Source organism: Pelobates fuscus, chromosome 6 (assembly GCF_036172605.1).
Source record: "Pelobates fuscus isolate aPelFus1 chromosome 6, aPelFus1.pri, whole genome shotgun sequence".
Taxonomy (NCBI): Eukaryota; Metazoa; Chordata; class Amphibia; order Anura; family Pelobatidae; genus Pelobates; species Pelobates fuscus.
The window spans coordinates 53,514,404-53,581,354 of NC_086322.1; the positions used below are offsets into that span (position 1 = coordinate 53,514,404).

Sequence of the window (66,951 nt, forward strand, 5' to 3'; positions counted from 1 at the left end):
ATCTATTTTTCAGTCAGTTTTCTGAATGGGGTGCTAATGAAGGACTAAGAGCCTATAAGTGGCGAATGGACCAGGGCTTTCTGGTGGAAGCCTCAGATCAAGAAAGGACATAGCCTGGCAGAGTTATCGAGAGCCGTCCTCCACTAAAACAGTGCCCAGGACCTCCTCGCACAATAACAACTTTGTTATGAGGAAGTTGTTATGGTGCCTGGAGTAGTACTTTAAAGTTCATTGTAGTGTTTATGTACATAGTATTTAGGTGTCATAGCCCTGGTTTGTGGTTTGACTAAATAAAGGGGATCTGTAGCTCAACTAAACAGAAATTAAAGGGGCTCTCCAGTGACAGGAAAACAAACCGTGTTCCTGGCACTGCAGGTCTCCTCTCCCTCCCACCCCCCCATCCCAAGGTGCTGAAGGGGTTAAAACCTCATTCAGTGACTTACCTGTATCCCCCTTTGCACTGGTTCAGTGTCCGCCCACGCTCCTCCCCCGCCGACGTCATCCGGCGGGGGAGACCTATTCAGCATGCGCGGCCGGCGGGGGTGGAGACCTAATGGGCATGCACGGCAATGCCGCGCACGTGCATTAGACCACCCCATAGGAAAGCATTGAAAATGCTTTCAATGCTTTCCTATGGAGATTTCAGCAATGCTGGAGGTCCTCACATAGCTTGATGACATCCAGCGATGCTATAGCACACTTTTTATGTGCTATAAACACGGAAGTGCCCTCCAGTGGCTGTCTAGTAGACAGCCACTAGAGAAGGAGTTAACCGTGGAAGGTAAATATTGCAGTTTATAAAAAGGGTTAAGGGTAGTGGGAGTTGGCACCCAGACCACTCCAATGGGCAGAAGTGGTCTGGGTGCCTGGAGTGTCCCTTTAAATAAGAAATAAGCACATCTAACTGTGGGCACAATAAAAGATTAAACGCTGTAGTGGTTATTGTTAGGGTCAATTTTATTGCATTGGCTTCATGTATCAAATTATATATAATGATTAGAGACTTTTTAGCTGTACCAGTGAGATGTTTTAAAATGCTTAGTAGGGGCTTCTTCTCTGCTTGAAAAACAAGTATCCCACCCCACCCTAAGTTATGCTGAACAAGTTTGCTAATCGACCCCTAACATACAGAATTGTACGTGATGTATTAGAATTGGTTGGTTTGCCAAGAATACGGTGCCAATCTGCGATTGGCTGAATAAAGTGTAATACCCTATACTAATAATCTATATATCCCCTTTGCTGTAAAGGAGAAAATGAAAGGCTTGTTTGAAAACAAATTGTGTTGTCCTGTGTGTGTTATTTCTACCAGGCCTTTCCCCAGATCTGGGAAAGCAGAAATTTGGTGACAAGTCCACGGCAGTGTGAGAGACCTGGGAAATATCCAGTCTCACGGTTATGGTGCTAAAAAATTTAATTTCGATCAGCTTAATTCTAAGAGAAACCTCATTATTGCATCTGTTTTAAATTCTTTGTTTTTTGTTTTGTTAGGTTATAGACAGCGCTCCATACATGAAAAGATAAACACAACCTAACGATAACAGCTTGCATTCTAACTATTGTATGTTGTGTGTTTTTGCTTAGTCGAGCTCTTTAAAAGATCATATTTCTGTGTACATTTAGAATGCACACATGAGCATCGGATTAAGGTAAACATTCCGTGTCCATCTCTCTCCTTGTATAAAGAATAAAGATATATATTATTATATTATTATTATTATTATTATTAACGTTCTGTTTAAGAGACTGCCTTTGTGTGTCTGGAATCTCTCTTTTTGAATGAATCTGCAATAAAGAACAACTTAAAAGCTCAATGGAGGCAGCTTGGCCCTAAAGACTATGCAGATCTTTTTATTGTGCAATGTTTTTTTTTTTTTAAGTGTTTAAAAGCTTTAATATTGAAGGCCTGTCAACTTTGTCCTGATTATTTGGCTTTCAGTTAAAAGGTTTTTGTTGTTGTAGCTTATGCAGTTGCTCTGTTGCTATGGGAACGTGACATCAAAATGACGTTTCCCTGTTTAAAAGCTTTTAACTAAATTCCAGCCTGTCAGATCTAGGCCCCATTTTTATGCTCTCAGGCTTCAAGCTGTTGGAAAAAAGGTTTCATATGTTCTCTTGTCATTCAAATGCTACAGCCCTTTCACATATGCTTGCCTGCCTCTGCAAGAGAAATCAGGACTTAAAAAACCATTTCCTAGCCTGTTCTCTTTTAAAAACCCTTTCAGCACACACACAGCACAAGTCATGGCAGCAGCTGAAATCTCTAGTTACATTCTGTCTTCTCAGAGCGAAAAACACAGGAGAGCCAGGAACTGGACTGATGCAGAAATGAGAGGCCTAATGGTGGTATGGGAGGAATACTTCGAGGAGCTGAAACAAACTAAAAGGAACGCCAAAGTTTATGAGCGAATGGCAAACAAGCTGTTTGAGATGACAGGAGAGAATCGCCACGGGGAAGAAATTAAGATTAAAATAACAAACATGACGTTTCAGTACAGGTAAGCCGTATAATGCCTTGTCATTTTCCTGTTTAACCCCCTGCATGGCACCGGACGCTTTTACGACATTTACATATATGCTGGATCTAACACGCAGATAAAAGGGTCCATAAAAGGGAGCCGTCATCTAAACAGGAGTCGGAGCAGAGGGGGGTGCTTTTCTAGAGAATATTGTTTAGGCTATACATTTGCTAATCAGATTGTTAGCAAATATATGGATAAAAAAAAAAGCTTTTGCTCTTAGGCCGTAAGCCTGGATCTGTGCGCATGCTTTATGATACTTCGGAGCACATGCACACATGTATTCCTAATGGTAAAGTGTCCTGCTTGCTGTGTAGGGTTCCGCACACCCCTTCCCCCCCCCTGCTCCCCTCCCCCTCCTGTAAACAGCACCAGAGTGTGGCTCGACTCCGTCCAGGAGATCATCAATCTGGATTTCCCATAGGACAGCTTTGGGAGGCTAGTGCGCATGCGTGGTAAAATACAGCACCGTGCCCATTTAGATGGTCTCTAGGAAGCCATCTAGCTGAAATAGCAGAGTTATACTCAGCTATTTGTACAGAAGCACCTCTCGTGGCTGTCAGAGTGACAATCACTAGAGGCATTTAAACCTGGCACAGTAAATATTGCCAATCCTGCAGAAGGCAATATTTTAAGATGCTGTGTTAAATCTACAGGGAAATGATACCCATACCACTTAATTGAGAAGAAATGGACCGGGTGCCTATAGCGTCCCTTTAATATTTACTCTTGCTGGAAATGTTCTTACTGAATGTATAGATTCAGTGTTATTGCTTGAAGGGGATTAGTTATCCCCCCCATATTTGTGAATAACAAATCTTTTTAAAAGTTTTAAATGCATTTATTTGATTTTACTGCTAGCAAACGTAAACATATTTAATAAAACGTAGCGATTAGCGTTATAGTTTCATCCAAACTGTGATATCAAGACGGAGTCCTTCTATGCAACTCAATCTTTTGTGAAAGTAAATTTGCATATTGCAAAAATTTGCCCATTTGCATCCTTTCATTTGCTTGATTTAAATTGCCTCGACAATAGTAAGCACACAAGATACTGATATTTATTGTCATAATCAAACATGGGATGATGACAAATGTAAATGGAACTTTAAAGGGACACTATAGTCATCAGAACCACTTCAGCTTAATCTAGTTGTTTTGGTGTCTATAGTCAGTACCTGCAGACCTTTCAATGTAAACACTGCCTTTTCAGAGAAAAGGCAATGTTTACATTGCTGTATAGTAAAACCTCTAGTGACAGTCACTCAGATGGCCACTATAGGTGCTTCCTAGTTCAGTGCTGCACCGTATACAGAGCGTGGAGATGCTGAATGTTCCCCATAGAGATACATTGAATCAATGCATCTCTATAAGAGGATGTTGATTGGAGCAGCGTGGCGTTTTGCTGCACATACCCGTAAGCCTCCCAATGCTTTCCTATGGGGAAGCAATGGATTGGCTGAGATCATCATGATTGATAATCTCAGCCATGGAAGCATGGCCCGTCACGCCAAAACCAGCGCAGTTTGGGAGAAAAGGTGAATAAAATCACCTTTTTACTGGACAGAGAATACATGTTTGTATTCCTGACACTACAGAGTTCCTTTAACCACAGAGCTTCTCACCAGCCTGGACTCTGGACACTTGCAGCAGTTGTAACCGAAGAAAAGGTAGCATGTGTGTTCCAGTGTAAATCTTTTCACTGCCAGGGCTGGTTCCAATTGGCTCTGAGAATTATGGGTAAATAAGCTTTCTCATTAGGATTTTTTTCATTTCTAAACTTTATGATTGGATATGTTATCATTTTATATTTATTTGGGCTATATTAATACTGAATTAAAAAACGGAGTTAATCTTATCTCTGATACTAGAGATGAGCCTGGTCATTTCACAGCCCATGGTTGAAGTAAATTCTGGAAACACTTCCAAAGAAGAGCAAACCTCCCACATGATGTTGATATGTTGGCTTTATTGTCTGCACTTTGGAGGTGACCTGGATATCCGTATTCCTATACATATTTGTCACGACTCTCGGCTCGCCGCAGGGCGCGTCTGTGCCCGACCTGCACAATCACACCGACAAGCTCAGCTTACCTGCTCGGCAGCGAGCTGGGAAGCGCTCTTCCGCGTTCTCTCACCAAAACAAAGATGGCACCGACCATGCGATCGCGTCCATCCGTGGCTCTGCCCCCCAAAATTGTACTAATGTGCATATGATGTCACAACGTCAACGCACGCGCACATTCTGGGGTCAGAGGTCACCCTCTGACCAATCATAGTCTATTTAAATCCCTGATTCACCCCAGTACCTTGCCCTGTCATGGTTTCCTGTCCTGGTTCCCAAGAGTGCGTTTACCCTTGCTGTATTTGTGATTTCCGGTATTTTGACCTTGGCTATTCCTGATTACTCTGAATTCTGGTTCCCCTGACTTGACTTGTTTAACAGTATTTGTGTATTTCTGGCTTCCTTGACTTCGGCTTTCCCTTGACCATTCTCTGTCTCTAACGTATTAGTCCGGCCATTCTAAGGACCGGTTTACGTTCTATCCTTTTTTAGTTCCTTTCTATTTTTTATGTTAATGTTACATAGTTCTGCGTGTTGGACCACACTAGCAGTCGTGACATTACAACAAGGCCATGGATCCTGCAGAACTATGTAAGCATATAATAGCCTGTGAAGGCAGGGTGGAGGATTTGGACCACAGGTTGGATCAGTTTGCACAAGCATTCCAGACCTTGCTTCAGAGAAAAACGCTGCTAAAGCCTTAATGAGAATAAAGCAAGGCACCGGCTCTGTAGCTGACTACGCCATTGAGTTCAGGACATTAGCATCTGAGGTGGACTGGACTAACAGTGGTCTGGTGGCTGCTTTTTCTGAAGGTTTGGCTAAAAATATACAGGATGAGACCGCAGCCAGAGACCTTCCGGTAAATCTCAATGATTATATAACATACATGATTGATATTGATAATAGGCTCAGAGAAAGAGAGAAAAACAAACAGCGTACTAGACGTACCAACTTACCTATAGCCCCTCTTTTCTCCAACCCAGTAATAGTAAACCCTGCTCCACCTCCAGAAGTTGAGCCCATGCAATTGGGCATTGCTAAGCTCACTGACGCAGAGAGACAACACAAACGTAACGAGGGGTTTGAGTCTATATTTGTCAGGGTACCTGAAGCCTCTACCTCCGAAAGAGGTAGAGACTTAGTAGTTTACTCCTCCAGCAGGTCGGCTTCCTCCATCCCTCGCGGCTCCCCTAGACACTCTCACGCCGGCCGCGAGGGATCCGTCTCATTTTATGACGTCACGCACGCTGCCCGACGTCATGACGTCAGTCCGGACCGATCTGTCACTCAAGTGACTGGAAGCCACTCAGGACTTGTCGGAGGCGGGTATACTCACTGTAACCAGGGTATTTAAACCTGTTTCTCCCATTCACTCATTGCCCTGTCGTGGTTCTAGCCTGTCTAGTCACACAGTGCTCTGGCGATTTCAGTTATTCCTTTGGTTTCGACCCGGCTAGTTTGTCTTACTCTGTTTCCCTCTGGTATCCTTGACCCGGCTTGTTCCTCGCTCACCTGTCCTCTCGTTCCCTCGACCTCGGCTTGTTTCTGACCATTCTCTTTACTCTCCGTACGTTAGTCCGGCCATTCTAAGGTCCGGTATATGTACCCTGTCCTGTTTGTACTTTGCGTGTTGGATCCCTGTCCCGATCCTGACATTACGACAGGGCCAATGGATCCTGCAGGTACAAACAGTCAGGTTGGTCCCTCTGATTCCAGGTTTGACGCCATGGAACACAGAATGGACCAGATGGCACTAGCACTACAGGCGCTATTATCTCATGCCAATAACCCACCTGAGGAGATCCGTACTACTTCCATCTCTCCTGTAAGTTCTGGTCTAGAGGTAGCCACTGTAGGTGCCTCTTCCCGTATTACCCCACCTGTACGTTATGGTGGTTCACCGGAGAAGTGTCGTGGTTTTTTGAACCAGATTAGTATCCACTTCGAACTACAACCTCGCTCCTATCCCACAGATAGGGCGAAAGTTGGATTTATTATCACCCTACTCATTGAGAAAGCTCTGAGATGGGCCAACCCACTATGGGAGAATGAAACCCATTGGTATATAATTATAATGCCTTTGTAGCTGCATTTAGAAGAACTTTTGACCCTCCTGGTAGGAAGGTTAATGCAGCCAGATTACTGTTGCGCCTGAGACAGGAGAACCGAACACTTGTGGATTATGCACTAGAGTTCAGGTCTCTGGCGGCAGAAGTCAAGTGGAATGAGCAGGCTTATATAGATGTATTTTTGAACGGGCTATCAGATATTATCCTTGATGAGGTTGCTACTAGGGAGCTTCCTGAGAATTTAGAGGGCTTAATTTCGTTCATTTCTCGTATTGATGAGCGTTTAAGAGAGAGACAGAATACTAGAGAGAGGAACTTCAGACCTGCCTTTAAATTAGCCCCTACATTTCAAAGTCCTGATTCCAATACCTCACTGTATCCTGAACCTATGCAGATAGGCAATACTCGCCTCTCTGAAGAGGAGAGGCAGTACAGGAGAAGGGAGGGTTTATGTATGTATTGTGGAGCCAGAGGTCATTTGCGTCTGAATTGTCCTACTCTTTCGGGAAACGCCCGCACCTAAGTTTCTCTAGAGGACAGGCCTTGGGTGTTTCTATTTTGTCCTCTACGCATAATTATAAAGATCACAGGCTTCTGCTACCAATTTCTTTAACGTGGGAGAAGGGAATGCTAGACCATGGCCTTGATAGATTCCGGAGCTGCTGAGAATTTTATCGACCAAGTCTTTGCTACTAAACACACTATCCCATCCCAGTTAAGGGATACACCCTTGGCCGTTGAGGCCATAGATGGTAGACCTTTACTGGAGCCTGTTATCTCTCGTGAGACTATACCCATTAACTTAACTATTGGTATCTTACACGAGGAGAACTTATCACTTATGCTCATTTCATCTCCTTCTGTTCCCATAGTCCTGGGCTACCCATGGTTAAAGAGACATAACCCTATTATCGATTGAGAATTAGGGGAGATAATCTCATGGGGCCAGGGTTGTCAGGAGAGGTGTTTACGCAGGGTGTCTCCATTGGCTATGATTAACACACCAGATAGTTCTACCCAGTCTACAGGGAGACAGATACCTCCTCTGTACATAGACTTAAAAGCAGTGTTCGATAAGAAGAACGCTGATACACTACCCCCACACAGGACCTTTGATTGTAAAATTAATCTTTTGCCCGGCACCATGCCCCCCAGGGGTAATGTATATCCTCTATCCATTAAAGAGAATTCTGTTTTAGAGGAATATATTCAGGAGAATTTAGACAAGGGATTCATTAGAAGATCCTCTTCTCCCGCCGGGGCTGGATTTTTTTTTGTTAAAAAGAAGGATGGCTCACTCAGACCATGTATTGATTACCGAGGTTTGAATAAAATAACCATTAGGAATGCCTATCCGATCCCCTTGATTACCGAGCTCTTTGATCGGCTAAAAGGTTCTAAGATTTTCACCAAGTTGGACCTCAGAGGGGCATATAACTTGGTGAGAATTCAACAAGGACACGAGTGGAAGACGGCGTTTAATACCCGCTACGGGCATTATGAGTACACGGTCATGCCTTTTGGCCTTTGTAACGCACCGGCAGTATTCCAGGATCTGATTAACGAAGTCCTTAGGGAATTTCAACAGGATTGTGTTATTGTATACCTGGATGACATTCTCATACACTCTAGAGAGATTGAGACCCACCATAGACAAGTCAGAAAGGTATTACACAAACTTCTACAACACGGCTTATACTGCAAATTGGAGAAATGCAGCTTTGACCAGACCCAGATAGATTTTCTTAGATACGTGATTTCTGGGGAAGGCTTTAAGATGGATCCTGACAAACTCCAGTCTATTCTAGATTGGCCATTGCCTAAGGGACTCAAGGCTATCCAGAGGTTTATTGGGTTCTCCAATTATTATAGGCGCTTCATTAAGGGTTACTCTTCTATTATTGCACCTATTACCAATATGACCAAACAAGGGGCTGATACTAAGACTTGGTCTACTGAAGCTCTCGTTGCTTTCAAAAATCTCAAATAACTTTTTGCTTCTGCTCCAATATTAGTCCATCCTGATACGTCCTTGCCGTTCCTACTTGAGGTCGATGCCTCTGAGACAGGAGTAGGTGCCGTTCTCTCACAAAGGTTGGGGGTGGATAAACCGTTACATCCTTGTGGTTTTTTTTCCAAGAAACTTTCTGGTCCTGAGAGCAGGTATGACATCGGAGACAGGGAATTGTTAGCAGTCATTAAAGCCTTGAAAGAGTGGAGACATCTATTGGAGGGCACCTTACATCCGGTTACTATTTTGACGGACCACAAGAACTTGTCCTATATTGGGGAGGCTAAGCGTTTGTCCTCTAGGCAAGCTCGTTGGTCCTTATTCCTGACCCATTTCAATTATGTACTTACTTACAGACCTGGCTCTAAGACCTCTAAGGCCGATGCTTTGTCTCGACAATATGAACCTTTCACTGTATCTGAACCGATTCTTTCTTGTATAGTTCCTAAATGCAAGATTGTTGCTAATACGAATCTCAGGATTCATTCCCCGTTACTGGCCGAGATCATTAAGCTGCAACATTTAGCACCTAAACAGACTCCTGAGGGTCGACATTTCGTTCCCCCTACTCTTCAACTGGAGCTGTTGCAATGTTTCCATAACAGCAAGATGGCGGGACATCCTGGTATCCGCAAGACGTATGCTTTGATTTCTAAAGACTTCTGGTGGCCTGCTTTACGTAAAGATACTAAGGATTTCATCGCTGCGTGTGAAGTGTGTACTAAGACCAAACAACCTCATACGTTCCCAAGTGGATTCCTGCATCCCTTAGAGGTACCAGAGAAACCATGGTCTTGTTTGGCCATGGACTTTATTGTCGATCTACCTATCTCTAAAAAACAGACTGTTATCCTCACCGTGGTTGACAGATTCACCAAGATGGCCCACTTCATTCCCTTGCCTAAACTTCCATCCTCCCCAGAGTTGGCAGATATATTCGCGAGGGAGATTTTTCGCTTACATGGGATACCTTCCCAAATCGTATCTGACAGAGGGTCCCAATTTGTTTCCCGTTTTTGGAGATCCTTTTGTTCTCAACTAGGTATTAAATTAAATTTCTCTTCTGCCTATCATCCCCAGTCTAACGGAGCCGCTGAACGTACTAACCAAAAGGTTGAGCAATATCTACGTTGTTTTGTTTCCGAACACCAGGACGATTGGGTCGGTTTGATTCCTTGGGCGGAATCTCGTTTGTGACTCTACTCATTCAAGTCCCTTCTTCATGAACTATGGCTTTCATCCATCTATTCTTCCCTCGGTTTCTCCTTCCCAAGGTGTACCGTCGGTCGATGTACATGTTGCCAATTTGAGGAAGTTGTGGGATCAGACTCGACAAATTCTTCTACACAATTCTATGCTGGTTAAGAAACACGCCGATAAACGTAGAAGGGCGGCTCCGATTTTCGTTCCAGGCGATAGAGTATGGTTAAGCACTAGGAATATTCGGCTTAAAGTTCCTTCCATGAAATTCGCTCCTCGATATATTGGCCCTTACAGGATCTTGACTCGAATTAACCCAGTGGCGTATCGTCTAGCTCTCCCAGCTGCCTTACGCATCCCTAACTCCTTTCACGTTTCATTGTTGAAACCCCTAGTCTGTAACAGATTCTCCTCCACGATCGCCCCTCCTCGCTCTGTTCAGGTGGAGGGTCAGGAGGAGTATGAGGTTAACTCCATCATTGATTCTCGTATCTCTCGGGGGAGAGTACAATATTTGGTCGACTGGAAGGGATATGGTCCTGAGGAGAGAAGTTGGGTACCACAAGAGGATGTTCATGCTCCTCGCCTTCGCAGGGCGTTTCACTCACGCTTTCCGTCTCGTCCCGGTTCCTTCCGCCCGGTGGGCGTATCTGAGAGGGGGGGTACTGTCAGGGTACCTGAAGCCTCTACCTCCGAAAGAGGTAGAGACTTAGTAGTTTACTCCTCCAGCAGGTCGGCTTCCTCCATCCCTCGCGGCTCCCCTAGACACTCTCACGCCGGCCGCGAGGGATCCGTCTCATTTTATGACGTCACGCACGCTGCCCGACGTCATGACGTCAGTCCGGACCGATCTGTCACTCAAGTGACTGGAAGCCACTCAGGAGTCGTCGGAGGCGGGTATACTCACTGTAACCAGGGTATTTAAACCTGTTTCTCCCATTCACTCATTGCCCTGTCGTGGTTCTAGCCTGTCTAGTCACACAGTGCTCTGGCGATTTCAGTTATTCCTTTGGTTTCGACCCGGCTAGTTTGTCTTACTCTGTTTCCCTCTGGTATCCTTGACCCGGCTTGTTCCTCGCTCACCTGTCCTCTCGTTCCCTCGACCTCGGCTTGTTTCTGACCATTCTCTTTACTCTCCGTACGTTAGTCCGGCCATTCTAAGGTCCGGTATACGTACCCTGTCCTGTTTGTACTTTGCGTGTTGGATCCCTGTCCCGATCCTGACAATATTGTGTAAAACGGGGACATCAAAGGCTCTCATGTCCGGCTCGGCAAGAAAACTTGCGCACCTAAGGCACGTTCAAAGACCGACCTTAGGTGTGATGTATATGTCCCCCAAATTGACTAAGAATCTTTCTTTGTTAAAATTACTCTGCATTGTAAGAGAACTACTGTTCAGAGTGAGGCCATGATTGACTCTGGGGCAGAATTTCCTTGACAAAGAATTCTCTGCTAAACATCTCCTGCCATTAAGGCAAAAAGATAGACCCATAGCAGTGGAAGCTATTGATATGAGACCTCTTACCTAGCCTCTCATCACACAGGAAACACTGCCAATCACAGTCTCAATAGGCATCTCACATTCTGAGGAAATGGTTTTTCAGGTTATATCTTCCCCTACCTGTCCTATAATACTCGGTTTTCCATGGCTCCAGAAACACAATCCATGTCTAGATTGGGTTAAAGGAGACATTGTGGGTTGGGGAGAGGGTTGCAGAGGTCATTGTATACACCAAATGCCACAACGTGTTGGTACCATCAATGTACCTACGACACCTCCCTTAACCATGAAAATTCCTCTGCAGTATTTAGACTTAAAGGAAGTCTTCAACAAGGTTCAGTCAGAGGTATTACCACCGAATAGAACCTATGACTGTGCCATAAATTTGTTACCAGGCACTATGCCCCATAAAGGAGGAGTTTATGTGCTGTCTCCTCAAGAAAATCTTTGTTTAGAGGAATATATTAAGGATGCCCTAAGAAAGGTTCACATACGAAGTTCCTCTTCACCTGCTGGGGCTGGGTTCTTCTTTGTTTCCAAAAAAAGTAGGAGACCTACACCCTTGCATCGATTATAGGGGTCTGAATAAAATAACGATTAAAAACACCTACCCAATTCCCCTTATTTCTGAGCTATTTGACAGGTTGAAAGTTGCCAGAGTATTCACCAAACTCGACCTAAGGATTGCATACAACCTAGTCAGAATTAAGGAAGGACATGAGTGGATGGCAGCGTTTAATACTAGAATGGGAATACCTGGTTATGCCGTTTGGTTTGTGCAACGCCGCAGCAGTATTTCAGGATTTTATAAAAGATGTTCTTAGAGATTACCGCCACATGTTCGTACTGGTGTATCTAGATGACATTCTTATCTATTCCCCAGACCTAGAAACACATCACGAACATGTGAGAATCATGTTAAAAATCCTGTTAGAGAACGACTTATATTGCAAGCTTGAAAAATGCCAGTTTGACCAAACCAATTCCTTGGATATGTAATATCCCCTTCTAGCTTCAAAATTGACCCACGCAAACTGGAGGCAGTATTACAATGGCCGTTACCTAAAGGTCTTAAAGCTATACAGCGCTTTGTAGGATTTGCTCATTATTACCGCAGATTCATTAAGGGTTTTTCATCAGTAATCGCTCCCATCACTAATCTTACCAAAAAAGGAGCCAACTGCAATTCTTGGCCAAAAGAAGCAAAGGAGGCATTTGAAAAATGTAAATCTTTATTTGCTTCTGCACCTGTTCTGACGCACCCCGATCCGACCAAACCTTTTATTTTAGAAGTAGATGCGTGAGAGACAGGAGTGGGAGCCATTCTGTCTCAGCGAGAGAGTCCTGATGTGCCTTTACATCCCTGTGGGTTTTTCTCTCGAAAATTAACTCCTGCAGAAAAAAACTATGACATCGGGAATAGGGAATTACTGGCCATTATCCTTGCCCTAAAATAATGGAGACATCTCTTGGAGGGTTCCAAAGAGCCACTTTTCACCGATCACAAGAACTTAGCTTATATCGGGGACGCTAAGAGATTGTCCTCCCGACAGGCTAGATGGTCATTATTCCTCTCCCGTTTCAATTTTGTCATTACATACAGGCCCGGGACCAAGAACACAGGCAGATGCGCTGTCTAGACAGTTTGAGACAGATGAGGTTCCTGAACAAGAGGTATTCCCAATCGTACCTCCAGAATGTCTTATTGCTACTACGGTTTCCGAAGTGTCTTCTCAACTTTTTTGTGCCATGATAGCAGATCAAACTCAGGCACCCATTGAGAAACCTCCGGACAAACTGTACGTTACACCATTGTTGAGGAAAAAAGTATTTGGATTATTTCATGATAATCTGACAGCAGGACATCCTGGAATACATAAAACTCTCTCTGCTATTTTCAGGAAATTTTGGTGGCCTACACTTAGAGGTGACGTTAAAGACTATGTAGGGGCATGTTAAATATGTGCTGTTTCTAAAACATCTCATAAATCACCCCCTGGGTTGCTACAGCCACTTTCAATACTTGAAGTTCCATGGACCCATTTAGCCATGGATTTCATTGTGGATCTCCCCAGTTCTAATGGATATAACACCATCCTCATGGTTGTAGATAGATTCTCCAAGATGGCACATTTTACACCACTTAAAAAATTGCCATCTGCTCAAGATCTTGTCCAAATTTTCATAAAATAAATCTTTCGCTTACATGGAGTACCAAGAAACATCGTTTCCGACAGAGGTACCCAATTTATTTCTAGGTTCTGGCCTTCTATAAGCAATTGGTTATAGAACTTTAATTTTCCTCTTCGTATCACCCTCAAACTAATGGTGCAGCGGAGAGGGCCAATCAGTCTTTAGAATCATATTTACGTCGCTTTATCGATGCCAATCAGTCCAACTGGTATGTACTTTTGTCCTTGGCTGAATTTGCCAGGAATAATGTGACTCGTGAAACTTCCAATCATAGTCCATTTTTTGTAAATAATGGTTATCATCTCACTGTTTCACCTTCTGAATATTCGGGCACTGATATTCCTGCTTTGAACGCCCGTTTAACTTCTATCCAAGACACGTGGGATTCGGTTCATTTGGCACTACAGAATGCATCAAGACGTGCTAAAGTCCAAGCAGACAAGAGACGGGGTGCCAATCCTGTCTATCAAGTGGGAGACAGGGTCTGGTTATCCATGCATCATATCATGCTCAAGGTTCCTTCCATGATACATAGGTCGATACATAGGTCCTTTCCGTGTCATTCGTTGTATAAACCCCGTGACTTATTCCTTGGCACTCCCTGCGCATATGGAAATTGCCAATTCATTCAATGTGTCGTTGCTTAAGCCCCTCACTTGCAATCGATACACTAAAATGGTCGTTCCTCCTCCACCCTCAGGGCTGCCATCAGAAATTTTGGGGCCCTGACAAAGCACAAGATCTGGGGCCGCCCCCCGCCCCCTCCCTCCCGGGCCCGCCCCCTCCCTCCTGGGCCCGCCCACGCCCTACCTAGTCCGCTGACAATGATGCAGGACTGAATGTGGTGTGTATAGTGGAAGTGGATTAGAATGTGTGTAATGGATGTAGTGTTTGTGTGTATTAGATACTGTTTGTGCAGTGAATGCAGAGTGTGTGTTTGTGTAGCGGATGCAGTGTGTATAGTGAACGCAGAGTGTGTTTGCGTAGTCGATCTAGTGTGTGTACAGTGATGTAGTGTGTGTTTGTGTAGTGGATGTAGTGTTTGTATGTACTAGATGAAATGTGTTTAGTGGATGCAGTGTCTGTAGTGGATGTAGTGTGTGTATTAGACGCAGTGTATGTGTATAGTGAATGCAGAGTGTTTCAATTTGTGGTGGATGTAGTGTGTGTACTGTGAATACAGGATGTTTGTGTAGTGGATGCTGTGTGTACAGTTAATGCAGAGTGTGTGTCAGTATACTGAATCCATAGTGTGTGCATAGTTTAGTGAATGCAGAGTGTGTGTTAGTGTGTAATGAATGCAGAGTGTGTGTTAGTGTGTAGTGAATGCAGAGTGTCAGTGTAATGAATGTAGTGTGTGTGTTAGTGCAGTGAATGCAGAGTGTGTGTAAATGTGTAGTGAATGCAGAGTGTGTAAATGTGTAGTGAATGCAGAGTGTGTGTTAATGTGTAGTGAATGCAGAGAGTGTGTTAGTGTGTATCGGATGCAGAGTGTGTGTTAGTGTAGTGAATGCAGAGGGTGTGCTAGTGTGTAGCGGATGCAGAGTGTGTGTTAGTGTAGTGAATGCAGAGTGTGAATGTGTAGTGAATGCAGAGAGTGTTTGAGTAGTGGATGTAGTGTGTGTACAGTTTTGTAGTGTGTGTTTGTGTAGTGGATGTAGTGTTTGTATGTACTAGATGAAATGTGTTTAGTGTCTGTAGTGGATGTAGTGTGTGTATTAGACGCAGTGTCTGTGTATAGTGAATGCAGAGTGTTTCAATTTGTGGTGGATGTAGTGTATGTACTGTGAATACAGGATGTTTGTGTAGTGGATGCTGTGTGTACAGTTGATGCGGAGTGTATGTTAGTGTAGTGAATGCAGAGTGTGTGTCAGTATAGTGAATCCAGAGTGTGTGCATAGTTTAGTGAATGCAGAGTGTGTGTTAGTGTGTAATAAATGCAGAGTGTGTGTTAGGGTGTAGTGAATGCAGAGTGTGTCAGTGTAATGAATGTAGTGTGTGTGTAAATTTGTAGTGAATGCAGAGTGTGTGTTAATGTGTAGTGAATGCAGAGAGTGTGTTACATAGTTACATAGTTACATAGCTGAAAAGAGACTTGCGTCCATCAAGTTCAGCCTTCCTCACACCTGTTTTTTGCTGTTGATCCAAAAGGCAAAAAAAAAACAAACAAAAAAAACCCAGTTTGAAGCACAATTTTGCAACAAGCTAGGACAAAAAAATCCTTCTTGACCCCAGAATGGCAGTCAGATTTATCCTTGAATCAAGCACATATTACCCTACATTGAAAGATTATAACCTTGAATATTCTGTCTTTGCAAGTATGCATCTAGTAGCTGTTTGAACATCTGTATGGACTCTGATAAAACCACTTCTTCAGGCAGAGAATTCCACATCCTGATTGTTCTTACAGTAAAAAAAGTGTTAGTGTAGTTAATGCAGAGAGTGTGTTAATGTGTAGTGAATGCAGAGAGTGTGTTAGTGTGTAGCGGATGCAGAGTGTGTGTTAGTGTGTAGCGGATGCAGAGTGTGTGTTAGTGTAGTGAATGCAGAGTGTGTGTCAGTATAGTGGATGCAGTGAGTGTGTTAGTGTGTAGTGTATGCAGAGTGCATGTTGTATTAGTGAATGCAGTGGGTGTATTGTATTAGTGTATGCAGTGTGTGTGTTAGTGTATGCAGTGTGTGTTGTATTAGTGTATGCAGTGTGTGTGTTGTGTTAGTATATGCAGTGTGTGTTGTATTAGTGTATGCAGTGTGTGTTGTATTAGTGTAAGCAGTGTGTGTTGTGTCAGTGTATGCAGTGTGTGTGTTAGTGTATGCATTGTGTGTGTTGTATTAGTGTATGCGGTGTGTGTTGTATTAGTGTATGCAGTGTGTGTTGTGTCAGTGTATGCAGAGTGTGTGTTGTGTTAGTGTATGCAGTGTGTGTTGTGTTAGTGTATGCAGAGTGTGTGTTGTGTTAGTGTATGTAGTGTGTGTGTTGTGTTAGTGTATGCAGTGTGTGTTGTGTTAGTGCATGCAGTGTGTGTGTTGTGTCAGTGTATGCAGAGTGTGTGTTGTGTTAGTGCATGCAGTGTGTGTGTTGTGTCAGTGTATGCAGAGTGTGTGTTGTGTTAGTGTATGCAGTGTGTGTTGTGTTAGTGTATGCAGAGTGTGTGTTGTGTTAGTGTATGCAGTGTGTGTGTTAGTGTATGCAGTGTGTGTTGTGTTAGTGTATGCAGTGTGTGTGTGTTGTGTCAGTGTATGCATTGTGTGTGTGTTGTGTCAGTGTATGCAGAGTGTGTGTTGTGTCAGTGTATGCAGTGTGTGTTGTGTCAGTGTATGCACTGTGTGTTGTGTTGTGTCAGTGTATGCAGAGTGTGTGTTGTGTCAGTGTATGCAGTGTGTGTTGTGTCAGTGTATGCACTGTGTGTTGTGTCAGTGTATGCAGAGTGTGTGTTGTGTTAGTGTATGCAGTGTGTGTGTGTTGTGTCAGTGTATGCAGGGTGTGTGTTGTGTTAGTGTATGCAGTGTGTGTGTGTTGTGTTAGTGTATGTAGTGTGTGTTGTGTTGGTGTATGCAGTGTGTGTGTTGTGTTAGTGTATGCAGTGTGTGCTGTGTTAGTGTATGCAGTGTGTGTTGTATTAGTGTATGCAGTGTGTGTGTTAGTGTATGCAGTGTGTGTTGTGTTAGTGTATGCAGTGTGTGTGTGTTGTGTCAGTGTATGCATTGTGTGTGTGTTGTGTCAGTGTATGCAGAGTGTGTGTTGTGTCAGTGTATGCAGTGTGTGTTGTGTCAGTGTATGCACTGTGTGTTGTGTCAGTGTATGCAGAGTGTGTGTTGTGTTAGTGTATGCAGTGTGTGTGTGTTGTGTCAGTGTATGCAGGGTGTGTGTTGTGTTAGTGTATGCAGTGTGTGTGTGTGTTGTGTTAGTGTATGTAGTGTGTGTTGTGTTGGTGTATGCAGTGTGTGTGTTGTGTTAGTGTATGCAGTGTGTGCTGTGTTAGTGTATGCAGAGTGTGTGTTGTGTTAGTGTATGCAGAGTGTGTGTTGTGTTAGTGTATGCAGTGTGTGTGTGTGTGTTGTGTTAGTGTATGCAGTGTGTGCTGTGTTGGTGTATGCAGTGTGTGTGTTGTGTTGGTGTATGCAGTGTGTGTGTTGTGTCAGTGTATGTAGTGTGTGTGTGTGTGTGTAAATGTGCAATCTGGGGGGAGGGGGAGGAAGGGGCATTTTCACATCATTTTTTTTTTTTTATTTAAATTTAATTAAATTGTTTCTCCCCCCTCCCTGCTTACCTTTTTCCAGGGAGGGGGGAGATTCCATCCCTGGTGGTCCGGTGGGGGCCCCCCCGGATCCCTGTTACCGCAGAGGGGGCCCAGGCAGCACACTGCTTCTTCTCTTCTCTCCTCCAATAACTCTTGCGAGACCCACGGAGCGTTGCCATGGCAACCGGGTCTCACAAGAGTTATTAGCAGAGAGGAGAGAGGAGAAGCAGTGTGCTGCCTGGGCCCCCTCTACGGTAACAGGGAGCCGGGGGAGAACCGCGGCTGCGCACATAGATAGCGATATTCGCTATCTATGTGTGTAGAGAGGGAAAGTGGGGCCCAGGACTGCCAGAGCAGTCCGGGCCCCCCAGGGCCGCCGGGCCTGTGACAATCGTCATGGTTATCACCCCCTGATGGCGGCCCTGTCCACCCTTGGTGGTAGGTGATCAGGAGGAATACGAAGTCCACTCTATATTGGACTCCAAGATCACTAGGGGTGTTCTGTCTTATTTAGTTGACTGGAAGGGATATGGTCCGGAGGAACGTAGTTGGGTTCCTGCTGACCGGGTTCATGCTCCCCGCCTTTTCACAACCGCTTTCCTCACAAGCCAGCTCCTTCCCGCCCGGTGAGCGGTCTTCGAGTGGAGGGTACTGTCACGGCTCCCTGCTCGCCACAGGGCGCGTCTGTGCCCGACCTGCACGATCACGCCGACAAGCTTAGCTTACCTGCTCGTCGCCGAGCCGGGAATCGCTCCTCCGCATTTTCTTACCAAAACAAAGATGGCGCAGACCATGCGGTTGCGTCCATCCGTGGCTCCGCCCCCCAAAATTATACTAACGTGCATATGACGTCACGATGTCACAACGTCAACGCACGCGCACGTTCTGGGTTCAGAGGTCACCCTCTGACAAATCATAGCCTAGAGAGGGATATTTAAATCCCTGATTAACCCCAGTACCTTGCCCTGTCATGGTTTCCTGTCCTGGTTCCCGAGAGTGCGTTTATCCTTGCTGTATTTGTGATTTCCGGTATTTTGACCTTGGCTATTCCTGATTACTCTGATTTCTGGTTCCCCTGACTTGGATTGTTTAATGGTATTTGTGTATTTTCTGACTTCCTTGACCTCGGCTTTCCCTTGACCATTCTCTGTCTCTAACGTATTAGTCTGGCCATTCTAAGGACCGGTTTACGTTCTATCCTTTTTTATTTCCTTTCTATTTTTCATGTTAATGTTACATAGTTCTGCGTGTTGGACCACACTAGCAGTCGTGACAATATTCCACCGGTAAGCTGGAGATGCTTACTGAATGACTGACTGTCACTCATGTACCAATCTGGCAAATTGCCGACATAGCTATTTTCTGTCGTGGATTTGGAAAGAAAGAGAGATATTGATGGAGCAAAGTGCATTAAGATGACTGCCCCAAGTAAGCTGAGCTACACTTCTGAACAGTACTCGTTTATATGAAGACCTGTTACATAAGCATTATGTTCTTTAGGACCAAACCCTTTTCAGAGAACTAGATGTTGCAGCTTATTGATGCTGAGGAATCAACAATGAATTACACTTTGAATTACTACTGGCCGCCAAAGAGAATTGGAGCAGGGGATTGATAGAAGAAGTGGAACAATTGTAAATTGATGATTTGAGAAGAGATACGTGAAATTAAACCTTGGATTTACTGCTCCAGAGATGGGGTGGAACACTAGGCGGACACAGAAGATCTCACAAACCATTAGACAAACTGGCTGCTACCATGGGACTGGCTACTACCATGGGACACCTATGCAAGCAGAACAACTACTTGGCAAAAATGTTAGACAGCTTGGCAGCTGGAATGGGTATAGTTAACAGTATGCAATGTGTCATTTTAGAAAATTTGCTGTTGACCATGAGGATCACTCTGTGCCCTCCGTAATGCATAGGATCAAAAAAAAATTAATAAATAAGAGTTCATGATCTATTCGGTATAGACAGAGTGTTAAGAAGGGCACAAGGCAAAGTGTGAAGAATTTTGGATTGGGCACCAACAATACAAACAATTATGGAGTCTTTTATGTAATTTGACTGTTGGGCACCAAGTTTGGCTTATAACCATCAAAGTGGTCTAGGATATGTGTAGGTGCATTGCAGGTTTAGAGGAATAAAGAGCAAGGGTTTACGAAGAGTATGTATAGCTTGACAGGTGGTAGAATACGAATGATATCTTTTTTTGAGAATCCAGAATACCCTTTGAAGAGAATAAAGGAGAGAGAAAGTAACTTTTACAATGCTATCATTAAGAAGTGTAGGATGAATTTACTCATTATCAGCATCTGGAGGATCAAACTGTCTGGAAAGTTCATTTGTTTATTTCGGGAACCAGGTCAATGTGTACTCATATAATTAAACATGACAAGAAAACCAGCCCTCTTACTTGCCTGGAAGAACATTTTTCCTTTTTCTAGCTGGTTGGTCCTTTTAGGAAATGCCTCTATTATTTCAAAAATAGTACTCTGGAATTGCTCAAGTAAGGGGCCCCAGTGGTGCACTGTGGTCTCTTCCTGTTACCAGAATGACTTACTGGAACAATTCAGCCATTCTCAAAGCAGCTGTAAGGAAATTATTAGGAAATTATACTATGGGAAAAGTATAAATAACATCACAGATTATGCCTTTTAGAAATTAAAAACAATCCCCTCTCTGGATTTAAACTTAGTGTGATAAGATGAACTGTTCTATTCAGGAACAGAATTACATTACATCCCCATTACTACAAGAGTCAAAGACAAAAAAACACACAAACCTACAGCATGATAATAGCTTGGGTAAAATCACCCTCTTTTTGTTTTGAATATTTTTATTGTTTCACAATATAAATGCGGGTTATGAACTGGTTCATATTAAGGCAAGTGGTTGCCCACGCAGGGGCTTAAGCAGTAACATTCGATAAGGTGAACTGTCGCCTGCATAGAGGCTTAATTGTCCGCATATAAGGAGGAATGCAGATTATCGCCTACGCAGAGGCGTATTTAATCAAAACATATAAACGTAATCAAACTTTGCAGAGATATATTTACAAGCATCACAGCATAAATTACAGAGATTATGCTAACGCTATCACATATATCTAACGCATCAATAAGCGTACGGGTTTTAGTGGTAATGCGCAGTTTATGCGAGGCTGGAAATGGTGCGATGCGTTAAAAACCATATCTAAGCTCATAATAACAATTTCAGTGCTGATAGTAAACATAGCACTTTTACGTTTACTTAGCTCAGGTAATAATCGGTGCAGGTCTGCGTGAAAGAAAGTCAAGCCTTATACAGTTTCTTATTTTTACATTATTATTTAAGGCAATCATAATGCTGATAAATGCAAGTATTCAAAAATTTGCCTACGCAGAGGCTCTTTACGTTAACGTACGACCACCATTTAACAGTTTAACTTTACGTGTGTGCGCTGACGTATGAAACTATATAAATTAAGCATTGAGTAGGGTGACTTTGAGTTAACAAAGGCATAGAACCAGCGTAATCGTGTCTGGTTTAAACGTTATATTCATATTTATACGACTATATTAAAGGCCATTAATGGCAGGTATCTAGTCAGTTGCTCTGTCAAAGTTTTGAATGCAGATTGTTAAGAACATATGCGGGTACCGTCAGGGCCGGATTAAGAGCCCAGTGGGCCTGGTGCTGATAATTATGATGGGCCTAATTACAAAATCTTATTGACCAAAAACACTAAAACAGTCCTACCTCCTAAGCGTCATGTATCTGATGGAGATGATGCTGTAGGGAAACTCATAGGATGCAACTATGAGAAAACACATACCCTTTGCTAATCTCATGCTTTCATCTTTCAAGTAAACCCATACCCCCTAACAGCAGTGTCCAGTAAAGCAGGAAGTCTATGGATGCGGTAAAAGGGTGGGCTACTGACACAAATCACATAACCAGAACGTCCGAAAGGGCGAACATACACAAAAAGGGGGAATGTCTGTGTCCCTATGTCTCCCAGTCCCTTAGTGTTTGTGTCCTCATGTCTCCCAGTGTCCCCATGTCACTAGGGGACATTGAGAGACATTGGGACACTGGGAGACATGGGGACACAGATACTAGGGAACACTGAGACTCTTGGGGACACTGGGTGACAGACACGAGGGGACACAGGGAGACATGGGGCACTGAAATACTGTGATATATAGGGGACACTGGAGACTTGATAAAAACCTGGGTACAGGTCAAAATGTTGTGGTGTCCAATAAACCTGCTTAAAGCTATCACAGTGAGTGCCTGAGATTTTTTTCTTTTATACTAGGGGACACTGAGACACTACGGGCACAGAGACACTACGGGCACAGAGACACTATGGGCACTGAGAGACATGGGGCACTGAGACACTGATACATAGGGGACACTGATACATAGGGGACATTGGAGACTTGATAAAGACCTGGGTACAGGTCGAAACGTTGCGGTGTCCAATAAACCTGCCTAAATCTATCACATTGAGTGCCTGAGATTTTTTCTTTTATACTAGGGGACACTGAGACACTAGGAGACATGGGGACACAGAGACATTGGGAGACTAGGGGACTTTGGGAGTCTAGGGAACACTGAGACACTAGGGACACTGGCACACTACAGACACTGAGAGACACCAGGGACACATGGCGATACTGAGATACTAGGGACACTGGCTGGGAGACATGGGAACACTGCCATGTCTCCTATGTCTCAGTCGCCCAGTGTCCCCATGTCTCCCTGTGTCTCCATGCCTCTCAGTGTCCCCATGTCGCCCAGTGTCCCCTAGTGTTTGTATCCCCATGTCTCCCAGTGTCCCTTTGAGTCTGTGTCCTCATGTCTCCATGTGTCCTGATGTCACTAGGACACTAGGGGACACTTAGAGACATGGGGACACTGGGAGACATGGGGACACTGAGACACTAGGGACAGTGGCTGGGAGACATGGGGACACAGACTAGGGGCCACTGGGAGACATGGGGCCACTGTGTCCCTAGTGTCTCAGGGTCATGGGCATCCGAATGGGGGGGTAAAGGGGGTACTTGGCCCCCCGGATTTTTCAGCTTGTGCTGCTATTTTTCGTTTTAGTGTGAGAATACAGTGCAATACCAGCGCTGGCCAGTAGGTGGCGCTGTGAATGGAGAAAGGCAGGAAGCTACAGCTTATCCCTGCCTCTCTCTCATGACTGAAACCGCAGGGGAGCAGCACAGAGGCAGCCTACAGAGCAGGTAAGTGAGGGATGGGGGGTGGGGGAGACCGCATAGAGGAAGGTAAAGTAGAAGGAGCAGAAAGGTTCTGCAAGGGGCAGGAGGGGCCAGCAAGGAATAGAAAGGGGCAGCAAGAAGCAGGAAGGGGTCGAAAGGTTTTCAAGGAACAGGAGGGTAAAGTAGAAGGAGCAGCAAGGAGCAGGAGGGGTCAGCAAGGAGCAGAAAGGGTCTGCAAGAGGCAGGAGGGGTCAGCAAGGAATAGGAAGGGGCAGCAGGAAGGGGTAGGGACGGTCTGCAAGGAGTAGGAAGGGTCTGCAAGGAGCAAGAGGGGTCAGCAAGGAGTAGGAAGAGGCAGCAAGGAGCAGGAAGGGGCAGCAAGGAGCAGGAAGGGACAGCAAGGAGCAGGAAGGGGCAGCAAGGAGCAGGAAGGGGCAGCAAGGAGTAGGAAGAGGGAGCAGGGAGGGTCTGCAAGGAGCAGGAAGGGGCAGCAAGGAGCAGGAAGGGGCAGGAAGAATCAGAAGGAACAGAAAGGATCAGCAAGGGGCTGCAAGAAGCTGGAAGGGGCAGAAAGAAGCAGGAAGGGCAGTAAGAAGCAGGAAGGGTATGCAAGAAGCAGGAAGGGCCATCAAGAAGCAGGAAGGGCCATCAAGAAGCAGGAAGGGCCATCAAGGAGCAGAAAGGGATCAGAAAGAGAGCAGAAGGGCGCAAAATAAGCAGAAAGGAGCAGAAAGGTAAAGGAGCAGAAGGAGCCTCAGAAGGCAAAGAAGACTGTGTCAAATGAAGGAGAAGAAAATTAGATTGGAGCACTTCATTCTGGACACCACATCATTAGGCGTTCGTACCTGGGCCTGGCAGGGAAACTTTGGACCTTCTCATCTCCCCAGGTAAAAACAAACAATATCAGTGTTAATGTGTTCACTTTTATTTACTGAGTGTCAGGAAACACAGAGGGCCGCTGGGTAGGGGTGCCGCTGATTGGCTAGATGGGTCAGCTAGCACTCTAAGCCAATCAGTAGCTCCCCATTCATAAAAACGTAAAACATTTTTATGAATCGGGAACTAGCGATTGGCTTAGAGGGTCAGCTGACCACTCTAGCCAATCTGCAGCACCCATGCCTGACGTCAATCTGCACTTCCTGACACTCTGTTTCAGAAGTTGAATACCACTGAGCGACCTGGAGATCTGGAGCTGAAGGAAGCCTTTGGGGGTAAACCATTTGAGAGCGGTTTAACCCCTTCAAAGAAAGAGCACCCAGGGGCCTCCTTGCATCACATCATTTTCATTTAGATAAAGTTGTTATGGTGACCAGAATGTTCCTGTAATTTGATGAAAGGAACACTATAGTGTAAGGAATACAAACATATATTCCTGACACCATAGTTGTGAAAACGCTATTCACCCTGGCTTTATGTGAAAATGACTATGCTCCTTCCCTTTCATGACACTGTCAAAAAGGGGCCAAGCATGGATGTCATTACAATTATGTCCCCCCTCCCCCCCGGAAAAATTCCTGCGGACGTCCATGCTCAGGGTCCCCATGTTACCCAGTGTCCCAATGTCTCAGCGTCCCCATGTCTCGGAGCTGCTGTCTGGACTCTCTGTGCAGAACTGGTCCCCGCGGATCAGTGAGTAGAGAGATGCAGGGAGGGAGATGCCGTAACTTCTTATCACTGCCTCTCTCCACACAAACAGCGACCCCTACTGGCCGGCGCTAGTATTGTGGAATAAACTATGTTTATACTGAGACAGACATTTGTATTGCCGGTATTACTGCAATACCGGCACCGGCTAGGCAGCCTCAAATACCTGAGAAATACTTCTGAGAAATACCTGGCAACCCTAAGAAATACATGAGAAATACCTGGCAACCCTAAGAGTAGTGTGTAAAAAAAAAAAAAAAAATGTAAAAAAAAAAAAAAATTTTTTTTTTTTTTTTTTTTAAAACCAATAGGCCTATTCCATGGGCCTGGGCCTGGAGCTGCAGCTCCATCAGCCCCTATGTTAATCCGGGCCTGGGTACCGTGTATGTCTGTCTGCGTGCGGTAGCAATGAGATTAGTGGCTAAATCATAGTCGAGGCAGATACGCTGTTTCCAATACTAGATTGTATAAGTAATCAATTTATAATAAGTCTGTATATGTTGGCCTATACTGGCAATTAATAGCATTTATCTAGCTAGTTACTCAGATAGGATTAACGTTACAAGTTTTTACGGAACTATAAAGATTGAGCATTAAGTAAAGTAACTTTAAGTTAACAAAGACCTAAAACAAACGTAATCATGTCGGGTTTAGATGCTGTATGCATTCTTGTAGGACTATATTAAAGGCCATTAACGGCAGGTATCTAATCAGTTGCTCTGTCAAAGTTTTAGATGCAGATTTTTAAAACATATGCGGGTACCGTGTATGTCAGTCTGCGTGCGGTAGCAGTAAGATTAACAGCTAAATCATAGCCGATGCATATACGCTGTTTCCAACACTAAATTGTATGTGTAGTCAATTTATAGTGAATCTGTATATGTTAGCCTATACAGGCAATTAATAACATGTATCTCGCTAATTACTCAGGCAGGATTAACGTTGCACGTTTTTGCATAATTCAGGGCTCGGTCCCTAGGACACAACTGTGGCACAAATAGCATATTAACTTTTATAAAGCTGATATATGTATGTAAGGTATGTAGCAAGTATAATACGTGCATTATTTCAGCAGACCATTTGTGTTATGCCATCTCAGGGCTTGGTCCCCAGGATTGAAAAAGGATGAGTCCCTGCTCTCAGCCGCGTGTGTGTTTCCGCCATCTTGGTTTCCCGTTAGGATGGGGCCCCGCGCCATGCGGGTCATCGCCCCCAGCCTTTGAAGGTCTGACTTATGGGCCGGGATTACCCCTACCGGCCGGGGGGGGAGCGGGACCGGGCCGGCGCCCCTCTCTCTCCCCCATGCGCCTTATGCTGCCCCGGCTCTCAGTGCTCTTAAAAGGTAATATTTCCTTTGGCCTTTTTGGGGTTTTTCGGCTTTTTTAAAGCTTTTATGCCGTTTAAGGTTGGAGCTAGCGTGGATTACTGCCGCTCAGCTCCGCGGCCCGGCCCCGCCCCCTCGTCACCCTCTTTTTGGTACATCATGATCTCTGAAATAACCACACAAAAGCCCTCAGAAACTGTAGCTCTGTTTTAAAAAAAGGGAAATCGCTTAATTTAAGGTATGTGCAGAGTTAGAGAAAGAGAAAAAGAGATTATCTGAAGCCTGTTTGGAAGACGCAGAGGACATTAAAATTAATTCACGTTAGGTTTGGCTAAGGATAAAGTCCAACTAAGTGCTGAGGTCAGAAGAAAAATGAGTCTAATGCTGAACCAAGGTTTAATCTCTAAGTAAATACAGTCTCTTTATAATGTTCTGATGTGCTCACAATTACTTCGGCCTCCATTGTGGATGAGTAGTTTATTGAGGCAGTTTTAATTGTACCTGCTGTTCATGCTAGGTTTTTTTTTTTTTTTTTTTAAATCTACAGATTCATCTCAAGCAAATTAATGATCATTCCTAAACCTAACTACACTCCTCAACTTTTTTTTTTTTAATTCTTTATTTTCATTGTGCAACGATTGACATGCAGGCTTGAGATGCCATGACGGCAGCGGCAAGCATAGTAGGAACATACATCAAGATATTGTGCCATGGCATATAAGGACAGTGCACATTGTTATATGTATAATAAAGCAGGCTTAACTGTGGATCTGAATATAAGATCCGAGTGATTACAAGTTGAAAGAGAATTAAGTTATTACATGGAGCATGTTATGTGCTAGGTAGGAGCTGAGTAAAATGAATGAAAACATAGTATAACATAACATGCTAGGGTTAACACAGGAGATAGTATGCTATTGGCCCTCGTCATCAATTATATGTGGATGAGAGTGAGAATATGAGAACCCCTGCATTAAGCCTTGCCTAACTGTGGTGAAAGGGGATTACTCGTGGCACTATGCCGTGTGGGTCACAAAATAAAACAAAGTAAGACAGTGGAGCATGATAATTGCTCTGGGTGCCTGCTCAGCCAGGTGTTGTAAATCCTCAACTTGTTTTAGTTTCATACTTAAAGCTTCATAATTGAGAAAAAGTTGCAAACTGGCGGGAGGAAGGAGTAGGTGGCACCAAGATGCTTTTGCGTCATCCTATACACACAGGCAGGACAACTCTGGACAATATGCACTTTACTGTACAGGTGTCTATAAGTTTTCCTGCAAATATCAGGTGAATTTATTTTGAAAATTTCCCTTTTCACCAGTTTGTTCCCATAATTTATATAGGATTTACACGTGACAATTATTTCTATTTATCTTCTTTTTAAATGGGAATGCGTATATTGGACTAGTTACTGTGTAAAAACAATGGCAAGCGGTGTGCACAAAAATTATGTTCACTGCCCGTTCCTTCCAAAAATATTTATTGAGCAATAATCTTCTAATGGAAATTACATTGGACATACAGTGAAAAGCTCCCTCTTGCAGGACAGATCGTGGTAAGCTACGCGTTTCGCACTGCAGCACATCCCTTACCTTCCTTGTTCCTCAAATCACTAGGTGGATTCAACAGCGTCTTTTTCCAAGCCAAACGCAGATTTTTTGTTCCTTTTTCTACTTGGTTTGTAGTGAGAGGATAAGCTGGTAGTAATCTTGCAGCAGACAGGCAAATCCTGAAATAATTATAACGAGCATCAGTGAGTGGAGTTTTTTACTGTGTACATGGAACAAATGTGCCTGGGGGGAAATCTCCTAAAATTAGCCCATTAAAGACATTACAATTAGAGATTCCAGGAATATACGCCCCAGAGAGCCAGGGTGTCATTATGTGTGCTTACATGCACAATAATTCAACTAATATTGTTTCTTCTCAATTTTGCTAAGGTTTTGGAAACCTTGAACAAGACTAATTTTCCTGTAATAATACATACTGTGTGCGGCAATGAAACAGGAGACGGATGGTATTTGGAATCCAGGTCATCATACAATATGTAACAGAAGAGTAGTAATATAGTAGCACAAAGGGGGAAAATAGAATCCTTCCTCTGCCAATCTCTTGTCATGTCTATGGACTTGCATGTTACAGACATAGGCGTTGCGAAGGACGGACTTTGGGGATCTTAAGCCCTGGATACGGAGCTCTTTACCCACATTTTCCACAGTTGGTGGAATGAGCATGTGTATAATAGGTTTTTTAATTATTTAAAATTTAAAATCAGGCAACTGCTTCCTATTATAAAAAGAAAGATTAGTGGTATGGTGCTACACCAGGCAATTTAACGGGAGAAGTTAGTGGCCCCCCATCTGACTGTCAGGAAAGGGTGCTATTAGTGAGGTAGCAAGGCTAGGTCGCATTGAATGACTGTCTGTGCAGCATGTGCTTGTTTCGGGCTATGCTTTTATTGATTTCCTGGAGAGCGGCAGTAGCAGCATGCTGTTCATGGGTAGGGAGGACAGGGCAGAACATGGGAAGGTCGTGAGATATATATACCTCTCTGTCAATGTAGAAGTCATTAAGCTTTCCTTTGTTCTCAACCGTCTCATGCCCCAGGTGTTTCTGGATCCTAGCAATGTCCCTTATTGCAGCCCTTTTGATACTAGATGCTCCGTCATTGTTCCTATTACACTCCTGTCACCTAACAATGGCAAGATGTCAACGAGACATTGTCGGAATGCAACTGTGGAATCCCATGTATCACCCATGGACATACCTGTATAAACCTGACACTTCCTCTCCCTGTGTAGTTCTGTGTGTGTCGCTCAGTTATATGTGATTCACGTGCTCTGGTACCATTGTAATTTGCTGATTTCTGGTTCCCTGATTCAGCTTGACCTTCTCCCATGCTGGTATCATTCACTCTAATTTGTATTTGTGAGTACTAGGAAATCGATTGGCGGAGGCACCCGGTCATGGTGCCAGACGGTCCGTCACAACTATTAAAAGTTTTTTTCGTTTTGTTTTTTAAAGCATCGAGTTTACATACTAAAACATCAACTTTATACAGCGCTATTCATTTATGTCTAAATAACAAACAAAACAAAGTAAAAACTGGCAATTTACCGAATTTTATCTATTATTCTTTTTAATATTTAACTAATCTCATTCCTTTGCAGAAGTACTTGGTTTATAAGATAGTAAAGATGATGCTGTAAATCTTGCCTTTTCTTCCAGAATAGTTACTGCAGAAGCACAAATATCATTAACATTCTTTTTATCGAGAATAATGGTTCAGGTTCAAATCAAATGCAATAACAACAAGCCATAGAGTGCAACAGTACATGTACATGTAAATAAGGAATAGTACAATAATAATAAATAATACTTTAAGTAATGTAAGTGAGCAAAGTCTTTTATTCAACTTTTTCAATAAACAAGCAAGGAATAAATAATTACGGATGGCAGCAAGGGCAAGTTATGAAACCGGGCTGATCTATGTATAATAATGCAATATGTAGGGAAAGGGTATAACAAGATGATAAAATATGGTAATGAGTTGCTCAATATGTTCTACAAAAACACAAGCATATGGTTTCTGTCGTAAAATGTCAGTGAGAGCTCATTTATTTGAATGATGCCATATAAGTGTACATTCCATCAATAAGGTTTGTTTAGGGTATTTGGTAACGTACTATAGTGGCATTCCCAGAAATAGAGAAGGTCGAGGGGGCAATGCAGAAAGGAAGATTCATCAGTAAGTAAAGGCAGGCAAATCATCAACACATGAGTACATTCCAGAGACAAGAAATTAATAGTATGAGGGGTGCAACAGGGAGCTTGAGAATACTGTATGTAAACCATTATTCCGAGGATCACAACATCCAGTTTAGGAGGTGGAGCTTTACATAGATTGGCCATAAAGCAAGCAAGGTCAACATAAAATTTTTTTTTTTACAAAAATATATAAATGTATACAGATAAGAATCGATCAGAGGATGTAATTGCAACATGTTGGTGTGGGTGGCAGGAAAGGAAGCAAAGCCAAACTCTAGGTTACAGGGATGGTGCACCGTCTTTCCAGTTGTAATGTAGGGGTCCTCAGACAGCATCGCCACCAATCCAGCTAGTTCTCCCACTCGTTCTTCACAAGTGGCAGTGGTAATAAGTCCTGCATAGAGACCATGATTTATAGAGTATGGAAACAGCTTGGTTTATGATGTAGGCCAGTTTTGGCTTTGTGGTGGAACCTCTGAAGTCTACATTGCAGATTGAAATGCAGTCGGTTCAAGAAAAGAGTCTGAGTCAAGGTGGGCAAAAGCTGTAATCGTAGATGTTCTCTGCGTTATGACTGTGGTAGATGAGTTTAGTGGGATGTCTGGGATTTCACAGTGGACGGTCAAAATGTGCACACATTCCTGCCACACTGTGGATAAAGTGGGCTGTGAACTGTGCAGCTTTGGTGATAACCCAAGCCAATGCCACGATATGTTGAGAATGTGCATAGTGTGAACAAAGAAGGGCAAACTTGGGTCCGGCCTGTAATGGGTGGCAATGGGCAACTTATAGGCTGCAATAAATGAACGTAAGCCAGTCCAGCCTGGAGTGTCAATAGGTGAGATAAGCAGTCCAGTACAATGATGGAGTTTGATAAATTATAGCTAATGGATTATAATTGGTGTTAGAAGTAGCTCCATTATTTCTTTCCATAACTCTTTCTGTATTGCTCAGGTTTTCTAGCAAAACAATCTAAGGATACTTTGATTTAGTGTTTGTTTTGTATTTATATTTTATAATATTCCATAACTCTAAATGTGTTTTGGTCTTCATATTGTGGGGATATTTATGGGATAATAATAGTAAACAGTTGAGAATTGTCCACTATTTCAATTCTCAGATCGTTATCGTGTAAGTGAAATGTATTCCATATAAATAAAATCACAATTTGTTATAAAAATAGATACAATTTATTGTGACAATTTAAATAATAATAATATGTAACATGCGTGATAATAATCAATGAATATTTAGTATAACATGTACATAACAATACATTCCACTGGCTAACACAGTATAGAATCTACAACATTAGCTGTCAAGAGAAGATTTATGACGGTAGTTCACAGAAAGAAAGTGAAAGTTTCACACACAGAGCTTGCAGCTTAAGGCCATAAAACTTTAGCTGACAGTTAGAATAACCCTTTCAATGCTGGTTAGACCTCCTAGGTAATTAAGACCTATTCTCATGTAATTTTAAATAAAATAACATTTATACCAGCTCATTAGTCATTTCCTGGAACCATCCAATAAGAGTAATCTACCATGTTCTATAAGCAGAATTTTAACTTGCCTAAACAGAAATTTTATCTTATTTTAGGGCAAATCAATACACCTGGATAAATATCACAATATGCTAACATGTGATATGTCACATTAATATATATAATTATTACTTTCCATCTGCAGAATAGAATGCTTAATTATATATTCTTTAGTAACTAAGATTTCTAAATATCGAAATCTGATCGTGATTTATCCAGTCATATATCATGCTATAGAAAATTTTAATTAATTTAGATTAATTAAATGAAACCAGTATAATTACCAGTTGAGTAGACATTCTCATCTGATGAGCAGGTAGTCTCAGGAACTGAATGGATGTGTGATTGGTGTGTAAGAAATTCTGAGTGCCCTGGAGTGGATATCTGTCTGCATTGCCCCCGACTGCTCACCTCTTGCTTCTTTGCTTCCTTTGCATTCTCTCTCTTCCCTTTGTCTTAACTTTTAAAGGGAAACATTCTCTGTTCGTCACTAGGTGATAGACCAATAGAAAACTGGAGGTGTGGTTACCTTCCAGATAGCAATTTAAGTATTTGGTCTATAGAGGGCAGTCTCGTCCCACTAAACATGCCTATCCAGGAAAGAGTTAACTTTTCCTGGTGGCTATTTTGACGTCATTTAGCTTATCTTTATGGTTATCTATAACTTAAGTTTTCTGTCAGTTCAAAGTGTTTCTTTAAGTTTTGTCCAGACTATGTGTCTGGCAAATTCTGCTATAATTTCTAATATGACAGTTATAACTAAATATGACCCCTAAACTTACAATGGGACGTTATACAATATCGAAAGTAAAATTACATTATTTAATCTTCTCTGTCATAAATGTCTGGTTTGAGAATTAATTATATTCCATTAGCATTTAGACAGTCTGTCCATCCCTCGTTCTCATCTCTTATCAACAGGTTTGTATATACTAAGCATTCCTTTAGCTCTGGCAAAGTGGTTAGTTTTACAGAAAGGATAGAAATCTTGTGTCTTTTGTTAGCTTGAAGATAACAAAATGGAGTCTGCTCTGTTCAGAATGATTCAGGCAATATACACTTTAATTTCTATCATAGCACAATATGTCTGCCGATATAAATACCCTGACAATATATATCCTCTAGATCAGGCTGTTGGCTGTTAAATCTTGTTATTTACATTTGATTGTTTTCTTATTTTCCTTTTCTAGAAAGTTGAAATGCATGAGCGATGGGGAGTCTGTTCATCCTGATTGGCCTTACTTTAAAACTATTGATCGGATCTTGTCTAAGCTGCCAGAGCAGAGTGACGGGAGGCAGCAAGCTGGGCCGTCCACTTCTCAAACAGAAGCTTCACAATCCCCTTCTGCTAAATCTACGCCGCTCTACTTACCCTACAATCAGTTTACATACGAGGAGAGAGAAGAATGTTTCGAAGACGATCATTCAGAAAGCTCCACCAGTCTGCAGTCATACAAACTGAGGTAAATGTTAATGGATTTTGCATGTTGTAGTGTTTTAACAAATTATAGCACTTCTTCAGGTAATAGTACAGAAATCCTATATAGTATATAAAATGCTACATCAGTTACTTAACAAGTACACTAAGCAAATGTGTGTGGCTGATATCAGGTGAACCAAAAATGGGAAATATGGTTTGAAGAATTTTACATAAATGTAAAATCCTTGGAAAAAATCTAAACTTTTTTTTTAGACTTCCTTAAGGGCTGCTCCTTCCAATGTTCTACTCCACACTCTGCTGTCTATAATGTTTAGTTCTCTTTTTTATACATACATTTATTTGCCTTGGATAGGAAGGTTAAAGGGACAATCCAGGCATTGTATCATTGAACAAACACAGCTCAGCTATTGATAGCATTGAGTGATCTAAACCACAAAGCAATTCAGCCTGCAATAAAAGAAGAGGACAACCGGGGCCAGATGTACCATCCCTGCTGCCCCAAGACCAGTTTCTTTCATGCACCTCCATATAGATGTATGTAAATTTGGTGCATGTGATTGAATGATAAGTGGTTCGGGGCTGTAAGAGGGTGGAGTATGTGGAGGTTGCATGTTAGTTGGGACACTACTTGTGTGGTTTGTGTGGGGGTATTTGACTCTTTGTGGTGTTGCATGTGTGAGGGTAGGGTATTCCTCGTCTTGTGGGGTTGCACCTTTGGGTTGGAGGCTGCTTGTAGAACTGCATATATGAGAGGGAGGCTATTGTGGGGTTGTGTGTGTTTGTGTGGATATGACAGTTTGCAGTGTAGTATGTGTGTGCATGTGAATAGCGGACGTCTATTGGTACATGCTATAAGAGTATGGACAGCTGTAAAAAAACTAAATTTATCTTCTGTTCTATAATCTTTGGTGGGGAGAGGGAAATGCAGGGGGCACCTTAGAATTACATGCCTATAGGCACCTGACCTAAATCAAGTCTGCATATGCGCCAAAACATTAAGCTACAAGGATTGTTAACTGCCTGGAACACACAGTCGGAGGTTATCCTGGGGTTAAAAATATGCATTAACAAAATGTATTAAGACCTTCTAAATAGATTTCTCAAACATTTTTTTAGTTACACATAGAGAAGGCTCGGACTGGCCATCAGGCACACCGGGCAAATGCACGGTGGGCCACGGGCTGAGGCCGAAAGGGGAGATCACTGGATCTCCCCTGCCGTCCTATGCAGGACCGGCACTATCCGAGCGCCGGCCCCGCTGTGTTCCATGACGGGCCAGTGGGGAAATCAAAGATCTCCCTCACCGGCCCACACGTGGTGTATTTCAGCCACCGGCAGGGAAGAGTGGGTGGGAGACAGGAGAGGAACCCAGAGGAGCTCTATCTTTAAGCTCCGCCTGGTTCCTCTCGCAAGATTCGGAGCATTGCCATGGGAACGCTCCGGGTCTCTCGCGAGAGTGAACTCTAGCCCCACAGGCTAAAGTTCACTCACCACTAACACCACCAGGGATGGCAGCACAGTCCACCCTCCCAGGCTAAAGGTAAGAAGGGAGGGGGGATATAATCAATGCTTCTTTATTTTTTTTAATTAATATATAGATAATAATCTGCCCCCCAACACACAAGCCCTCCAAACATATTCACACACCAGCACCCTCACTCACACACACACACACACACTGCACCCCTGGCACTCACAACACACACACACACACACTGCACCCCTGACACACACACACTGCACCCTCACACTCACATAGCACCCTCACACACACTGCACCCATCACTCACACACCGCACACACACACTGCACCCCTTTACACACACACACAGCACCCTTACCCACACACCACCCTCACACGCACACTGCACGCCTTTTGCACACACACAGCACCCCTCACACACACACACACACACATCACCCTAACAAACACAGCACCCTCACACACACACACACACACTGCACCCCTGACACTCACAGCAACCTCATACACACACTGCACCCTCACACACAGCTTTCCCACATGCACATAACATCCTCACCCAAACACAGCACCCTCACACACACACTGCACCCATCACTCACTCACACACAGCACACACACACACACTGCACCCCTCACACAAACAGTACCCTTACCCACAGAGCACTCTCACACACACACTGCACCCCTCACACACACACACTGCACCCCTCACACACACACTGCACCCCTCTTGCACACACAGTACACCCCTCACATCACCCTCACACACACACACACACACACACACACACACTGCACAATACTCTTTCCTGGCATTTTTGTCTCCTTGTATCCCCTCTAGACACCAGAGACAAATTTCAAGCAAACACAGTGCGAGCATGTTATTAAAGGGACACTCCAGGCACCCAGACTACTTCTGCCCATTGTAGTGGTCTGGATGACAACTCCCATCACCCTTAACCCTGCAAGTGTAATTATTGCAGTTTCTATGAGACAGCCACTAGAGGGACTTCCGGGTTCTATGCATGAGGACCTCCAGCGTCTCCGGAATCCCCATAGGATGCGCATTAGGTCTCCCCCACTGTCCGAGGGACATCGCGTTGGATTCAGGTAAGTGACTGAAGGGGTTTCAACCCCTTCAGCAACATGGGATAGGGGGTGAGTGGGAGGGGGGCACTGCAGTATTCTGCAGCGCCAGGAAAATGGATTTGTTTTCCTGGCAATAGAGAGTCCCTTTAAATTTGCTTGCGCTGTGCAGAACAAATACAGGGCCTTTTTCTCATGCTAGAGCTCTGCAGCAGAGCTCTGCGCATGGTCTTCCCTGGAAGAGCATTGAACCAACATGCTCGCTTTGTGATGGGGCGTGCTTGTCAGGCCCGGACTGGCCATCGGGCACACCGGGCAAATGCCCGGTGGGCCGCGGTGGCCATGGGCCGAGGCCGGCAGGGGAAGCCCCAGGATCTCCCCTGCCGGTTTATGCAGGGCCGGCACTATCACCGGCCCACTTGGAAAGACATGCGGCTGGGGAGGGAGGTAGAGGACCCGGCGGAGCTCTATCTTGCAGCTCCGCCGGGTTCCTCTCGCGAGATCCGGCGCGTTGCCATGGCAACGACCGGATCTCGCGAGAGTGAACTCTAGCCCTCAGGCTAGAGTTCACTCACCACTGGACCACCAGGGATGGTGTCGGAGTGCCGGTCCCCCCCTCCCACTCACCAGCATGCCGGTCCCCCCCTCCCAGGCTAAAGGTAAGAAGGGAGGGGGGACATAATGCATACTCTTTTATTTTATTTTACCCCCCCAACACTCAATTCCTTCTAACATTCACACACATCACTATCACACACAGCACTCTCACTCCCATCACACACAGCACTCTCACTCCCATCACACACAGCACTCTCACACCCATCACAGCACTTTCACACACAGCACTCTCACACACAGCACTCTCACTCCCATCACACAGCACTCTCACTCCCATCACACACAGCACTCTCACACCCATCACAGCACTTTCACACACAGCACTCTCACTCCCATCACACACAGCACTCTCACACCCATCACAGCACTTTCACACACAGCACTCTCACACCCATCACACACAGAACTCTCACACACATCACACTCAGCACTCACACACATCATCCACAGCACTATCACTCGGCACTCTCACACACATCACATTTAGGACTCACACACAAATCACACTCAGCACTATCACAAAACACATCATACACAGCACTCTCACACACATCACACTCAGCACTCACGCACATCATCCACAGCACTATTACACTCGGCACTCTCACACACAGCACTCTCACACACATCACATTTAGGACTCACACACACATCACACTCAGCACTATCACAAAACACATCATACACAGCACTCTCACACATCATCCACAGCACTATCACACTCGGCACTCTCACACACAGCACCCTCACCATAGGCGTGCGCAGCCTATTGCATTAGGGTGTGCACCCTAAAACCCAAACACACGGCGCATGTGTATATATGTAATATATATATATATATACACATATACACACATATATATATATATATATATATATATACACACACACACACATACATACACACATATACACACACACATACACTGCTGTGTATGTGTGTGCTGCTCGTGTGCTCTGTGAGGGTGGTGTGAGGGTGCTGGTAGTGTGCTATGTGGGTGAGGGTGTTTGTGTGTGTGTTTGTTAGGGTCCTGTTACTGTGCTGTGTGAGGGTGCTGTGTGTGTGAGGGTGCTGTTTGTGTGATGTGTGCGTGTGCGTGTGATGGTGCCGTTTGTGTGATGTGTGTGGATATTGTGCTGTGTGTGAGGGTGTGAGGGTGTTGTGTGTTTGTAAAGGTGCTGTGTGTGTTTGTGAGGGTGCGGTTAGTGTACTGTGTGTGTGAGCGTGCGGGCTGTATGTTTGGAGGGATTGTGGAGGTGGGGGCAGATTAGTAAATATCCCCCCTCCCGACCTTATATAGGGAGGGGGGATCCTTGCTGCCATGTGCCATCCCTGGTGGTCCAGTGGAGAGTGAACTCTAGCCTGCGGGGCTAGAGTTAACTCTCGCGAGATCTGAGTGTTGCCGTGGCATAGCTCAGATCTCGTGAGAGGAACCTGGCGGAGCTGCTGTCTAGAGCTCCCCGGGTCCTCTACTGCCTCCCTCCATGTTGCTGTGGGCTGGTGAGGTAGATCTTTGATCTCCCCTCCAGCCCATGGAGGCTTAGAGCAGAGCCGGCACTCAGATAGCGCCGACTCTGCGTGAGCCGACAGGGGAGATCCAGAGATCTCCGGTGAAGTCCTGGGGAATAAAGTGTGGGAACTCTTTTTCCACCTCCCCAAAAAAATAATATACACGTGTGTGTGTATATATATAAATATATATATATATATATATATATATATATATATATATACACGTGCACACACAGACTGACACATACACTGACACACACATATATACGCGTGCACACGCATACATACATACCTACAGACACACACCCATACACACACACACTCACAGACACACACACCTACATTCACAGACACTTACAGACACACATACACACATTCACAGACACACTCACAGACACACTCACTCACAGACACACACACATACATTCACAGACACACTCACTCACAGACACACACACACAGACACACACACACACATTCAAAGACACACTCACTCACAGACACATACACACAGACACACACACACACACACACATTCACAGACACACTCACTCACAGACATATACACACAGACACACACACACATACATTCACAGACACAATCACTCACAGACACATACACACAGACACACTCACTCACAGACACACATACATTCACAGACACAATCACTCACAGACACATACACACAGACACACACACATACATACATTCACAGACACAATCACTCACAGACACATACACACAAATTATTATTTTTTAATTAAAATATGTCCACCCAGCCTCCCTACCTGGAGTGCTGGTGGACTTGTCCCTGGGGTCCAGTGGGTCGGTCAGGCGCCGGTCTCCACTCAGCCGCGGCGAGGGAGCTGTGTGCTCTCTGCTTCCTCTCGCCGCGTGGGCTGTCTGCTGTAGCTGGGAGCCGGAATATGACGTCATATTCCGGCTCCCAGCATCAGCAAACAGCGCGCGGCGAGAGGAAGCAGAGAGCACACAGCTCCCTCGCCGCGGCTGAGTGGAGACCGGCGCTTGACCGGGGGGTGGGGGTCCTTCACCACCTGCCCCCCCCATAGGGGGAGGAATGGGGAGCTGAGTGCCTGCAGGAACAGCGTTCCTGCTCAAATAAAAGTGCAGGAACGCTGTTCCTGCAGGACTCAATACATAGGCGTGCCACGGGGATTAGGGTGTGCCCAGGCACACCCGGCACACCCCGTGCGCACGCCTATGACCCTCACACACATCACCCTCAGCACTCAGCACTCACACACATCATCCACAGCACTATCACACTCAACACTCTCACACACATCAAACTCAGGACTCACACACATCACACTCAGCACTATCACAAAACACATCATACACAGCACCCTCATACACAGCACCCTCACACACATCACACACAGCATCCATCATACACACATACTGCACCCCTCACATACACACCGAACCTCCCCAACACACTGCACCACACACATACACAATACTTCCAAATATATATATACACACGCACACACACACTACATTCCTGACATACACACTCTGGATACCCTATACACACACTAGATTCCTTGTAAGCAAACACATACTACACCCCTAAACATACACTCTCTACAAACACTACATCACATATACACACACACACACACTATAGCCTGTATGCACACACTTGCTACATCCCCTATACACACATTCTTTACAGACCCTAGCCACATATGCATTACATTACACCACAAACACAACACGACTAAAACCGACCTTATTACACAATACCACACCACAATCAGCTCACTCTATACACACACACACACAATCCCACAAGCAGGCTCCAAACACAACACGATACTCTTTCCTGGCATTTTTGTCTCCTGGTATCCATTTATAGAGACACCAGAGACAAGTTGCAAGGAAACACAGTGCAAGCATGTTATTAAATTTGCTTGCACTGTGCAGAACAAATACAGGGCTTTTTTCTCATGTTAGAGCTCTTTAGCAGAGCTCTGCGCATGGTCTGCCCTGGCCTGCACTTTGAGAAGGGGGCGTGTTTGTCGTTAGTGACGACAAAACACACCCTCTCTGCACCGCCCCTTCTTAGTGGGCCGCTGTGATAACAAAATGCCCGGGCCGAATTTTTATCCCAGTCCGGCCCTGGTGCTTGTCATTGGTGACACCGCGCCCATTGATTTCCTGCTTCACTGGACACTGCTGTTAGGGGTTATGGATTTACTTGAAAGATGAAAGCATGAATTAGAGAGAGATTAGCATAGAGTTTTCTTATAGCTGCATACTATGAGTTTCCCTCCAGCACCATCTCCATCAGATACATGATGCTTGGGAGGTATGACTGTTTTAGTGTTTTTGGTCGATAAGATTCCGTAATTAGGCCCATCATAATTGTCAGCACCAGGCCCACTGTGCTCTTAATCCGGCCCTGGCTCAAGGATGTCCTGGGTCGCCATAATCACCTAATGGGTAACGCGGCTCTGTGTCCAGCTGCATGTGTGGGGACATCTGTGCGTAAACCCAACTTCTCTTCCTTAGCGCCAGACTTTATGCAGAATGAGTGCTGACGGCTGGCTTCTCAGAGACCCTAGGGACTTTTTTCATCTAACCATGAATTTTTGCTAACTAATAAGCGAATGACAAAATTCAAAACCAAATATGGATATTTATTTTCAATTTTATTTTACCATTATTTGCTGTTTAGTGAAAGTAAGTACCGGTACATTAGTGTTCAGAAACGTAAATGTCTATGATTACCAAACTGCAGTACAATGCACCATTGGGGAGTTTTCCGTAGAGCTTTTAGACATACATCTTTAATGCATTCTTCGGCCCAATTTAGCATTGTGTTTGGCGGTGAGGGCATACAATGAATCTGGGAGCTGTGTGTGTAACCGACGGGAGCATTGTTCTACATTGTTCCTTGTCTCATTAAACTCCTTTAATCTAATACTCCACACATGAGATAATGTATTCTCTGGGAAAGGAGCAGAGAGCAGAGCCGCTGGCGTTCCGGGCTTTGTTGGAAGCAATCAGTAATTTTTACATCACTTCCATGTCCACTGTTTGTCTAGAATTATAATGAGCCTGATCAGGCAGAAACAGGGCTGTACTGCATGGTTACACAGTGATGTTGACTTTAACCCAATGAATTCCAAAATCGTGCTCACTGCAAAGGGTTAACTTCTCTAAAAGAAGAAATGGAACGACCTGCCCTGAGACACATAATGGGGGTTATGTTACTAATTAGCTGGTGGCTAGTAGGCCACTGTAGCCACCAGTTACAATGCGGTTTCTGTAAATGTAAAAAAAATGTTTGCTCCATTTTTGGGTGCAATCTGCAATAACGCTTTCTTCACCTAACTGAAACGCACATTACTGAGCTCAACTCCCATCACCCTTGGGCGTCTGCAAGGACCACAGTATCCAGATGCAGTTCAAGTTGAATGAGCAAAATGTTATCAATATATTGTCACAAACCAAAGTGCTCTCTTGATTAAATTAGTTTTTTTTGTATCTCTACATGTCCATAGAGTGTAAGCTCACCTGCCAATTCAAGGCAGACTTCTTAATGGAGTCCTATATGTATGCATTTCTAAAACATAATACATACACCATGGCAAACATGCAGCTTAACCCATTAAGGACCAAACTTTTGGAATAAAAGGGAATCATGACATGTCACACATGTTATGTGTCCTTAAGGGGTTAAAGACAAGTCTCTAGCGGGAAGAATATCACAGTATATTATTTTATTATATTTGATAGAATACTGCATAATAATGTAGCTTATATAGGTGATACATAAAGATGGGTGGCTGTATATGATTACAAAATATTAAAAGAAAGCACATATTAGATTGGACCCAACTCCCATTATCCCCGAGCATGGGTAGAGCACAGTATTAGCCACAATGTACAAACAGAACAAAGACATTTTACCTGTAAGTCTTACCAAACCTTAAAGGATTAGTCTATGTGAAAATTGCCCCTGTATGTTTTAATACATAGATAATCTATTGAAAAATGAAATTAAGAAACCACTAAATCACATACTTGTAAAGTGTCTATAAGGTGCAATGCTTAATGTGTCTACCAGCTGCTCCAGACAGACCCCCTTCCAAACCAGGACTAGATACTGTAGTCAGGAGCCATTAATTCTGATCTTTGGGGACATTGTCCAGCAGGGCTTGGAGGGATACTTAGTTAGCCCTGTACCTGCAGTTCAAATAATCACTTAGGATGATTGGAACTGTTTTTTTTTTTTTTTTTAAACTGCAGCTATTGTCAGTTTATACACAGAAAAAGCTGCAGGCACTATTTGGACAAAATTGATATGAGACAACCCACATGCAAGTGGGCTAAGGATGGACAAAGCGTAATATCTATTGCAGTAGTGCTTACAAAGCTTATACGGACCCTTTAATCTATATTTGAAGAAATTCGATTTTTCCTATCACTGCATGGGCATAGAGGTAACTCAGCTGCCAAAGTCACGTCAAATCTAATTGAGTCATAATAAAGCTATAGCTATGGAATAAAGCTATAGATATCAACAAATATTTTCCCTGCACAGTGCACACCAATTAAAATTACACTACAGTCGTACTATGAGCACCACACCAACATTACTAATTTGATAGATTTTGACCTCGCATTCATGCTGTGCTTTTCTTCAGATTCAAATCTCACTAGTTTTGCTTTAAAAAAAAGAGAGACATATTATGTATCTTTCTGCAACATAACCTTGTGTCTTTAGTCATACTCCCTCTTTTCACATAGCAACGTCCTTATTAGATTAGTACTGTATTTTGAATATTTACTCCGGAGCTGAGCTTCTGACATCAATCTGCCCCATAGCCAATCACTGTCCTCTTAGTATTTGCGCCCTTTCCCCTTAGCACAGCGTTGAACTATTAACAAATAATAAGTGAACAGTGGTTGACCGTGTGGGGGAGATGGGACGTTAGCCACTCAGCTGACACTGATCTCTCATTGGCTGAGCTATGTACATACTCATACCTTCCAAGTGTCCCCAGTTAGGAGGGACAGTCCCTATTTTTGGCCCAAACTCCTCTTTCCCTCTCTTCTATCCTAATGATCCTCTTTTCTAGAGATACTAGAATTCAAATGTAGTTACCGTCTGCTACAAAATATAACAAATGCAATATTCTTATTGTAGGACTGGTGAGAGAGTAGTTAAGAAAAGAAAGTTGCAGAGCTTCAATTTCCAGAAGAAGAAACTGAAAATCATGGAGAACATGTTGGAGGAACAGAAGAAGCTGAGCCGTGCCATGGAAGAGACATGTAGGGAAGTGAGGAGGATATTGGACCAACAGAACATCATCCAAGTACAAAGTCTACAACTTCAGGAAAGGATGATGAACCTCTTGGAGAAAATGGTTTCTAAATCGGCACCTTAACTTATTGTACAAGCAGCATCACCGTATGGAAATATCCGTTTTCTTTTAGCTGATAAAATATCCTTTTATTAATAATGGCAATTTTATTATATTTTATTACAGCTTAGATGGAATGATAAAGCACAGTTATACAATTTGGTTACTAAAGCAACATACTGAATGTGAGATGTTTAATGCCTACAGTTAAGGGATTTGCGTAGAGTCGAGGCAATGAAAGTATACGCACAGAAGACTAAAAATTGGTTTTATCAAAATGGGTAAATCTGATTTAGAGTGAAGTTGGGATGGATAGTTTATTTGTACAGTTAGAAGTTAGAACAAGGTTACGTTAATCTAGAGACAAGACTATTGTTACACAGAAAAAAATAAAATCTTAGGCTTGATTTCATATTTTTGAATAAGCTTTTCAAATGCATTAATATTTTTGGCAAAACTTTTAGGATTATTGCGGGATATTTTTGTTTTTTTTAATACCATAATATTAAAATATTTTCTAAAATAGTAAGTAATCTTAAAAGTTTATTCAAAAATATTAAATTGAGGCCTTAGATGGGAAGGATTATTGTTAAAAAAGAGGCACTGTGTTTTGGTAGATGAAGTAGGATTAGATGAATCCTAAGTGATGAGTTTAAGGTGGGGCTAGAATTATCTCATGAATGTCTAGAAACAAATGTTCCTAAAATGAGAAGTAAAATGAGAAAACTAAAGAACATAGTAAATGTTTGGTTATTTGTGTCACTGTGAAAATGATGCTGAGAACTCATTAGCTGACCATGTGGATGTCTACTTAAAGAGCAAGACGAAAATAAAGTATTGGATGGCTCTTTGAGGGAGGATCCAGGAAGCCCCTCCAGTGGCTGTCTGGTAGGAGGGCAGACTTAGTGCTTCAATGTAAACATTGCAGTTTCTCTGGAACTGCATGTTTAACATTTCAGCACTAAGTGCAATAGGGACACTGCACCCAGACCAGTTCAGTGAACTGGCACTGGGAGCCACTTTAAGGAGCCCATTAATGTGGTTGGGAAAATGCTTAAATTTGATCTCTGTCACACCTTCAGGAGGAGACTGCTAACGTTGCTACTGAAAACACATTTAAAATCCATATGAGACTTGAAAAGAAACATAGATAATCACTAAATAATAATTGATCATTTGAGTGGGGGTATTAAATCGCAGAGGAAAGCAGTAATTATAGATGGACGTTTTGAAAATTAACAAATTAAATATTTATTTAAAGTTGAGGGTCAAGCAGGCCTAAGAGCACATGGATACTGATGTTTTTCCAAAATGTTATTGTTATTCCAAAATGATATTAGGGATAACATGCACGCAACATTCGCTATGGCCACTCTATATCCTGCCCACTTCAATACAAAAAGCATTGAATAATTCCTCTGGTTTGCAAACTTGTGATATGGATTTACTTGTGATTTACTTGTGATATAAGGAACCCTTATATAAAGACGGTAGCTTGCTGATTGATTAAATTGTGCCAACGGTAATCCTTTGCAACATGACATTTGGCAAAGAGAATCTCCAGTGTTTATTCATCACATGTTAAATAGCAAAAAACGAAAAACTGAATTACAAAATTGAGATTAAACTAATGAAGCTGTGGCTATAGCTGGATTCTTTCAGATTAGCTATTTTAACTAAATTTAGCAATTTTCCACAATGCAGAGTTTAGTGAATCACTGATTACAATAGAACAATATAGTTACCCTATGGTGGTAAAATTTACCGGTGAGTGCCAGGTTCACATACTGTGTAGCTGGCACATGCAAGGAAGCTATAATTATCATTTAATCTATGATGGGCACCCATAATAGAGTAGGGGCAGTCACCAAAGTTTGCAAGGTAGACTGGCAGAATTTTGTGTTCAGTATTGTATAATGCTCAAAGCAAAACAACAAATAGTGACATCAACAAAATATGGAAATGGCAGAGTGGATAGCGAACGGGTGAATAGCCTTATGTTGACCTGAATTTATCTAGGCCATAGGTGGACTCTCATTGATTAATACAGTATGTTGCGGACAGATTTATTGCAAATAGAATATATCACAGAGGAACACTGCAGGTTTCTACCTCACTTATCAAAATAAAGACGCTGCTTTTTCTTTTCTTTTTTTTTAATTCCTTTATCACCAATGCAGCATATTTTATATATAGCCTACACATGCAGTTCAAACACATGATTTAATGATTTTTAAGGGGTTAGTCACTTTTTTGATTAGGAAAATGAGGAAACTTTCTAATCCAGTTGTTGTAACACATTTGTTTAGTGATTTAGTCCCTGGGGTTGTTTAAAGGAACACTATAGTCACTAAAGCAGCGTTAGTTTAATTAAGCAGTTTTGGTGTATAGATCATGCCCCTGCAGTCTCACTGCTCAATTATCTGCCATTTAGGAGTTAAATCACTTTGCTTCTGCTTATGCAGCCCTAGCCACATATTCCCTGACTGTGACTCATACAACCTGCATTAAAAACAGGTTTTCATGTTCAATCAGATGTTAACTCGCTTTAGAAGTTGTTTATTTATTTTGTATCTTCTGCTCTGTAAATTGAACTTTAAGCACATATAGGAGGCTCCTGCAAGCTTCTAGTAAGCTATTAACAGTGCAGAAGACAAGACATTCTAAGTTAAAGGGACTCTCCAGTGCCAGGCAAACAATCAGTTTTCCTGCCACTGCAGGTCCCCTCTCCCTCCCACCACCCATCCCCGGTTGCTGAAGGGGTGAAAACTGCAATAATTACAGTTGCAGGGTTAAGGGTAGTGGGAGTTGACACCCAGACCACTCCAATAGGCAGAAGTGGTCTGGGTGCCTGGAGTGTCCCTTTAATCAGACTGTGCAATAAAGTGTAAACATTAGATGACTCTTTAAACGAAGTGTTTAGAAATGTTGTGTAAGTCACATGCAGGGAGGTGTGACTAGGGCTGCGTAAACAAAGTGATTTAACACCTAAATGGCAGAGAATTGAGCAGTGAGACTGCAGGGGCATGATCTGTACACCAAAACTACATCATTAAGCTAAATATGTCTTGGTGACTATAGTGTCCCTTTAACATGAGAATTTTAGTAACTGTAATTTGTCTAAACTGTGGAGCCTGAATGGTGTCTTCTTATTTTGAAGCACATGCCATGATCATAATGTAAAGGCAAACTACACTGCCAGAGAGGGTAAGCACTTTAATTATGATGGATCCCCAAACAACACTCAGCAATGTCGATTTAACCCACTAACCATTCTAATGTAATATAAAATACCACTGATGCTATATTTTATGTATTTATATGTACAAACCTCTTCTGTTTTTTTTTAACATTGTATTCCATATTTTATAGCTATAAAATGAATGTACTTGTTGCAAAGTGTATGATTTACTGTGAAGCAATGCAGAGGGAGTCTGGAAAGAGCCGAGGAGATTTAAAATAAAACAATATTAAAAAAAAGTTTTAACATGCAAATATTTTTATATGTATATAAAACAAATGTGTACTTTTTTTTTTTTTTTTTTTTTTAAGAAATGTAAAAAAAATGTTTGGGGCAGGATATGCATTATTTTTTGTGAAACATAAAACAGGATTCATGCTTTCTTTATCCCATTATCTGCATCGGCCAGGCCTTGTTCTATTGACAGTTGTGTAGCATTTATTTTTATTTTTGTCTTGCTGCATTTTTTTCATGTTAATAAAACAGCAAAGCAGTTTGTTGAAACTCATTAACTTGTCTGAGTCTTCTTTCTTGAATTTAATTGTGTATTTGTTAACCTCTTGTGTGGTTGAAAACATATAATGAATATCCAGTTAAAGCAGGGAAGTCCATCCCTGGCCTGCCATCTCTTTGGACTACAAGTCCCATAGGTCTCTGCCCTCGGCCTCAGCTGTCCCTTAATCATTCCTGTCCATCGTGCTGGCTTAATCAGCAATAACTGTGGTCTGTCTGAGTAAGGAAGCATGTATAAAAGAAATGGTACCTGTTATAATTTGTGGAGTTTGATCATTTAGTTTTGTCTGATATGAGTACAAAACCATGCCATTTCCATAAACAAATATTGTACAGGGAACTGTCATAGAATGACACTACGCGAAGAAGTCAGTAGAAATAATCAGTCCAAACATTTGACGTAGCCGAGACTGAAAATGGCTCTGAGTTCTTTTGATGAGTAGGTAAGATTATTGTACCATACAGTAATATTGTCAATATTGGAGAGATACAAATGATCTCTGACAAAGAACCTTCAAACAGACAATTTATACAGTTTTTAACAATGTAAAAGGGGTGTTGACTGTCCTCAGGTAACATGAAATTTATGAATCTCTACGTGTCTTAACTAGGGTCTTAAGTTACAGGTTGATAGTTAACAAGATATGCTTACGTGTCTTAGTTTAGTATATTGAAACTAGGAATTTCCAACTCTAACCAGGTGAAGTCGTGTAACGGGACACGTGGCCATTGTTTTCAATATAAGACCAGAACAACATTTCCTTTGACAAAAGTTCACAATGAACAGGTGCACAACAGACACAAAGATATCTTATACGCATTCCACACGTTTACAACACTCTAAGGTCTTCTCATCACTCAGGGACATAGAAACATAGAATGTGACGGCAGATAAGAACCATTCGGCCCAATCTAGTCTGCCCAGTTTTCTAAATACTTTCATTAGTCCCTGGCCTTATCTTATAGTTAGGATAGCCTTATGCCTATCCCACGCATGCTTAAACTCCTTTACTGTGTTAACCTCTACCACTTCAGCTGGAAGGCCATTCCATGCATCCACTACCCTCTCAGTAAAGTAATACTTCCTGATATTATTTTTAAACCTTTGTCCTTCTAATTTTAGACTATGTCCTCTGGTTGTGGTAGTTTTTCTTCTTTTAAATATAGTCTCCTCCTTTACTGTGTTGATTCCCTTTATGTATTTAAATGTTTCTATCATATTCCCCCTGTCTCGTCTTTCCTCCAAGCTATACATGTTAAGATCCTTTAACCTTTCCTGGTAAGTTTTATCCTGCAATCCATGAACCAGTTTAGTAGCCCTTCTTTGAACTATCTCTAAGGTATCAATATCCTTTTGAAGATACGGTCTCCAGTACTGTGTACAATACTCCAAGTGAGGTCTCACCAGTGTTCTGTACAATGGCATGGGCACTTCCCTCTTTCTACTACTAATACCTCTCCCTATACAACCAAGCATTCTGCTAGCATTTCCTGCTGCTCTATTACATTGTCTGCCTACCTTTAAGTCCTCAGAAATAATCACCCCTAAATCCCTTTCCTCAGATGTTGAGGTTAGGACTCTATCAAATATTCTGTACTCTGCCCTTGGGTTTTTACGTCCAAGATGCATTATCTTGCACTTATCCACATTAAATGTCAGTTGCCACAACTCTGACCATTTTTCTAGTTTACCTAAATCATTTGCCATTTGGCTTATCCCTCCTGGAACATCAACCCTGTTACATATATTAGTATCATCCGCAAAAAGACACACCTTACCATCAAGACCTTCTGCAATATCACTAATAAAAATATTAAAGAGAATGGGTCCAAGTACAGATCCCTGAGGTACCCCACTGGTGACAAGCCCAAGCTTCGAATATACTCCATTGACTACAACCCTCTGTTGCCTGTCACTCAGCCACTGCCTCACCCATTCAACAATATTGGAATCCAAACTCAAAGATTGCAGTTTATTGATAAGCCTTCTATGTGCAACAGTGTCAAAAGCCTTACTGAAATCTAGGTAAGCAATGTCTACTGCACCACCCTGATCTATAATTTTAGTTACCCAATCAAAAAAATCAATAAGATTAGTTTGGCATGATCTCCCTGAAGTAAACCCATGTTGTCTCTGATCTTGAAATCCATGTGTTTTTAGATGTTCAACAATCCTATCCTTTAACATGGTTTCCATCACTTTCCCCACTACTGAAGTAAGGCTTACTGGCCTATAGTTGCCCGACTCCTCCCTATTACCTTTCTTGTGAATGGGCACAACATTCGCTAACTTCCAATCTTCTGGGACTACTCCTGTTAACAATGATTGGTTAAATAAATCTGTTAATGGTTTTGCTAGTACACCACTAAGCTCTTTTTTTTTTTTTTTTCAATTCTTTATTTTTGGTATGCAAATAGGTACAGCAGTGCCTGTATCGCCACAACAGCGTCAGCAGGCTCGTTTTACTTAGTCATAGTAGAACAATAATGTGGCATGGTAGGTATGCATACATTTTTTTATATATATAGGAAGACAAGAAAAATTATGATTATAACGAAAACAAGCTTTGATCAATATGGCTTTAACTAAGGTAGTGTAGCTCGCTTTAGGTGACGTTTTTGTTGCTGCTAATGTCAGACATATAAAGATCTATAAGTCACATAAGTAAAAGTAATTGCTGGCATAAAACAGGTTAAACAATTAAAAACTTCGCTTTACTGGCGTTAACCTGGCATACTGTAATCTCTTGCTGTATTACTGTTATCGCTCGCTTTAATAATACACGTATTATGCATGGTATACGCTTGTACATGTAAGTTAAACAAATAGCAATTAGCAAATAGCAATTATCGTCTAAACATGTTGGCTAGTCATAAGCTTAGTTTAGTTAGGACCACTGGAGCTTAGCACATCTTTGCCATATAACATAGGTTAACAATTATGCATAACAATTATGCTGTAGATGTATATAGCAAGGGATATTGGATTTTAGGCGGCTAGATGTTAAAACTGCAGTCCCTTGTAAAGCCCGCATAACGGTGGGCTGTAGTTGTCTCTGAGTAGGCAGATAAGATGGAGTACCTAAACAGGGAGACCCAGTAGTCCTGCTTCATTATATGTGCTTTGCAAGCGTGCGTTTGACGGTTATCGTGGGGTCAAGCTAGAGCTGGCTTAGGTCCAGGCTGGCAGGGTAGGTTATTGCTGGATGGGTACAGGGTGGGTGGCTTGATGTTCCGGTCCCCGTGGGGCAGGTTATGCCAAGGTCTGCTCACACCTGTGGGATTGCTTGTCATATTGTCCTCCATAGGATCTCTTCACCCTATTGCCCCCCTGCGTGATGCCCCTGGCTTGTACCTTCATTTGCTCAGCGCAGTCTGCCAGCATAGTCCTGGGGCAGTCTGTCAAGGTTGTTGCGCCGGCTGTTCGTGCACATGGCTGTCGTGCGGCGGCCATCTTGAGAAGCGCCATGCGGTGGTCACCTCGCGCCCGGGTGGGTACTTGAGCCTGGTTTGGCGAGCTGTTCAGCACCCTTACGGACCGGGATGACCCCCCCGGTCCAGGGGGGGGGGGGCGCCGGACACCGGCCGGATCCGGGTAAGTGTCGTTGCGGGCGATTGTGAAGATTTTTTCCTCCAGTTTGTGCCGTTTTCCCGGTCCCAAGGCGGGAGCTCAGACAAAGCGTGTCTGATCCCGTCGGCGGTCCGGCCCCGCCCCACCACCACTAAGCTCTTTTAATAGCTTTGGGTGTATTCCATCAGGTCCCATTGACTTATTTGTCTTTACTTTTGACAGTTGAAATAGAACCTCTTCCTCTGTAAACTCACGTGTAATAAATGACTCATTTATCCTTTTTTTTAACAGAGGTCCCTTTCCTTCATTTTCAGCTGTAAATACCGAACAAAAATATTCATTGAGGCAGTCAGCTAGACCTTTATCCTCATCTACATACCTTCCTTCTTTTGTTTTTAATCTAACTAATCCTTGTTTTACTTTTCTTTTCTCATTTATGTATCTAAAAAAAGTTTTGTCCCCCTTTTTTACTGACTGTGCTATTTTCTCTTCTGTGTGTGATTTGGAAGCTCTTATAACTTGCTTAGCCTCTTTCTGCCTAATCTTATAGGTCATTCTTTCTTCCTCACTCTGTGTTTTTTTATAATTACTAAATGCTAACGTTTTGTTTTTTACTATTTTGGCCACATCTGTGGAGCACCACAGTGGTTTCTTGAATTTTTTGCTTTTACTGACAAGCCTAATGCAATTTTCTGTTGCCTTCAGTAGTGCAGCTTTTAAATAATCCCATTTATTTTGGACTCCATTTAAGTTGCTCCAGTCTGATAATGACCCCTTTACACATATTCTAATTTTAGAAAAGTCTGTTTTTCTAAAGTCTAAAACTTTTGTTTTTGTGTGGTGTGACTCAGTCACTGTTCTTATATTAAACCACACTGACTGATGATCACTGGATCCTAAACTTTCACCTACAGTAATATCTGATACCAAATCTCCATTTGTTAACACTAAATCTAGTATGGCCTCTTTACGAGTTGGCTCCTCAACGACTTGTTTTAGAGACAATCCCAGTAGGGAGTTTAGAATATGTGTGCTTCTGGCACAAGTAGCTATTTTTGTTTTCCAATTCACATCAGGAAGATTAAAGTCACCCATGGTGATAACTTCCCCCTTCATTGTCATTTTAGCTATTTCTTCAACTAGTAGATTATCTAACTCTTCAATTTGTCCTGGGGGCCTATAAATCACACCTACACGAACTACTGTGTGATTACCAAATTCTAACGTAACCCAAATGGACTCTATGTTCGTCTCACTAACCTTTATTAGGCTAGATTTTATGCTATCCTTCACATACAGGGCCACCCCTCCCCCTTTCTTGCCGTCCCTGTCTTTTCTATATAAAGAGTACCCTGGTATTGCTATGTCCCAGTCATTTTTTTCATTATACCATGTCTCAGTAACAGCGACTAAATCTACACTATCAGTTGCCATTATTGCCACAAGTTCATGGATCTTATTCCCTAAACTGCGAGCATTTGTAGACATGACTCTAAGCTTATCATTTTTTAACACACTTGCTACAGGCACCTTCTGTCCTTGTTTTGGGGGACAATTGGATTGATGTTTTATCACCCTTTTGCCCCCCATCTAGTTTAAATACATCTTAGCAAAACCTCTGAACTGCTCACTGAGAACATTTGTTCCCTTTTGAGAAAGATGCAAACCATCTTTTTTGTACAGTTTATTTTCATTCCAAACAGAGCTACCATGAGCAATAAAGCCAAATCCTTGCTCCCGACACCATTCACCAAGCCACAAGTTAAAGTCCCTAATACGCATCCGCCTGTCATTCTGAGTGTTATGCACAGGCAGAACTTCAGAGAATGACAGTGTGGAAGCAACCTGCCGTATATCATTGGCAAAAACACTAAAAACTTCCTTAACCTCTGAAACCTCATTGCAAGCCAAGTCATTTGTTCCTAAATGGACAAGTACATCCAATTCCCCTTCCTGCTTTGCTTGCTTAACAATATTACAGATACGTCTCCTGTCTCTGTGAGCAGTAGCTCCGGGAAGACACCTCACAAGACCACCATTGTCCATCTCCACACCTCTTATGATGGAATCCCCCAACAACAACTGTTTTCTATTATACAAAATGGAATACAAAAGACTTGGTTATCTCATGGGAAATTTGAAAAGATTATACAGACATAAGCTCCAAAGCAAGATGGAGCCAAGCAAAGAGCAATATTGCACTTACATTGTGTATGGAAACAATGTCAGCACAAAAGTGTTTATCAGGAGCTTGATAAAATCGGTTTGTTTTCATTGTGGATGCACACAAACATAAGATGACCAATAACAATGATCAGTTGCTCCAGAGATGTAAAGCCAACATACATCATACCCTGGAACACACTGGAGTGATGAAACACATTGTACCTCCTGCAGGTTCAATGTAGGACTATGGGTTTAGTTGTGGAGGATTGCTTAGGTCTGTTTGTCATGTAATGGGCTACACCCCTTAATTTTAGTAAAGAGACATTAAACACGTAAAAAGTGGTTCCCAATGGGTACATCACAAAAAATAAATTGGTTCCAAAGAAACTGTAACACAGCCATATGTCAATTTATTGAGGTAACTGCAACATATTTAGTCACACTTCTAGCCGTTCATACTCCAATTCTAACTATTTCAGTAAAAGAGCAGTTATGACCAGTCCATTCCTAACATGCCCTCGATCTCTCAGTAATTTGCTTGTAGGAAAACACTAAACAGTCACGCAGCTAGCTGTGCATTCCTTTTTTTTTTTTTTTTTCTTCAGTTCTTTATTTTTGCTCCACTCACAAGCGTGGGTGGGTCAGTGCATAAAGTGTGAGACATACAATACTGCGAAAGCATATAATGGCATAAACAAGGTTTAACATTTGTAACATCCTGTATTAGGGGACTGTGAGTAGAGCATTTTTTATAGGTGGACTAGTAGAGGCATCAGTGACTACGCCCTTATGAGCGTCCTTTTGTTGGGCTACTAGACATGTGCAATTCGAATTTCGGGCAATTCGGATGCTTCTGAATGTACGAAGTGCCGAATTGCAGAATTTCGGAATTGCGGAACCGAATTGCCAAAGTGTCTAATTTCGGAAGTGCTGAAGTGCTTTGGATTTCTGAAAAGTGGCATAACGAGAGGGAGGGAAAATTATGTGAATGATGACAGGGGCAGGGGTACGGGTAGAGTTAGGGGTAGGGTTAGGGAGTCCTAAAGATGTTCCAAATTCTAAAGTCCTGAATTGCTGAAGTTCCAAATTGCAGAAGTGCAGAAGTGCAGAATTTTGGAAGTGCTGAAGTGCTTCGGCCAAAAGTCTGTGGGCAGGAGGCTGGCAAGCAGGCTTCTCCAGGAGCTCATGGCAAATTGTGTATGGAAACAATGTCAGCACAAAAGTGGGGAGTTTGCCACAGGTGGGTTTTGCACTATAGGGTCAGGAACACATGTTTGTGTTCATGACCCTATAGTGTTCCTTTAACAACTTTTTTACCACATATATGAAATCCCCTTTAATGAAAGGTGTATTGTAAAAAAAACAAAAAAACAAATAAAAAACATGTTTGAGGTGACAGTTTACTCCAAGCTGCTGAATGATCTTGTGATGTTTAAGCAGACTCGCTGTCTGCCCTACAGTTTCCCAAGTTACATTTGGTACCTTTGCATCTCCCATTTTCCTGATGGAGGAGGAAGCAATTTTAGTCAAAAGGACGTACTGTCATCTTATTATTCAACTGAGGGCATCCATCCTGAGAATAGCTGAGACCCCAGTTATGTACTGCAGTGAATCGTAAAGAAATACAATAATCTGCAACTGAACAGAAGCCCTCGAAAAAGGTTATTTCTGAGTATAGGGTATGTCTTGCTGTGTATAGGGTATGTCTTGCTGTGTATAGGGTATGTCTTGCTGTGGCCTCCTCATCCTGTGTCTGGTAATAAAACTTATCTGGTTAATTGTGACACCAGGTCTGTGTGTAATTTACTGAGAAGATAGAAACACATAATGTAACGGCAGATAAGAACCATTTGGCCCATCTAGTCTGCCCAATTTCCTAAATACTTTCATTAGTCCCTGGTCTTATCTTATAGCTAGGATAGCCTTATGCCTATCCCACGCATGCTTAAACTCCTTTACTGTGTTAACCTTTACTACTTCAGCCGGAAGGCTATTGCATGCATTCACTACCCTCTCAGTAAAGTAATACTTCCAGATATTATTTTAAACCTTTGCCCCTGTAATTTAAGAATATTATATTCAGCATTACACTCTATAACTAGGTGCACAACCATGTCTTAGGATCATAACTTTGACGGAACACCGTCACTGAGTGCCATATGCACATTTGCCCACTGATGGGAGGGCACGCTTGTTTGGGTGGGGGGTTCTACAGGCTCAGAGACCCCTGTGTGCCAGAGCCTGTACTGGGCGGCCTCCCTGGCAAATGGTACCTTATGTCTAAGTCACCCTGTCCCTAGGAGGGTGCAGGGTGCAAAGCCGGCCAGACCCCAGGACTGTAAGGGCTGGCCGAGGACAAGTACTGTTGCGGGCATGGCACTCACTGTGTGTCCACTCCAGACAGCAGCGAGCTGACCCGTGTGGGTCAGGCTGTGGCTGTCGGAGGTGGACAAGGGGGAGATGTGTGACGGAACGCCATCACTGAGTGCCATATCCACATGTGCCAATTTCCCCTTCTTTCCCCGTGTGTTTCGTGTACTATGCTCTGTTTTCCATTCGGGAGTGCTCATACGAACGGAAAACCCGTTCATCTCCCGAACGGGGACTACCCCGGTACCCCATTAGAATGTTCACACCAATCAATTAGAACATTCGCACCTATAACATACGTGCGAAACCGTAAGGGAAGTAATTAATGAGTGCACCATGAACGGGTCCTAAAAGAGTCTAATCACTGTCTGGGCTTGTGACTGCCCAAAGAGCACCCTCTCTGGTGCTACCTACGTGGAGATATCCACTGGAGAGAGAGACGTAAGCCCAGCAGAGAATCCCTGGAACTGTGAGTCAGCCTCACAGCAGCAGAGTCCAGCTGGCCACCTGGAAGTCCATGCTGGCCAATAGGAGAAGGGCCGCCATTCAAACTGGTTTCGAGTCCTTCTTCCTGATAGGCCAGCGAAACACCTCCTCGCCCCGATTGTCGTGATTTGGTTTTGCGCCCTTTTCCTGATTAGGCGGAACGCCTCCGCTCCCCGAGCACTGATTGGCGCGATTTGGATTCGCACCTGTTCCCGGATTGGCTGTTGCTTGGATTAGGCACAAAGTTTAAATTTGCCGGACTAAAACAAGCAACCCTGTGGAACTAATTGCGGGGATGTACAGAGCCTCGAGCCCGGACTTTATACGATGATTTCTCGGGCTCTGTACATCCGATAGCCCCACTATTTGCAGGGATCCTAGTTGGTACCCGGGGCTGTCCAAGGATGTCTATTTTATATGTGTACCTCTTTTTCTTCTTGGAGCGTGGAGCCTCCTACGTTTCCCCATGTATGAAATGTGTCCTATTGTCTGTAAATGTTGTGCTGTTGGTATCTCCCAGAGCGGGAGATGGTTATCTGTAAACCATCTCCCTCTAGCCTGGGACTGAGGAATTTGTACTGAATAGTATGGAGGGGTATGTGTATAAATTAATCTGTACCAATAAAGCATAGTCAGCGTTACTTTTTTAATTGAACCTAACTTTGCTGCTTTTGGATTGTTTGGAGCTATATCCCTGGGGGAGATAATATCACCCAAGTACTTTGGATTGAGCAAACCAGAATTTGCTCTTTAGCATGTGAGTAGGTTTAACTTATTTAGTTCTTTTTACACTCCAGACGTCCATTGTGTGTGAGATGTTGGCAGCAATTTGGTTGGTCACTCTTCAGGTAATGTAGTTGGTGGTGCCATCTGTTACACAGCACAGTTAATAATATTATGATACTAATTCTATTTTGCCATTGCCTGTTATAGCTTTATGTGTGCCAATTCCCCATAAGTCCAGATCACGTCTTGGCTCTGGAACTGACATTCTTCTTTGTGTTGTTGGGGTTTTATTGAATATCCAGCCACTCTAGTCTACTTGGTTTAGAATTATTTTGGGGGGGGGACCATCCCTTGTGTGCCCGGATCCAACTATCTCAAACCTAAAACTCAAGGGCTACCATGCAGTCTACACAGAACTGGAGACCTGGTACTTCTTCTAATTTCCTATCTCCCACTCTATCTATGACTTTTAACCTACAGTTGCAAGAAAAAGTATGTGAACCCTTTGGAATGATATGGATTTCTGCACAAATTGGTCATAAAATGTGATCTGATCATCATCTAAGTCACAACTATAGACAATCACAGTCTGCTTAAACTAATAACACACAAAGAATGAAATGTTGCCATGTTTTTTATTGAACACACCATGTAAACATTCACAGTGCAGGTGGAAAAAGTATGTGAACCCCTAGACTAATGACATCTCCAAGAGCTAATTGGAGTGAGATGTCAGCCAACTTGAGTCCAATCAATGAGATGAGATTGGAGGTGTTGGTTACAGCTGACCGAGCGAATCTACAATACGTAATACACTAAACAAGAATAATTTTAATGGGAGGATACCACAGAGGAAGCCACTGCTGTCCAAACAAAACATTGCTGCACGTTTACAGTTTGCACAAGAGCACCTGGATGTTCCACAGCAGTACTGGCAAAATATTCTGTGGACAGATGAAACCAAAGTTGAGTTGATTGGAAGAAACACACAACACTATGTGTGGCGAAAAAGAGGCACAGCACACCAACATCAAAACCTCACCCCAACTGTGAAGTATGGTGGTGGGGACATCATGGTTTGGGGCTGCTTTGCTGCGTCAGAGCCTGGACGGATTGTTATCATCGAAGGAAAAATGAATTCCCAAGTTTATCAAGACATTTTGCAGGAGAACCTAAGGCCATCTGTTTACCAGCTGAAGCTCAACAGAAGATGGGTGTTGCAACAGGACAATGACCCAAAGCATAGAAGTAAATCAACAACAGAATGGCTTAAACAGAAGAAAATACGCCTTCTGAAGTGGCCCAGTCAGAGTGCTGACCTCAACCCGATTGAGATGCTGTGGCATGGCCTCAAGAAAGCGATTCACACCAGACATCCGAAGAATATTGCTGAACTGAAACAGTTCTGTAAAGAGAAATGGTCAAGAATTACTCCTGACCATTGTGCACGTCTGATCTGCAATCACAGGAAACATTTGGTTGAAGTTATTGCTGCCAAAGAAGGTTCAACTAGTTATTAAATGCAAGGGTTCACATACTTTTTCCACCTGCACTGTGAATGTTTACATGGTGTGTTCAATAAAAACATGGCAACATTTCATTCTTTGTGTGTTATTAGTTTAAGCAGACTGTGATTGTCTATTGTTGTGACTTAGATGATGATCAGATCACATTTTATGACCAATTTGTGCAGAAATCCATATCATTCCAAAGGGTTCACATACTTTTTCTTGCAACTGTATATCTTTACACGCATATATATGTCCAGATTACATTAATTCATCCCATAATGCTGCACCTACACCCTGGCCGAGACCACCCTAAGTGAGACAGAGGGCACACAATCATCTACACTAATTGCACCTACTAATTGCACCTATTGCACCTACGATACAAGGGCATACACAAACCCTTCACGAGGGGGAGACCCGGATTGATGGGGCAGACGGACTTGTATGCCATGATACAGTCACTATCCTCATCATAAGACCGTATCTGCCTCAAGTGTGTGATCTTGCCATGACCAAAGAGAGCTCCTTGATTGGTGGGTACAACAGATCGTAAAAATACAACACCAATACTGTACAACATGTGATAAGCTAAGCATGTTGGTACTTGCCCGAGGAAAAAATAAATAAATAAATTTAAAAATAATAATTTTTGCACTCGTAGGGCGATGAGCTCACCGGAGGGGTCCAGTGCTACACACGCTGACTCCAGGGTGGGGTGGGAACTGGTGAACTAAGTTACATTATGACTGCAGATTTATGTTTGCTCACGCTACCTGGACTTTGGGGGCTCAAAGAATGCCCCAGACGAATGCTGTAATACTCAACTTATACCTGATTCTAAACCTCTCTCTGCAAAAGGGTCCTGCAAGTTCCCTAACACTGTTACTGACTGCATTGAATTATCTTGTTCATTTTCCTCAAAAATAATAAAACAGATTTACAAAAAAAAAAAAAAAAAGATATTTTTTAGAGTTCTGGCTTTCCAGAACTAAAATGACAACCAAGTATTTGCACAAGAGACATAGAGATTATGGAGTTTATAATAGATAAAGATTATGTTTAATGATTTTATTAGATACAGAAATTAAATCTACACTCATGTAGCAAGATCTGGATGATAAAGAAGTGTGTTACCATAAGGTAAAATGTTACCTTAGTTTCACGGTAAATATTCATGTCTTAGGAGAAGTGTTAATTTATTAATGATAAACTGGACAAATCCAGCGGATAGCGCATGTATATTATTGGAGATAAATTCTGATATTTGTGATGGCGGTAATATTTATTCATTGCTCACAGCTGGTCACGCTGCATGCTGTCATTGTAACTGTTTTGCAGACACACAATGTTGCTGTTCGACAAAGTACTGCAAGGAAGCTAGGTACAGCATGGCATTGCCATTCAGCCTCTAGATACAATGATTAAACAATACAATATGAATTATTTATCAGAGAATATCTTCCTTTGTGATGGTTTGCCTGGATCGAGAGCACTGAAACCTGTAGTTCTGCATTAAAACGTTACTGACATTACACTACACAGAGGTGATTTATCAGGCTTGTTGCTACTTTGTTCCCCAACAGTGCGCTACAAGTAATTTCAACATCCAGAATCGTATCCTTAGAGATGCATGGAATGTAAATTCACCTGTTAAATATGCCTAGAGCTCTCACTTACAGAGAAGTTGCATAATAATAAAACCAAATAGTCTGATTTTATTAAAGACACAGTGTCGGGTATTAATGCGTAACTCGCTTTTCAATGTTTCCTCAGTAGCAAAAAATGACATACAAAACATTTGCTCAATCTCAACCAATTAAAACCGGAGGGACATTCCATAAACATTTAGCTGTCGAAGTATCAGCATCTGCCCCATCTCAGTGTTTTTCTGCCCTGCATATTAACGCTATTTGTCATTCTGACTGCCCTCCGACCCGGGCTGCTACACTTTGGTTACATCTTATGGTTTCATAATTTTTCGATGTTAAAGAACGCTATATTAACCTGGTGTCATCAGTCATGCATGTTCTGGTGCTGCACACATGAGGCTGACCAATGGCGCCTCACTAGTGGGTTCTTCTTATCATCCAAATTCAAACTGGTTCCTGGCCTTGTCGTGGTTACTGTATATCCGAGAGTGCAATCCTTGTGTTATTGTTCTGCATGGTTTTTGAGTTTGGCTTGTTTGTCTATTTCTGATCTCTGTAATTCTGACCTTGTCTTGTCTCTCACATTTGTGCCTGTTGATACTCTATTAAATATGGCTTGTTATCGCTATTGTCTGTCTGCTTGCAGACATTCCAACTATTTTGGTTTTGATCTATCCTTGCCACTCTATGGAACGTTATGCACTTCTGTCCTCTGCTCTGACTTTACCTTGGATTGCAAGTTAAGGGTAGGCTAGCCTTGACAACGGCACAATTTACAAATTCCATCGTCCACTTTCTTTGCTGCTCTCTCAGGTAAGGTCTTATTGTACCATGCTGTTTGTAACGGAACCGCTGGCACCCCGACCGGGTACCCTCCGTTGACGGATGCTCCTAGTGCTTTCCGAGGTCTCCAAGCACTCTACCTGACACCATAACCACTGCAGACCCCACGAACCGCCGCAGCTTGGTTGGGGTCTCACCGACTCCACCCACTCTGGACCCAAGACCAGGGTCCAGCTTCCAGTAGGTGGACCTCTCCGAATTCCAGAAAGCAGGAACAGGAACAAGCTCTTAGCAGAGCTCAGTGATTATACCCTGGGGAGTATAGTGATTATAGCAATCCCCAGAGTGTAGTTCTCCAATCCCCCAAACATGAGCCGAAACTTCATGAAGGTACAAGATGATCTGAGGTGCTGGCACACCCAGTCTGGTTTTTATTACAATCTTTGCCAATACAGGACCGCCCACAGGGAGAGTGTAACCCCTCCTCTGTATCCTGGAGATAATTAACTTACCCCTCCTCTCTATCCTGGAAATAATTAACTTAAGTGGTTGCAGAGAACCTAATTATCTCCGGGCAGAGAGAAACATGTGCTTTTTACCTTTTAACAAAACTGTATTAAAATCAATAACTCATGTTTCGCTGAACGAAGTCCCCATGTTCCACACCCCCCCAGATAGCTTGGATCTGAGCGCATATTATAGGCGAATAGCGCTCAGATCCCACGAACACAGTTCTCAATAACGTTTAAGTTCACCAGCTGTAATGGAAGTTAAACTGCACGAACCCACATACGAGTGTAACAGGGGAAATGTACAATCCAAGCAAGTAAGGCGAATGATGTGATCCAGAGACAGAGGGCTCTGTCCCAAGTGCCTTAAGACCCCATGACTTAACGGGCCAGCATCCCAGGGTAAGAGGCTAGCAATCCGGCTCCTCCAAGAGATAGGGGGGCAGGGCAGTTTGTCACATGCAGACCCAGTGACAAAAGCCATTTTGTCACACTGTTATTTTGCCTTTTATTGCTCCTCCCCTGTTTTTCTTTCAATTTTTCTTCTTTAATTATATTTATTATTTTACTGCCTACTTGTTTTCTTACTTTGTCTCCAAACTTTCAGTTTTATCTACAGGATTTCTCTTTTACCCCTTTATGAGCTTTCTCTCCTGCCTCCTCCACTTTTCCCTTATTATGTTTATTTCAATGTGTACTCCATTTTGGATCCTTCCTGGTTTTTGCTCATTTTTGGTTATTTACAGTGGTGTAGGCTTGCATCACTGAGTATGGTCCTAGTTTCTCATTCCTCTGCAATTTATTGTTTACTTAATGATCTGTTAGCTTTTATTTGCTGCCTGAAAAGCTTAGTTGCTGCAGCCAATTTCTTAAAAGAACATTATAGGGTCAGGAACACAAACATGTATTCCTTATAGTCCTTACAGTGTTAAAACCACCAGCTCCCCTAGTCCCCTCCTTGCCTCCCTAAATATAGTAAAATCTTACCTTTATTCCAGACTGCTGCTGCTGGCTCTGCCTCTAATCTGCCTGTCTGGCTGACATCATCTTAAGTGTTATTCTGAGCCAATCACAATGCTTTCCCATATTATTGGATTAGCTTGTCACGGAGGCAAATCAGGGGCAGAGCCATCACAAGCCAAACACAGCCCTGGTCAATCAGCATCTCCTCACTGAGATTTCTTGAATCAATACATCTCTATAAAGAAAGTTTAATGTCTCCATGCAGAGGGAAGCAGCTGTAGCAGCCATCTGAGGAGTGGCCAGTGGAGGTATCTTTAGGCTGTAATGTAAACACTGCATTTTCTCTGAAAAGACAGTGTTTACTGCAAAAAGCCTGAAGGTAATGATTCTACTCACCAGAACAAATACAATAAGCTGTAGTTGTTCTGGTGACTATTGTGTTCCTTTAACCACCTAAAGACTGCACGATCAGTTACCTACCATTACAGCGCTTTAATATCTATTAACATCATTGACTATTATATATTAAATGTACCATCAGGGCTAAATCCCTGCTGGTTTCATGGAGCCCCAGGTATCATACTACACCTGAGAATCCCTTGTGTCAGCTGCAACCACACTTAGTGACCCCAGACTGACAGATGAGCGGTATGCAGCACTCAAAGTAAACGCGGAACACAGCCCTTTAAATCTACTAAAATCCCCCCAACTGGAACAACAGGTGTTGTTCATTGTTTTGTCAGTTTTTTTCTGTACTACTTTGTTTTCTTTGAAAATTTATTTTTCATTTAAATTGTTAGTTTTTCAGTTTTTCATCAGCTATTTGCATTATTCCCATCCAAGGCCCTTTTAACACATTTTCTCCTTATGGTCCTGTTTTATGGTAGGTTTTTACTACTCCCTTATTACTGTTATTTTATGGCATTTTAAAAATTCTCCTGTTTAAAGATAACATTATACCTCAACCTCAACCTCAGACTATTCACAAACTATTCACATCTCTTATAATCCTTCTGAGGATGATAATTGTGAGATTGGCTGTTTCATTGATTTCTGGGATTTGGTATATTTTTCTATGAGTAGAAAAATTGTAGAAGCTAAATCCAGAAGGTCTCTGAAAAGATAGAACTGGACAGCAATTTGATAAAGGTAGTACACGGTGTGATGACTGCACTTTTGTGGAGGACTTATGTGACACATCAGATAAAGAGTTTGACTTGGTTGTATTCGATTTAGACAGGGGATATGCTATGTTCATTTCCAATATTTCTGAGGGAACATGCACAAATTCCTCCGTTAAAAAGACCTCTGATGAGGATGTTGTTTTAAACCTACAAGTTGTTCGCCTGGACTATTTGGGCTAATAAGCATCTACAGATTATATTTCCAGATTTGGAACAGAGGGTCAGATAGTTTCTTAATAAGCCACTTTGTAGCAAAAGTCTTGACTGACCAGGATTTTTGTAATTTTTGTATATGACTTTGGTGCTAGCAAAGTGTATCTTGGGCTTGGAATTTCAGTTTAACATTGGACTGCAGCAATTAGTATTTGGATCCTCTACTTCTTCAGCAAATTAAACTTGTTTCTTCAACAGGAGAGCAGACTCAGATACTTTCTCAAACCAGGATTGATCAACATGCTCTCATGAAAGGACTACTTTCAGAGAAAAGAAGCAGAGGGTGATAATGGTTCTGTTGAACTCATTTTGACCTAATTTTGGATTGTCAGGATCCCGCGGGCGGCTGCAAGGGGAGGCTGCAGTCCGCTCGCGGCACTCACCCTCCAGCCGTCCGCGGTCCCCTTCTCCACGTGGGTTCGGCGAGCGGCATCCCTCCAGCCTCGGATGCCGCCCGCGTCTTCCTCCACGCCCCCCAGCGGCAGCATGCATGACGCTGCACGCTGGAAGACTGCCCAAGATATGTCACACCGGGGTCAGTCACCTGACCCGGCATTAAAGGCACAGTGCCTCAATCACAGTGGGAGGTTTAGATATCTCCCACGTGTGATTGTTAATTCTGATTGGAAATTATCCAATCAGAATTAACCTGATGGTTTAAATACTTACCTTTCCTGTTCCTCCCTGCCCTGTTGTGGTCTTTATGTACAGAAGGTATTAAAAGCAACAAGTGCCAAAATACACACAGCACTCCCTGTGTATAAAGATATAAAACAATACTTATGCGTGTACAGGTATATGTAAGGGATGTCCCATGTAGTCAGTACCTATAATAATAGAAAAGGTACATAGTATAGACTGTACATACAATGAACGAAATACAGAGGTAATTGGATACACTCACGAATTCCAGAGCCGTGCCAGGCTCTGTATTTAGTGCCCAAGGGTGCCTCAGAAGGCTTTACTGGAGAGTCCTGAAAGGTATCCCCCAGAGGTAGAAGGAACAGCAGCAGAGTGATGGTAAAAAATGTAGATTTATTATAAATATAAATTAAAATAATAACTGTGCAGGTCCCATATGGTGACTCACGAAATCACAGTCATGCAGACGCGTTTCAACTCAGTCCGAGTTTTCATCAGTGCATAAAATCATCCGGTTGCTGTTCCGTTTTAAATACACCGCTATTTTGATTGCCGGTCACATGGGCGGAAGTTCGGGTGGCCGGCGTCTGACATCACTTCCGGTATTTCGGCGCTCAGTTTCCAGCTTGATTGTATTTAGTGTGGTTGCCCATTCGAGGCTGGAGACTCCATTTTGTGAAAGGGCATCTATTATAGTTCTTAGCATACTCACATAGAAAAAAACTTGCGATATTGGAAGTGGCACAATAACATATGAAATAGCGGTAATAATGCAATGTTGTACATGAAAGGACATTATGGATACATAATGTGAATACACAAAGTGCAATATTAGTATGAGATTAGTTAATACATTTGTCCAGCTAGAGCAGAAAGATATCCTATTAAGAATGGACATCTATCATATCTTAAGAGAAGTATCCATATAGACAATAATTGCTAAATACAATAAAATAATTGCTGAAATACAATAAAATAAAAAATGTTAAAGCAACAGCAGTAGTATAGTAGTATATATACAAAAAAATATGTATATACATTAAACAGCATATGGGTATATGGTACAGAATAATCCCATCTAGGTGGTGTGAATATAACCCACCAATCTTATTCTATATGGGTTATATTCACACCACCTAGATGGGATTATTCTGTACCATATACCCATATGCTGTTTAATGTATATACATATTTTTTTGTATATATACTACTATACTACTGCTGTTGCTTTAACATTTTTTATTTTATTGTATTTCAGCAATTATTTTATTGTATTTAGCAATTATTGTCTATATGGATACTTCTCTTAAGATATGATAGATGTCCATTCTTAATAGGATATCTTTCTGCTCTAGCTGGACAAATGTATTAACTAATCTCATACTAATATTGCACTTTGTGTATTCACATTATGTATCCATAATGTCCTTTCATGTACAACATTGCATTATTACTGCTATTTCATATGTTATTGTGCCACTTCCAATATCGCAAGTTTTTTTCTATGTGAGTATGCTAAGAACTATAATAGATGCCCTTTCACAAAATGGAGTCTCCAGCCTCGAATGGGCAACCACACTAAATACAATCAAGCTGGAAACTGAGCGCCGAAATACCGGAAGTGATGTCAGACGCCGGCCACCCGAACTTCCGCCCATGTGACCGGCAATCAAAATAGCGGTGTATTTAAAACGGAACAGCAACCGGATGATTTTATGCACTGATGAAAACTCGGACTGAGTTGAAACGCGTCTGCATGACTGTGATTTCGTGAGTCACCATATGGGACCTGCACAGTTATTATTTTAATTTATATTTATAATAAATCAAAATTTTTTACCATCACTCTGCTGCTGTTCCTTCTACCTCTGGGGGATACCTTTCAGGACTCTCCAGTAAAGCCTTCTGAGGCACCCTTGGGCACTAAATACAGAGCCTGGCACGGCTCTGGAATCCGTGAGTGTATCCAATTACCTCTGTATTTCGTTCATTGTATGTACAGTCTATACTATGTACCTTTTCTATTATTATAGGTACTGACTACATGGGACATCCCTTACATATACCTGTACACGCATAAGTATTGTTTTATATCTTTATACACAGGGAGTGCTGTGTGTATTTTGGCACTTGTTGCTTTTAATACCTTCTGTACATTTTGACTTTAGGGTGTTGGGGAACACCTTTTTCACTCCAGTACGGTGTTTTGACTTTTTCTGTGTAAGCGCCATTCACTTCCTTTGTTTTACTGTTGTGGTCTTTGCTTTATAGTATTGATACTGAACATGTGTTTTCTGGTTACGTACTCTCTGGCTTGTTATACTGACTTTGTGACTTTCTCCTACCCTTTCACCTCGGCTTGTTTCTCGTTATTCTGTTTTCTGGTTCCCCTTACTCGGCTTGTTCTCCTGACTATTCTTTGTGTGCTTAGCCCGGCCACTCTAAGGTCCGGTACTGCATACTTTCTGTGTGTGTGTATGTGTGTGTTAGCGTGTTGGGTTCCCCGAATCGTGACATTACAACAGGGCCATAATGGAACCTGCTGACATACCCCAGCTTTTAGTTAATCAGGAGGCTAGAATGGATGGCTTGGACCACCGTATGGATCAGTTTGCTCAAGCCTTACAGACCATACTGGCTCGTACTGCACACTTGCAGCCTGCCGTCCAGGAGGTGGCTGCTGCTGTGCCCGAACCCATTGCCACTCCAGTACCCGTTCCTGCTCATGTAGTCCATATGACACCGCCACAGCGCTATAGTGGTGACCCAGCTTTGTGTTGTGGTTTCCTCAATCAAATTGACATCCATTTGGTAATGAATCCACGTTCCTATCCCACTGACAGAACTAAAATTGCCTTTTTGATAAACCACATGTCCGGGAGAGCTTTAGCATGGGCCAACCCCATGTGGGAGAATACGTCTCCTATGTCCTTCGCAGATTTTCTGACAGCTTTCAAACGCACGTTTGATCAACCCGGTAGGGTTGCTTCTGCTGGCAAAGCTCTGCTTAGGGTCCGACAGGTTAACAGATCTGTAGCGGATTACACTATCGAATTCCGCACTCTAGCAGCTGAGGTGGTTTGGAATAATGATGCCCTCGTTACAGCCTTTCAGGAGGGTTTGGCCGCTTACATCCTGGACGAAATAGCATCCAGGGAATTGCCTGTCCTTCTGGACGATCTTATAGATTATATCATCCGTATTGATAATCGTATTAGAGAGAGACGTAGTCAGAGGCGTATGTATACACAGATGTTACCTGCTTTACCCAGTACTGCGTTACTGGCATTACCCCCTTCTAGCCAACCTCCCCCTGAAACCTTGCAATTGGGTGTTACTGGGTTAACTGAGGTAGAAAAATCATACCGAAGAAGGGAAGGGTTATGCCTTTACTGTGGGAAAAGGGGACATCTTCTAAGAACCTGCCCTGAATTGCGGGGAAAACTGCAGCACCCAAGGCCTATAGAGGGGTCGGCCTCGGGTGTTATGTCGTTTACCCCTCACGTCCCCATTACCAGATCGTTTATTACGGTTACCCTTTTTGTTGGAAATACTACCGTGATTACCAAAGCCTTGATAGATT

At 42.8% G+C, this 66,951-nt stretch overlaps 1 protein-coding gene across 1 annotated transcript; it reads left to right on the forward strand.

Annotated features, from left to right (window-relative positions):
• Positions 1-2,142: 2,142 nt before the first annotated feature.
• On the forward strand, positions 2,143-42,865 carry MSANTD1 (Myb/SANT DNA binding domain containing 1). The gene is made up of 3 exons (XM_063459852.1): positions 2,143-2,498; positions 32,488-32,760; positions 42,625-42,865. The coding sequence occupies exons 1-3, from the start codon at positions 2,245-2,247 to the stop codon at positions 42,863-42,865; spliced, it is 768 nt and encodes a 255-aa protein (XP_063315922.1). The 5' UTR covers positions 2,143-2,244.
• Positions 42,866-66,951: the final 24,086 nt, after the last annotated feature.

Excerpts from the sequence above, each read along its gene's own strand:
- MSANTD1 (XM_063459852.1), top strand. The coding sequence starts at position 2,245 with ATGGCAGCAGCTGAAATCTCTAGTTACATTCTGTCTTCTCAGAGCGAA. Across the intron at positions 2,499-32,487 it reads AACATGACGTTTCAGTACAG|AAAGTTGAAATGCATGAGCG; the intron begins GTAAGCCGTATA and ends TTCCTTTTCTAG. Across the intron at positions 32,761-42,624 it reads CTGCAGTCATACAAACTGAG|GACTGGTGAGAGAGTAGTTA; the intron begins GTAAATGTTAAT and ends TTCTTATTGTAG.